General features: G+C 39.7%; 10 protein-coding genes across 12 annotated transcripts in view; 5 read left to right on the forward strand and 5 right to left on the reverse strand.

The window, feature by feature from the left end:
• Window positions 1-3051: 3051 nt before the first annotated feature.
• On the forward strand, window positions 3052-4284 carry LOC147331355 (mast cell protease 1A-like). The gene is made up of 5 exons (XM_086294324.1): window positions 3052-3155; window positions 3229-3376; window positions 3456-3591; window positions 3768-4034; window positions 4123-4284. Exons 1-5 carry the CDS (start codon window positions 3095-3097, stop codon window positions 4282-4284), a joined length of 774 nt encoding a protein of 257 aa, XP_086150450.1. The 5' UTR covers window positions 3052-3094.
• Window positions 4285-13353: 9069 nt separating this feature from the next.
• On the forward strand, window positions 13354-15177 carry LOC147331356 (granzyme B-like). The gene is made up of 5 exons (XM_086293641.1): window positions 13354-13450; window positions 13538-13685; window positions 14173-14302; window positions 14523-14777; window positions 14893-15177. The coding sequence occupies exons 1-5, from the start codon at window positions 13393-13395 to the stop codon at window positions 15094-15096; spliced, it is 795 nt and encodes a 264-aa protein (XP_086149767.1). The 5' UTR covers window positions 13354-13392; the 3' UTR covers window positions 15097-15177.
• Window positions 15178-15907: 730 nt separating this feature from the next.
• LOC147331357 (deoxyribonuclease-1-like) lies at window positions 15908-21165 on the reverse strand. Its single transcript, XM_086294097.1, has 8 exons — window positions 21028-21165; window positions 20844-20938; window positions 20658-20735; window positions 20429-20541; window positions 18214-18326; window positions 17052-17206; window positions 16155-16251; window positions 15908-16042 (listed from the first exon to the last, which is right to left on the reverse strand). The coding sequence occupies exons 1-8, from the start codon at window positions 21106-21108 to the stop codon at window positions 15908-15910; spliced, it is 867 nt and encodes a 288-aa protein (XP_086150223.1). The 5' UTR covers window positions 21109-21165.
• A 5000-nt stretch (window positions 21166-26165) lies between these two features.
• Window positions 26166-30553, reverse strand: LOC147331358 (deoxyribonuclease-1-like). Of its 3 annotated transcripts, none has more exons than XM_086294325.1 (9): window positions 30236-30553; window positions 29634-29719; window positions 29237-29332; window positions 28995-29080; window positions 27997-28115; window positions 27709-27821; window positions 27089-27243; window positions 26646-26742; window positions 26166-26547 (listed from the first exon to the last, which is right to left on the reverse strand). In XM_086294325.1, the coding sequence occupies exons 2-9, from the start codon at window positions 29712-29714 to the stop codon at window positions 26494-26496; spliced, it is 801 nt and encodes a 266-aa protein (XP_086150451.1). In that variant the 5' UTR covers window positions 29715-29719; window positions 30236-30553; the 3' UTR covers window positions 26166-26493. The 3 variants fall into 3 exon arrangements, with proteins under 3 accessions (XP_086150451.1, XP_086150452.1, XP_086150453.1); XM_086294326.1 differs by having other exon boundaries at window positions 29634-29732; XM_086294327.1 differs by having other exon boundaries at window positions 28009-28115; window positions 30236-30550.
• Window positions 30554-33364: 2811 nt separating this feature from the next.
• On the forward strand, window positions 33365-35030 carry LOC147331359 (granzyme B-like). The gene is made up of 5 exons (XM_086293640.1): window positions 33365-33456; window positions 33545-33692; window positions 34003-34135; window positions 34346-34600; window positions 34716-35030. The coding sequence occupies exons 1-5, from the start codon at window positions 33399-33401 to the stop codon at window positions 34917-34919; spliced, it is 798 nt and encodes a 265-aa protein (XP_086149766.1). The 5' UTR covers window positions 33365-33398; the 3' UTR covers window positions 34920-35030.
• A 693-nt stretch (window positions 35031-35723) lies between these two features.
• On the reverse strand, window positions 35724-38145 carry LOC147331360 (deoxyribonuclease-1-like). The gene is made up of 4 exons (XM_086294098.1): window positions 38024-38145; window positions 36862-37016; window positions 35971-36067; window positions 35724-35858 (listed from the first exon to the last, which is right to left on the reverse strand). Exons 2-4 carry the CDS (start codon window positions 37008-37010, stop codon window positions 35724-35726), a joined length of 381 nt encoding a protein of 126 aa, XP_086150224.1. The 5' UTR covers window positions 37011-37016; window positions 38024-38145.
• Window positions 38146-38395: 250 nt separating this feature from the next.
• On the forward strand, window positions 38396-39298 carry LOC147331361 (duodenase-1-like). Its single transcript, XM_086294099.1, has 4 exons — window positions 38396-38428; window positions 38474-38608; window positions 38785-39048; window positions 39137-39298. The coding sequence occupies exons 1-4, from the start codon at window positions 38396-38398 to the stop codon at window positions 39296-39298; spliced, it is 594 nt and encodes a 197-aa protein (XP_086150225.1).
• A 9272-nt stretch (window positions 39299-48570) lies between these two features.
• Window positions 48571-50378, forward strand: LOC147331362 (granzyme B-like). The gene is made up of 5 exons (XM_086293643.1): window positions 48571-48667; window positions 48755-48902; window positions 49374-49503; window positions 49724-49978; window positions 50094-50378. Exons 1-5 carry the CDS (start codon window positions 48610-48612, stop codon window positions 50295-50297), a joined length of 795 nt encoding a protein of 264 aa, XP_086149769.1. The 5' UTR covers window positions 48571-48609; the 3' UTR covers window positions 50298-50378.
• A 43-nt stretch (window positions 50379-50421) lies between these two features.
• LOC147331363 (deoxyribonuclease-1-like) lies at window positions 50422-56366 on the reverse strand. The gene is made up of 9 exons (XM_086293642.1): window positions 56229-56366; window positions 56045-56139; window positions 55859-55936; window positions 55630-55742; window positions 53415-53527; window positions 52253-52407; window positions 51356-51452; window positions 51117-51243; window positions 50422-50854 (listed from the first exon to the last, which is right to left on the reverse strand). The coding sequence occupies exons 1-9, from the start codon at window positions 56307-56309 to the stop codon at window positions 50673-50675; spliced, it is 1041 nt and encodes a 346-aa protein (XP_086149768.1). The 5' UTR covers window positions 56310-56366; the 3' UTR covers window positions 50422-50672.
• A 7045-nt stretch (window positions 56367-63411) lies between these two features.
• Window positions 63412-67764, reverse strand: part of LOC147331364 (deoxyribonuclease-1-like) — a 7958-nt gene continuing 3605 nt past the window's right edge. Inside the window, exons 6-9 of the mRNA XM_086294328.1 lie at window positions 67214-67326; window positions 65572-65723; window positions 64448-64544; window positions 63412-64340 (exon numbers count right to left, since the gene is read on the reverse strand). Of these exons, the coding sequence (XP_086150454.1) occupies window positions 64287-64340; window positions 64448-64544; window positions 65572-65723; window positions 67214-67326 (416 nt within the window). The 3' untranslated portion in view covers window positions 63412-64286. The remainder of the gene's footprint in view (window positions 64341-64447; window positions 64545-65571; window positions 65724-67213; window positions 67327-67764) is intronic.

Below are 67764 nucleotides of genomic sequence, written 5' to 3' on the forward strand. Positions count from 1 at the left end.
ATGAGCATCTTCACTTTGCTGCGATCCTTCCTGGCTGAGGACCTCTATAACATTATTACATCAGTACTTATCATCAAAGTATAAACTATTAGCAGACAGACAGGAGTGCTGGAGGGATATTTTTAGAACTGAACCTTTTGTGAAAGTAGAAATATCTCATGAAGAAAACACCAAGGTTTGTAGTCAATATCTGAAAGTGAAATTAAAATATCAATGGAAAAATTAATGTGGCGAGTTGGCAGAAAAACTGGGTAAAGTTTGTATGTTCGGTCAACCAAGTTTTCTCATAGATATTAACCTGAAAATAGTGGAGCCTGGAATTCATTTCCATTCACTTTTATGTAGTACCAAATCACAAAAACAGGATATTGGAATGTAAAAGCCCTGAACCTTTATAAGAAAAGACACCTAAACAATGAAACAATCTTCTGTCAGCACCTGGTGACAGTGGGAAGGAAAAACACTTTTAACAAGAAGAAACCTGCAGCAGATCCTGGATCAGGGAGGGCCAACCATTTGCTGTGAGCAGCTGAGAGATGAGAAGAAAGAGAAAAGGAAGCACAGGACGACCGGCTGACCTTTTCATATGCCACTCTAACTCCTCTGTGTCACACATTTTAGCCAAAGTGGTTGGTAAGAAAAACCTAATTTGTTAACATGATCACAGAAGTTACATAAGGTTACTTGGATACTTGCTTATGCTAGCTCTGTTTCCACAAATGCACAGATTTTAACTGATTTCAAAGCAGTGAGGCAGAACCAGCGGCATCTTGTTCAGCCCTCTGGCCTCACAGATAGAATAAATAAAACATTCTGTAAGCTAAACACAGGTTATTATGATCTAAGCAGCTTACAGGCTGGAAAAATAAAGTCCCATCGATTTTGCCGTTGCTGCTGACCTCCAGACGGTTGCCCCAACCCCCAACGATGCCGGCCTTCTGCCTGGCTAAAGGTAGGACTCCAGCTTTTGCTGGCCAACCCTGTCAGTTTGTGTGTCCAGAGTGACTCAGTCACTGTCACCACGGCTGGTGTCGCATCCTGCCACCTGTTTTGTTCACCTCCAGCCTTGCCTCCAGAAGGTCACCGTTACTGCTGATGCCAGCCCTCTGTCAAACCATTGTCTCCTCCCACTTCTTCGCCAGTCTCCAGAAAAGTCCTGTTTCTTCTCCCAACGCCAGCCTCCAGAGTTCCTCTATTTCAGTCACTGGCAAGCTGGTTGGCTTCCGGATTACTTGATCTCACTGTTGGCCTCTGCAGGTGAGCGTCTTGGATTGATTTTTGAGTTTCTAAGTAACAGCCATAAAGCTCAGTCCTTTAGTTAATGCCTTGGGTCCTCCTGTGCCTGCCACACAGATGTACCCGACACTTTCCTGTTTAGCTGATAGGCTCAGTCACTTCTTTGTGGTCACACTGAATAAAACATTAAGTTTATTTTCTAAATTTCATCATGCGATGTTTAAGAAAGGAGGATTGTCAGTGTTAAGCTCATTGGCTAATGACTTGTGACTGACAAGTTGAGCAGACCGAATTTTTTTTAATCTTGAAATGTCAAAACAAGATTTCAGAAAATTGTGGTGGTTACATCTGCTTTTAATGCTGTCTGTGTTTAGCACCATGGTTTCCTGACAGTTTTTCACGAGGCCAGAGGTGTATCCACAATGCACCTGTGCAAAAACCCTAAAAAACATGCTAGACTCTAAGTTTGACAAGCTCCAGGCTGTGTTGAGAGGATACAGGCATGCTCACGACAAAACCCTTAATGCTACTGCTGGAAACTGTGGTTTAGATTCGGTTTAAGTGTTGCATCATGGCGCTCTGCACCAAAGAACATTTCTTTGTTCTGTTTTTTTTAAACATCCTTCACAGTCACCTTAAATTCATTTGATGTGGCTACATATCTGGTGGTATGCATGAAGAGAGAACACAAGAGAGAACAGTCAATAGCAAAACCTCTACATGCCCATCCCCTTTGACAAAGTTCTTATTTCCACAACCTCACTTATCAGAAAACACCAATCAGATTGTGATCTGATTATGATCATGCTGAGTCATTCTGTGTGGTTGTGTTTGCTCAGAGTTTCATTTTAAATGCTGCTCTCACCTTTTGTAATGTTTACAGTTACACCCTTATTAATTTAGCTTTTGTTTCCCATGTTTTGTCCAAAAAGCATGCAAAAAGGACAATGCAGATTTTTTCTTTTTTACATTGCTTTAAAAGACAAATGAGCTTATTGAACATGTAGATAGTTACACTGATTTAAAAAAAATCCCTATAAACATAAAAAATGTCCAAATCAGCATCTACATTTTTCACATTGATACTAGTACATAATAATAACAGACTGGTTAAGAATGTTTGACTGCAATTCTTTTTGGTAAATGCTACTTTCATGCATCATATATTACTCTATTCCACAGTATTCCAACTTCCTTATGTGTTCTTATTATCTGAAAATTATTTACAAATACCCGACTTCATTTTCACATTTCATAAACAAGAAAGTCTTCGAACCAACAGCCAATAAGATCACTGCCTCATTGCCCTTTTCAACATGCAGATTACTTACTGAAATAAATAAGCATTGTTGTTTGTTTATATTGTTGACTGATTCAATGACTTTAAGCGTTTTATCAGAACAGAAGCTGTAAGAAACTGCAAGAGAGCAAAGAGTCAAACCTAAAGCTTGTGTGTGTGGCTTTTCTTACTCATCATCTACTCATCTAGCATTGGGTTTATCGTTGCCGTGATAGAAACCCACAAACAGGCTAAAGGTTTAAGTTTTTCAGTTTGAAAGCCTGGAGAGGCATTTAAACGAAAAACACTCAATAGATGCAGGAGGAAAAAAATGTCACAAGCGCCTCATAACATGCTCTTTCCAGGCAGCACAACCACAGGCGTTGTATTTACTGAAACATTAGTATGGTCTGTGATGCCTCACAGTTTGACTGACCGCACAGGCTCATCATAGCGATCCTTTTAAAGGTTGCACTCATGCAGAAACGACATAAGTAAGAAGTCAAGGGCAAGCAGATGAAAACCACAGTCTGAATATCAGGGTCTGACTCAACACCTCAAAGACGAAAGGCTGAAAAGATGATGCATGCTGTGCACGATCTTATGTTTCTCTATCTTCTAACATGTCTTGGACAAAATGGTAAGATTGCAAAATGTAATTACTTATCTATTGAAAAAATCCTACATTAACTTTTTTCCTCTCACTCTTGCAGGGCATGGAAGTGAAATCATAAATGGCAAAAATGTCCCACAGAACTCAATGCAGTATATGGCTTCTGTGCAGATCAATGGAAAACACGTATGTGGAGGATTTCTTGTCAGTGAAGACTTTGTGCTCACGGCTGCACATTGTTACAAAAAGTAAGTGAACAAGCTGTGAACTTTTATTTGTTTTTCTCAAAAAACCCAGCTAACACCTACTTAATATTCACTCGCTCAGTTCTCCTATGGAGGTTGTAATTGGAACCCACAACCTGAAGAAGGTTAATAACAACAAAATGAGATACAGTGTAAAGACATGCAAGCACCCACAATATGACAAAGTTGTATCTGGTAATGACATCATGCTCCTCAAAGTAAGTAAATATCTTTGAATGTGAATCATTACAGTCACAATCAAAAACAGGTCAAATGCATCACTGCTTTCAACAACTCCACTTGGTACTTCACCAAAGACTTGATATAAGATCAGAAATGTACCGAGTTGGTTTCTATCAGTCCTTTTATTCTTTTCCTTTGTTGCTTCTTCTAGCTCTCGAGGAAACTTCAACTGGACAAGAAAGTGAAACCGATACAACTGGCAAGGAAGGAGATTAAAGCAAAAGACAATGTAAAGTGTCAGGTGGCTGGATGGGGTTTCACAGAAACCAATGGCAAAGCTGTTGATGTGCTGAGATGGGTAGATGTGCCTCTTATTGACCTTAAGGTCTGTGAGAAACAATGGGCATTCGAGAAAGTTATTCTTCCAAAAGGTGTTATCTGTGCAGGAAGATCTGACACAAAGAGTGGATTCTGCCAGGTATGTCCTCTGTTCTTTTGGAGAAAGTATAATTTAACTTTTAGTCTTAAATAAAAGATAAATAAAACAAGTGTCTTCCTCCTTACAGGGTGATTCTGGTGGCCCTCTGGTGTGCAATGGAACAGCAGTCGGTGTTGCGTCTTTCAACCTGAAAAAAAACTGTAACTACCCAAACCGACCCAACGTCTATACAGATATATCAAAGCACCTTTCCTGGATCAAAAACATTCTGAAAAAAAAGCAATGCTAAGTATACACTGTAACAATGTGCAATCTGCAATATCTGGCATTATAATACTGTATGTGAACTGCAGGATAAATGTAAAATAGCTTCAGATATCTCTCCTGTATTGCAAAGATATTCCTGCTTGCTCTTAAATTAGAAATAAAAAATAATGACGCTACTTTCAAATCATGTGTCATTTTTTCAGTTAGTTTGGTTTCACTGATGTTTTTTAGCGATAAAAACAAACAAACTTGTTTTTGTAGCACATTCATATCTGATGTTTGGTTTGCACAGAAATTTCCTGTGAGCCGGTGCTGCAGTGGTTAACATAGTCATGTCACCGTGAGAATCTTTTGGGCCTTTTCTGTGCTCAGTTTTATTTCACCTACTTTTAATTTTAAGACATGCACGTCGAGTAATTTGTGACTGTAAACTGGCAACTCTCATGTGGCTTGTAGTCTCCCTGTTCTACCTCTGTGAGAGTCTTTTCTTTGGTTACCAGTGCATCATTCAGTTCAGTTCAATTAAATTTTATTCATACAGCACCAAATTACAACAACAGTTGCCTCAAGATCCTTTATATTGTAAGTTACAGACCCTACACCATGTTTTGATGCACTGGCAGCCTGTTGAGGGTGTACCCTGCCTCTCACACAATATTATGTGAGAAATGTTTCAGGCTGCTGAGACCCTGCTTGCATACACAGTAAAGAAAATGGATGGATGGACTCGTCCTGTTAGACCATAAGTCTCTTTTTCATATGTGGTGGACAGAAAATGACAAATGTCTGTTAAATCCTTGGCCATTTAATGTTTTAAATGAAGAAAAAAATTGTAAAGCATTCGTTTCAGTGTGACTGTGAGAACACTGGAAACTGTGGTTCCTGTGGTTTAACTATAGCCAGAGAGAGATCCAAAAAAGTTCAGAAAATAAACAGTTCCGGAAGTCTCTGTCTCTGCACCTGAGATCTGTGAAATTGGTGGTCTCTTTCAAAAAGCAGCTAAAAACGCCTCTTTTAAAACTTGCTTTTAGTAATTGTTTGTTTGAACGATTTTGATAAGGATTTTGGAAGGGACTCAGGCGCAGGCCAGGTTTTTCTGTTATGCGAAAGACAGTGCGTTTATTTACAGTGAACACAATCACCAAGTGGCTATATACAATGTGCAGGGGAAAGGGGTCCAGGTCGCCAGGGTCCGTGGGGAAACAGGGTTAGGGGAAAAGGTGCTCCACACTCTCTGTACAAAAGCTCCAAGTCCTCCTCCTCTGCCACTCCTCTCGTAATCAGGTTCCATAAACGATCTACACACAAAAGGTCAGGTTAGTGAGATCATCACAAAAGCTTTAAAGATTCAGGTTTACAGATGCACAAGTTGACTGATAGCTCAACGATCCAGCGAAGACTGGCGCAGATCCGCCATCTTAAGCAGTACTGATCGCACCGGGCGATCCGCAGTAACTCGCTAACGGAGATTTGCCGCGTTAATGTGGTTATGGCGTTAACGTAATTTAACGAGATTAACACTGCCAGCACTAGTTTGAATGTTTTAACATTTTGGTTGTGAAGCATTTGTGATATTTATCTTGATAGGTGCGACCTAAATAAAAATTTTACTTTGAATGTCTCACCCACCTAGTTTATCACCTACGTCTGTGCCACAGTGCATCCACAGTGGTTGTGGGGGTTAAAGCAAAAGTTTATTCACACCGACTTAAAAGAAACAGCTTACATTTAACAGTTCTACTAGACAGACAGCAATTAGCAGTGCAATAGATAACAGCAGTCAAGTCATCCATCCAGCTAGACCCGCCCCTGCACAGTTACCAGCTGTCAGCTACAAAGGATCCTGGTGTTATTTGTCTCTCAGAAATAGTTCATAACTTCCCTTCAACTTGACATTGTTTATCTTTTCTTGTCTTTTGGTTTCTGTGTTCCATGGTTGCTGTCTCCCCTAGTCAAGTCCACGTCTGTTATGTTTCCTGATTTACTTTGAAAGTCTGTGTCCTATGTCACTGTATTGAGTTTTGCTTCCTCTTGGTCTTGTCATGTCAAATTACTCCCAGCTGTGCTCTCCTCCTGTGTAGCATTCCCCTCGTTATCGCTCAATGTATTTAAGCCCTGTGTTTCTCTTTGTCAGTGTCACGTCTTCTGTGATCCATCCCTGAGGTCAGGTTAACTGTTTTTCAGGATTTCATGCAGGTCATGGTCAAGTTAGCGAATTCATGTATTTCATAGTTTTTTCCATCCACCTGCACAAGTCTTGTCATTTCTAGTGTTTTCCAGTTTAGGTTTTGGTGATGTGATTGTTAGGGACAGTAGAGAATGACAGGAAAGCGGGGAGAGAGAGGGGGGGGACATGCATCAAAAAGGCGCAGGCCGGCCTGCTCCTCCAACTGAGCTTAACCTGTGCTTAGAAATTATATTCTCTGTTAACTGTAGCTTGGATCAAAGGGGATCAAACGCTAGCTTATTTTGATAAACAACATTTTTATATGCAAAACTCGAGTGGCATTACGGGTGGCAAGAGATTATTTTAGGGTGGCACATGCCATAGCAATTTACATAGCATACTGCGTAAAATCAGTACATTTGAATGAGGTATCAGTGAGTTAACCCCTAAAGGGTGATAACTTAATATTGCGTTGCTTAATATAATTTCAAAGGCCATAATTTAATCTAAAAATTAGATTTGCTGAAGTAACTGTGATATCATTTGGGTTAAAAAAGTGTTTTTGTGCATTTTTATTCTGCACTTAAGTTCAGTAAATGTTCCATTCTTATGCTAAAAAGTTGTCTGGGTCGATTCTTTCGTTGTTGTCTAAACTGCAGGAAAGGCCAAGAAACATGCCCAACGGATTTAGTTTACCAAGTGCATCATTATGGCCTTACCGTATTGGTCCATTTGACTGACCTTTGTTATTATTATTTATTTATGTGACGTCATTTCCAGAGTAAAACTGCAAAGGATTGTAGGTACAAGTGGTGAGCTAGAATGGCAAGAAGCGGTTGTATTATTAACTGCCATAGCCGGTCGCATGATTTGAACCTAATTTGTTGCGCTATGCTGCTTTATTTACTGTGGCTTTGCGGGCTAATGTTGGTTGTGTTTTGTAGGTAAACTAGCCAACAAAATGCTGGAATGCGATCCAGACTGGGCACCCTCTATCAACCTGGGTCATACCGAGTTTAAAACTGCTACCACAGATTTGATCGGTTAAGAGGTAGACCGATATCAAACAGTCACGAAAAGTCCTGCATTCCTTTTCATTCCATTTCTCCCTATTTTAATATCCTATGATATGATGGATATATTTCATGATATTTTCACAGAACATCATTCCACGGTTTTCTAATGGGTATTTCTGAAGACAATTTTTGTGACTGGTAAACTTACCTTTGTACAGACGACGGTCTTATGTTCTACTCTGAAGATTTCAAGGTCCTGTACCCATCCTTCAGTAAACTGGACCTGGGCTTGTTGCAGGGATCTGAAGTTACCAAACACTTCATGAGTGTATGCACTCAAACTTAGGCCCATATAATTAATGAGCGTGATGAAAGCTGGGCAACACGCTAACGTCCTTGCGCCACTCTGTATGCTTGCATGGGTCTAACTCTTTCACTCCTTTGATATTTTCCTCACACTTTTTTTTTCCTTTTCATCAAGCCTGTCTTTGTACGGACCTGCCGTGTTCTCCTTCGTTTTGTACATAACTGTTTTTGGGACAAATAAAATGCAAGTAGGGATTAAAACCACAGAATTAATGGTTACCAGTGTTGGAAATGCTAGAACTTGATGCAGTGTTTTGATTTTGCTGCCACTCGTACCTACAATGCAATGCTCGAAAGTCACATGGTCTGTCGATTTCTATATGTCTCGGTTGGTGAGGCAAGCAGTGTGAGGTTATTAAGAAGGACCCAAGATGCAGGCACAGACTTTGATGCGATGAGTGACACGAGGTGAAAATACAGACTGACACTGACTCACAAGCTATAACCTAAACTGGGAAAATCTAACGAATGAAACTGAAACCGTGGGCAGCACGGTGGTTAGCGCTGTTGCCGCACAGCAAGAAGGTCCTGAGTTCAATTCCACCATCAGGCCGGGGTCTTTCTGTGTGGAGTTTGCATGTTCTCCCCGTGTTTGCGTGGGTTCCCTCTGGGTACTCCTCCCACTGTCCAAAGACATGCAGCTTGTGGGGATAGGTTAATTGGATAATCCAAATTGTCACTAGGTGTGAATGTGCAAGTGAATGTGAGTGTGAATGGTTGTCTGTCTCTATGTGTTGGCGCTGTGACAGACTGGCAACCTGTCCAGGGTGTACCCCGCCTCTCGCCCTATGGCAGCTGGGATAGGCTCCAGCGCCCCCCGCGCCCCTGAAAAGGATAAGCGGAAGCGAATGGATGGATGAAACTGAAAACTAAACTCATGGGAAGACATGCAGGGACAAAACAGAAAGAAGCGCAAAGGAAACAGACAGACCCGTGACGAGCACAAGAGGACACACACTATAAATACACACAGAGGGACACGCAGCTGAACTGAATTTACATGAGGAGACAGAACTTAGAGACACGACATTGACAGAACAGGGCGAACACACGGGCAGGGATGACTAAACACTACGCCGAGGAAGAACAGGACCCAAAACCATAGCCAGAATACATAGTAATAATAATAACAAACACAAAATGCTGGGTTAAATAACCCAGGACAATGAAACAATAAACACGACACCACAGCAATAACCTAGATAACATTTAATACTAAATATTCAATGTTATTTTGTAGCATGTAAGACCGACAGCGCACAATGGGCTTTGAGGGAGCAGCCAAGAAAGATATAGTTTGTGTCTGTGCGCACCCATGTGTGCACCTGTGTGCATACAAAAGGTTTCTCCATGTAACGATCTGCTAGAAGGCGTGGGGAGCCACAGCCCCGCCCCCCAAACATGCTCTATACCGCACCTCCAGAGAGGTGATGGTGCCTAGACCCAGGAGATGTTACCCTTTTTCCTTGGGTGGAGACAAGCAGACTACCCCAGGTCCGGCAGCAGCAGGGAGGCCCTGCATCCAGACCCCGATCCGGTGGAGATGAAGCCAGCTGCAGAGGTGTGCAGGTGGATAGCGAATGAGCAACAGCTTCTAACTTTTCACTAGTACTCATTTATTTAGAATATCAAAAATAAGAGTGCTACCTCTACCACACATTACTTGAGAGCCCACTAGTCCGCATACACACGGAAGAATCCATTACAGAGATGATACAAAGAAGAACAAAAACAGGGGTGACACACCAGTTATGAGACCGGAGGCGCCACCATGCGGCGCTACACTGCATTACAACAGCAACTGCTACATGATGCGTGCTGTTCTAAAGTGCATTTAAAACAACACTTATGTTGATATTACACTGTATGCAATTAAAAAAAAACAATTAAATAAACTTCATGTAATCAGCCCAACTTTTATTTTCAAATGCAAAAAAGTATATCAGCCAACATACTGGACACCGTTCTGCTGAACAACAAGCAATTATATTGCCATCATTGTTGTAATCTTACAGCAAAACAAAGTCTCCGATTTAAGATATAATTGCAAATGTAATTGCAGAAGAAAGTTTTTAACATTGTCCCAATTTCCCTTAAGTACAGTGGCAGTGGATGTGGGTTGGAGATGCAATGACCTTGAACATGCAGGTGACCATCTTCCCTGACCAACCATCTGTGACAGAGGACTCATCCTTCCTGGTGTCCTCTAAGCAAACCATCATATTTTAGAGCACTAACTTATTTGCTGTCTAAAACATTTTGTCTGCATTTGCTATAGAACAGAAAGACAATTCAGACAATCTCAGGCTCCCTCCCCATCCGAGAGCTGACATTCAATGTCCCGTTTGTCAGTCTGCATAGCCCTGACCACCAGTCAACACACAATAATGTCATGAAAGCATATTTTTAAAGAGGCTATGCAAACATGGGCAATAACTTTTCATTCTGATGATCTGCAGAATAATTTGGCTATAATCATTGGCTTCCTGTTAAATCCAGAATTGACTTCAAAATCCTGCTCCTCACATACAAGGTCTTAAATAATCAGGCCCCATCTTATCTTAATGACCTTGTAGTACCATATCACCCTATTAGAGCACTTCGCTCTCGCTCTGCAGGCCTACTTGTTGTTCCTAGAGTATTTAAAAGTAGAATGGGAGGCAGAGCCTTCAGTTTTCAGGCCCCTCTTCTGTGGAACCAGCTTCCAGTTTGGATTCGGGAGACAGACACTATCTCTACTTTCAAGATTAGGCTTCAAACTTTCCTTTTTGCTAAAGCATATAGTTAGGGCTGGACCAGGTGACCCTGAATCCTCCCTTAGTTATGCTGCAATAGACGTAGGCTGCCGGGGGATTCCCATGATGCATTGAGTTTTTCCTTTCCAGTCACCTTTCTCACTCACTATGTGTTAACAGACCTCTCTGCATTGAATCATATCTGTTATTAACCTCTGTCTCTCTTCCACAGCATGTCTTTATCCTGTCTTCCTTCTCTCAGCCCAACTGGTCGCAGCAGATGGCCCCGCCCCTCCCTGAGCCTGGTTCTGCTGGAGGTTTCTTCCTGTTAAAAGGGAGTTTTTCCTTCCCACTGTCGCCAAACTGCTTGCTCATAGGGGGTCATATGATTGGTGGGTTTTTCTCTGTATCTATAAAGCGCCTTGAGGCGACTTTTGTTGTGATTTGGTGCTATATCAATAGAATTGAATTGAATAATTTGGGCACAAATCAAAATTTAATGTTCAAAAACTTGTGGACTTCACTATATACAGTTTAGACAGTTTGGAAAACCAAAAATCCATACCACTCAGTTGATGTCTTTCTGTCTAACAGCTCATTTTCTAGACTTGTAAGAGTTTGATGTAATGTGGGGAGTGCTGGTCCTGAGCCTCAAAGACAGTAAGAAGCAAACAGAGGGAAAGAAAACCCTGAAAATTTTTTAGAACCTGTTTTGATCTTTAATGGCTGTGCAACTGTTATAACTAGGGTGGGTTTCAATTATCCATTTTCTGATTAAAATCTATTTCAGCTTGAATAACACAATATCGATTCATGAAATCCTGAATCAATTTTTAAATATAAATGTATTTCACCAGAAACGAAGGAATCTCAGGTTAAAGCTTTCATTTCGTCAACCACCAAAAAGCTAAAACAGTAAATGAGAGCAGGTAGACAAATTCCACACAAAGACGTAAACACAAAGCACAGACCCGATGCATCAGAATCTGTGAGGTGTCGGCTTTCTCACCCAACGGCACAAACATGGACACGCCGCTAGGGCTGAAAGCCGACAGCTCACAGATTCTGAAGCTGCAGATTTTGTCACTCTCCAACTGAAGTTTACTGAACCAGGAGCAAGAGAAGATCAAAAGTACGCTTCATATTTGTTAAACATCGTCATGAATTCTCCCTTACCGTTGCTGTTTTGCTTCCACCACAATAAAATCACTTCCTGCAAAGCTCTGTCTCTCTCAAGAACAGTTTCCCATCTCAAATTTCAGTTTTCTGCATTATTCGTGTCACGGGTTGCCGGGGCGAGCCGTATGAATTTAACAAAGGACCCAAGATGTGGATATGCAGTGAAGTGAGAGGGCTTTATTGACACAGAACCCGAGTGATAACAAACAAAAGGTGAGTGTGGCGAAAAACAGAACTTAGAAATAAACTACACTGGGAAAACTAAAACCTAAACAACAAATCTGAACACGAGAGAAAGCAATTTGCAGGGAGAGTTCACAGGATGACGGAGGGAGATTCACTGACAAGAAAACCCCAAATAACACAGACGAACCAGCAACTAACAGATGCAAACACGGGGTTTAAATACACAGAAGGATAACAAGGGAATGAGACACAAAAGGAGGGCACAGCTGGGAGTACTCAGGCATAACGAGACAGGGAAAAAGTAAACTGAACACACTGAGATCAGACACACACAGACTCAGAGACGCGAGCTAACACAGAGACCTTAATACACAAAAGGGGATACACAGGCAAAGATGACACCAAACAGAGGGAACACAAACTAAACCCAGGGAACCCAAAACACAACAGTCATAATACATAAAACTATCAAAAGTAAAAGTACAAAAACCAAAAACGCTGGGTCACCGACCCAGGACCATGACAATTCGCTTGCTTATTATGTGACAGTCTACCGTTGTGTACAGTGCTGTCAGATGATGGTTTTTTTTCAGTTCAACACTGAAGAAATGAAGAAGAAACTTTTGAAATTATGCCAAATTGCAATACGCAAATATTTGTGTCTCTAATAAAACCTCACTTCACTTCAGCAGCATCAGATTCATGATTCATGGTCTTCTTCCATTTTTGTTCTACTGCAGAATATTTTTAATGTTTATGGCCAGAAAAATCTCCTTCATGTTTTTCTGTGTTTTATCCTCAGTTACTTTGACTAAATGGCATCTGCTGTGATGCTCACACCGCTGACGAAGTATCACGAGTCTCAGTATTGATAACTGATCAGAATTATAATATTTCTGACTGTCTGAGGCAAAATTTCCCCAATTAAAATCTAATCTAATCACCGGTACCAGTCTGTGAGTCGTTTGGTACCGGGCCGCGAGAGTTGAGGCTCGGGTGTGAAATGTGTGGTTTTCAGGGTTTTTATTGGTTTTTAGCGTTATTTTGTTATTTTTATTGTTAACTCGGTTTTCCTGGGTCTTTTCACGTGTGTTATGAATAAATCTTTTTTTTTCGGTACCGGTACTAGTTTTATTTTGTTGTATTTATCCGCGACACCTTAAAGGCCGGTCCGTGAAAATATTGTTGGGCATAAACCGGTCTGTGGCGCAAAAAGGTTGGGGACCGCTGACTTAACAGGCCACTAATCTGGTTTATGCCTTTGGACTTTAGCTGTCTTTTGTTTGAAATTCATTACTGTTAGTGGGAAAGGGGTGCACATATAACAGACAGTAATAACGAAGTACTTACTGTAGAAAGTTTCAAAACCACACTTCCCTAGGAAGTGGTTAAAAGTCATGTGTTATAAATGTATAAACACATGACTCAAAAGGACTGACCCCTCGGTCTCAAGCTGACAGGTCAAGCCTTTCACCACCGAGATGTTTGCTCTGCAACAATTTGTGGTCGTTCATATGCTGACATTCCTCGGGCAAAATGGTAAGTTGCACCATGAATACTCTTCTCCAGCCTGCATGTGGAATATTAATATTTTTAATTAAATTCTTTTCCTCCTACTTCCATTAGTCCTTGGAAGTAAAATTATAGATGGGAAAATAGCCCCAGACAATGAAATGCTGTATATGGCATCAGTGCAGGATCACGGAGGAAACCATGTTTGTGGAGGATTTCTTGTTTCTGAGGACTTTGTAATGACTGCTGCACACTGTGACCTGTAAGTAATCACCTCTTTGAGGAAATTCCTGATTAGGAAAACAAATGATTGCCTTAAAATGTCCTATGCTTCTCTATCTATCTATCTATCTATCTATCTATCTATCTATCTATCTATCTATCTATCTATCTATCTATCTATCTATCTATCTATCTATCTATCTATCTATCTATCTATCTATCTATCTATCTATCTATCTATCTATCTGTCTGTCTGTCTGTCTGTCTGTATATATATATGTATATATATATACTGTATGTGTGTGTTTGTGAGTATATGTATCTAATGATCATAATAATATAATAATTCTGATACCATCTGAATTATTGCAACAATCGTGCTAAGAACCTTGAAGTAACTGTTGTAGTGAATAAATAAAATTGAATTTAATAAAAAAGAAATTTATCATTTAGTTTTTGTTCATCTTGTTGTGCATGCAACTGCAGAAAATCTAATTCTGATGATCTCAGAATTATATCTTATTCAGGGATCTTAAACATGTAGTTCTCGGTAACCACAACCTCAAGAAGGCTGATAAGAAAATGAAGATTGCCAAGAAATGCAAACACCCAGATTATAAGAATGTTGGCCATGGATATGACATCATGCTCCTAGAAGTAAGGCTTTTTGTCTTTTTTTGTCTTTTTTATTTTCTTAAATCACATAAGAATTTTTAAATTTTTGAGTGTTCTATTTTGCAAGCTGCTCATTTAAAACAAGGCATTTCTAGTTAAAGTATGAAGTACTTAAAAAAAAGATAAAAGATAAATGTTCTCTATTGCTGTTACATGGTTTTCACTCATTTATAATCTTTACTCTTTAATTCTGTGCCTCTAGCTGTCTAGACCTGTCCGACCAAGCAAAAGAATTCAATTCATTCGACTTCCCTTACATGAAATGACATTAAAGGAAAATGAGAAGTGCCAAGTGGCTGGATGGGGTAAGATAAACACTTACGGTAGTGTTGTTGACGACCTGAGAGTGGTGAATGTGTCGGTCGTCAGCCCACAAGTCTGCAGGGAAAGATGGGGTGGTCTTCCTCCCAATATTATCTGTGCAGGTGGATACAACACAACAAAAGGATTCTGTCAGGTACCTTTTCTGTCCTTTCCTTGAAAAGTCATTGCTAACTGCTCTGTTGTTGAGAAATATATGAGCACTCTGCATTAAGTATCACATGAACAAAGTAAATACTTCCTCCTCACAGGGTGATTCTGGTGGCCCTCTGGTCTGCAAGGGAATGGCTGTCGGTATTGTTTCTTTCAACAAAAGCATTCCAAGAACCGAGCTGGGAAATTGTAACTATCCGGATGTCCCCAATGTCTATACGGACATCTCAAAATACCTTAACTGGATCACGAAGATTCTCAAGGGAAAAAATTACAAAAAGCTTTGTGTCAGCACACTGTAAGTGTTTACAGGAAGCTGTGCCTCTGTCAGCTTTTGCTCTCAATGCAGAATAAAGAAAATGTTTGAACAGTATTGTCTCTGTGCATGAAAAATATTTTATTATGACTTCAAAAACATGTCTATAAAACATTGATATCAGTTTGCCATGGAAAATGAATTCATGCAATACTAATATTTGTAAACAAATTTTTCATTGCTACAGTACATTCATCCTGATTTGTCGAGTACTATAAATACTAGAGACTAACAGAAGGTGTTTTGGTATCACAGAGAACCACCTGATGTGGTCTAATAAATCAAACAAACAGAAGCTTTGACATTTTAATACTATCTGCTCTAACTACAGTAACTCTACTTTTTAAAATTAATAGTAAGATCATGAACATTGAACATCCTGACGTCTTCTCTTGGTTGGCGTGTTGGATGCCCGCCCTCGCTTCCTTTTTGTTCTCACATTCTTCTTCTTCTGTTGTCTGTCTGGTTCATCTTTTTTCTTCTTCGGTGCTCCCGCTCGCTTGGGCGCCATCTTTGGTGACCCTGCTGGTTTGGTCTGTTTCACTGTTGTTTAATATTAGAAGAAGGAAATGTAAAATCTGCTCTCAGAAGCATCCAGGATACAACACTGCAGAACATGTTTGCTATAAATTTGTTACTATTAGTGTATTTCAGTTAAAATGAGATATGTCACATCACTTTGATTCCGAAACAAGCAGCAACTCTGCATAATTAATTAGAATGTAACTGAACTGAGATCAGCCCTGAGATTCATGAGGTATTTGCTCCTTTATAAAATTCATTTTTATTAAACCATCTCAGACACCTTTCTTCTGAGACTGTACTTCTCCAGATGTCATCTCTGTCCCGTCAGGCACAGCCATCCTTTTCTGTCTTCCTGCTCTGGTCTTCAGCTCCACCTCCACGGGGTAATGGTCACTGATGCTGAGTGCCTTAGAGAGTAGATATAGTTAAACAACAACACTGATGCTGTCCTTTAAAATGATGTCAACTGTCAAATCATTTCTATCTTTCGGTTTAGACAAACACATAAGTGAGTCTCACCTCCTCATCAGTCAGCTTAAACTCTTGCTGTAAGTTGAAAGACTTGGCCGAGTTGGGGACGATGGCGTTCGACATGGTCTCTCCATACACAACAATTCTGTTTGAGGAAGAGGAGACACATAAAAAAATTAAGAACTTCTTTCTGTACACTTTTCAGTGTGAAGTTCCAATAATTATCCCTTTATTTTTCTCTCAGTTTGAAATTCCCTAATGTCCCTAACATTAGACGTTAGCTGTGAGAGGCACTCTGTTTAATAATAAAAAAAGGCCTGTCGGCCATGTTGCAGAGGCTTTGTTGTCGCTCAGCTCACAAAAATACACAAATAGTGCTTCCCCACAAAGTAAACTGTACAGACATCAATCAGTGATTCATGAATATTTTCCTATGTGAATTAGTTCGTCTGTTTCTTTCTCCTGGTTTTTGCTTCAGTGGTGCAGATTTCTGTCTTGAAAGAAAGTCGTCACTCCGTCCACTTTACCTCGACTTGTGTCCTTATATGGAGAAATGTGGAGTGATAGTGCAGATAGTATGAAGAGTAATATACTCACTAATTTTCATTAATATTATTTCTTGTAGAAGTATCTTCCTCTTTTTGAGCTCTCACATGTTCAAACTGCTGCTTTCAGGCAGATGTTACAGACGCTGTTTACTAAACATGCTGCCACCACAGAGACAGTTTCTTCCCCCCACGCTGTCACTCTGATGAACGCTGAAATAACCCACTGCTTTTTATGTATGTGTGTGTTTGTGTGTGTACATATATAAACACACACATTTCTTTCACAGCATGAAGAGAGAAAAGTGAACCGGAGTCAAATTCCTTGTTTGTTTGCACAAACTTGGCCAAATAAAAATGAGTCTTTAGTTTCCTCCTATGTCATTATCATGTGTGTCACCTGTCGTAGGTGTTATCATTGTTGTTGCTAGCTGTGGTGTCGACATCGTCATCAATGAGCCAATCGTAGGACGGAGAGCAGATGCGGATCTTTTCCTTCTTCTTCTTGGAGAGATATCGTCCGTCTGCATTAAAGTCCCCCAAAATCATAATGTTCTACAAAAGAAATGAAAATGTCGACAGAGAGCAGAACTCACTTAATACAATGACAGATTCATTAAATAACAGCACCAAGGTTTATGTGGTGTCATATATTTATTATTATTGCATAATTCTGTGAGGAGCTGGCAGAACAATAACTGAATACCACTCTCTGTGGTTTACTGCAAATTACTTCACTGTAAGAGGCCAATTGAAAGGCACAGAAACAGGATACGATGAATCAGGAACTTTATGCATTTGTGTATTTAAAGCTGTTATTTTTTTCAACTCCGCTGTTATCAGTTTGTTTACATGAAAGACAAAATCAAATAGTTAAAATATAATCTGATTCTGATTCACTATGTGATTAAAAAAAAGATAATATTAACATATAATATAATAATAAAAAGATATATTTTAAAAATTTGTCTTGCTCACTTTCAAACTCCAATGTTTCCTGCATAGCTTATCTTCAAGATGGTTTTTGGTCTGTGATGCTTTATCAAACCCAGACAGAATTTACATGTAATTAACATGCAAAACATCTATAAAGTGTAATACAGTAAATGCATGCATGAAGTTTAAGTTTTTATATATATATATGTAACCAAGCTAAGATCCTGTGGGACTTCCAGATACAGACGGACAAAATGGTGGTGGCTAACCAACCGGACATAGTGGTGGTAGACAAACAGAAGAAGACGGCCGTAGTGATCGATGTAGCGGTTCCCAATGACAGCAACATCAGAAAGAAGGAACACGAGAAGCTGGAGAAATACCAAGGGCTCAGAGAGGAGCTCGAGAAGATGTGGAGTGTGTGTGTTCACACAATTTTTATAATAAAATAATTTATTAATGTATGCATTTCAATATTTTGCTACCGCTGAAGGAAAAAATAATCTCATCTACAACTCAACAAATTACTATGATCAAACCACGAAGCAACCAAAATCTAAAGAAGGTGTCTCAGAGAGGAGAGAAACACAGGAACTAAACTCTTAGTGCTCTTGTCTCAAACTTACATCATTTTTCCATTTCTTCCTGATGTCTTCAACCACATCGTGCAGCTCGTCCAGCTCCTTCAGAGTGTCTTCTGGCTTTGTGTGCACAGGGATCAGGACCAGATCTTGTACAACTGAAAGAGTTCACAAGCAAAGAGGCCTCAATACAAAGTACACCTGAATAGAGTAAATATTACAAATTCACAGTGTCAGTTTAGTCTTTCCATAAACACGGTTCAGGGGTCTTGTTCAGTGGCTCAACTTAGCCCAGGTGAGGACAAGTGGCAGCAAGCCCTCGAACATCCTTCAGCAATTCAGGGCCAACCTCATCTACCCCAGGGGCCCTGCCACCAAGGAGTTGTTTAACTGCCACAGTCACCTCACCCCCCAGTGATGGACAAGTCGTCCCCCTCATCCCCACACTCTGCTTGGTTACAGAAGACGTGTCAGTGGGAATATGGATATCCTCAGAGTGTTTCTGCCACAACCCGACAGTATCCTCAGTTGACGTTAGAAGCACTTCCCCACCAGAGAGGCGACATTCTATGTCCCAGTCGTTAGTCTCGGTGTCACGATCCTGGGTCTTATGACCCAGTGTTTTGAGCTTTAGTTCATTTTGATGTTGATAGTATGTTTAAGCTCTTTAGGTCTCCTATGTTCATTTGCTTATTAGTTCCCCCTTGTGTTTCCAACCCATGTTAAGTCTCCCCTGCTCTTCATGTGTTTCATGTCTGTGTCTTACGTTGTCAAGTTCTGGTTATCATGTCTGCGTCTCATTATGTTTCCTATTTTGTTTTGAAGAGATCTTGTGTTTTTATATTATGGTTTATGTTTTGAGTCCTTTGTTGTACTGTTTCTTGTTTCCCTAGGTCTCAGTTATGGTTATCATAGGTTTAGTTCTTTGGCTTTGTAATATGGCTTCCCTGTGTTCCATGTTGTGTCTACTGTGACGTTTTTGTACCATGTTTCAGGTCCCTATGTTCTGTCTCCCCAGTTGCTGTTAAGTTTACATGTCTAGAGTTCAGTCAGTGTGTTTCCTGTTTTACTTTGAAGGTCCATGTCTCATGTCAGTGTTTCTAGTTTTGCTTCCCTTGTCTCGTCCAGCCTGATTACTCCCAGCTGTGCTCTCCTTCTGTGTCTTGTTCCCTCGTGTATTTGAGCCCTGTGTTTCTCCTTGTCAGTGTCGTAGTCTCCCTCATGGCTGTGTTTCCCTGTGTGTTAGTTATCCATGTCCCAGTTTAGTTTTCCATGCCATTCTTCAATAAAGCAGCTTTTTGAGTTTAATTTCGTTGTCGTGAGTTTTGCGTTTGGGTCCTTCTCCTGCCTGTACACAGCCGAAACATGACACTCGGTAGCTGGGGATTGATCTGCCAGGGTGCTTGTGCTCCTGGACTCAACACAGCACACACTGCATCCAACCCCTACAACTGCTGGTGGTGGACCAACAGGAGGGTGGGCTCATGTCCCCTGTTCGGGCTGTCCCCGGCTGTGCCCCATGAACTAAGGCCCAGCAGCCAGGCGCTCACCCTTAGGCCTGGTTCCAGGGAGGGACCCAGTAACTCTATCCTGGGCAAAATGAACTGTTTCCTATATTTTATACTCATAGGGGCTTTTAAATCACCCAAGACGAATTTGCCATCATAGAAAACCCACAACAACAGAGTCCTCAGGATCCCTGGGATACACAAACCCTCCACAGCGATTTGTTTTGCATTTCATTTTTCTGACATTATTTCCATGTAAGCTAGTTATTGAGAGATTTTCTGTAATTCCTAAAACTATAATTTCAATACTGTGAGAAGTCAGCTAAAGTGTCAGCTCAAATCAAAAAGATGCATATGTTCCAGCTTACAGTTCATGTTATGCACTACCTAAAATATGATTTCTGTAGAAATGTATGTGAAATATGTGTTAGTGTGCTACTGACTATATTCATGCAAAGAAAATGTGGATGAGGTGGTACTGTTTGTAACTGAAACTCAGTACAGATGACTGAAGACAAGAGCAGCATGCTGCTTCTTCATCTTGCCTCACAAACTCTCTATTTAAAGGCTCAACACTGATTAGTATGAATTATGAAACTGATAAAATAAAAGGATTTGTCATCAAAACTGGAGTACAAATAAGCAGTAGGGTTAAACAAAAGTTTTAAAATGTAGAACTGCAGTGTTTGGCACTTCCACTTGTTTTGTTTTGTAACCTAAAGCGTTACTCAAACACAGTAAAAAGCACAAACCTGTAGTTGGACAATCAAACCGCAGGATGAAGGGCTCTCTGGCAAAGGCATCTTCATCTCCAGCCTGATTATCTTCATACTGGTGTGAGTCCTTCAGCGTCACTTCATCTGGTCTGAGAGATAAACACAAATAGTCAGACATCAGTGTGTCTGGCCATGAATCTCACAAATTAAAGTCTGATTAATAACCACTGAGATGTTGTATTCGAGTGAACTTAGACTCACACACCTGTAGAAACAGACATACTGCTCCTTGTAGGTGTCTCGTCCCAGTTGTTTGCTGGCAGTTTTTTTGTAGGGGCGTTTTCTGTTAGTGCCGAGGAAAACAGAAGCAACTTAAACATGCAGTTTTCTATATAAAAATGTTGTAAATAAAAATAATTAAATACACACACTATCACTGCAGGGAACTCACTCAGTTTTGTTGAGTTCTTGAAGTAACGTTTCCATGGCTTTGCCGCTCTTATCCACCACCTCCAGCAGGACAATCACACTGTACCGAGATATGATCTGGAGGAAACACATCATTTAAGTGTTACACATTTCGTCATTGATGTTGTATTTAAAGCTTTCTGTTGTAAAGGTAAAATTATTATCACCTTGGTGAGGTGTTTGACGACAGACTTGTCATGGACTTTCTTATGTCCCAGGTTCTTGCCATTAAAGGCTGCTATCTTCATTCTGACTTGATTCTGCAAGAGATCAACTCTGTTTTAGACGACCAACACACAGTGTGTGACGTATTGTTCAAACGTCTGCTGAATCAAAACAGAGGAAGAAAATGGAGAAGCGTGGCAGAAAAAAGAAGAAACCAAAGCAAAGGGAAGAAAGAGAAACTAAAACTTAAACACTGAAAAAACTGTGGTTGGTTGTATTGCGACATGTATATTCTAAAACATGTCTCTGATCACTTTAAAGCTACAATTTCCCAGGTGAAGGCCTGAGAAATTGCAGCTTTTATTGAAAATGGAGAAGTTCCAGGGAGTCCAGTTCCTCTAATGCGGTTTATCATTGCAGTAACATTTGGCACATGAAAGGTTTTTTTGACCTTGGGTAAGAATTCCCAATAATAAGTTTATATTAAATGTATGTTTAATCCTAAATAAAGGTTTCAGAGAGCAGGGATAATTTATGTTTTAAATGTTACACTTGTCCTTTACCAGAGATGTGGAAGTGTGCCTTTGTACTCCCACCACTGAAAGGTGGTGATTCTTCAATGGTTAATAATAATTACAGTCCAATTTCCAAACTCTGTCTTAGCTAAGGTTGGTTAATAATCAACCTTTGTTATCGGGAGTAAAATAGTATTTTATCTCCTTTCCAATCTAGAGTTAGGAAACTGCACAGTTCTGTCACAGCTTCCCTAAAATTTCTCAATGACCCCCATGAAGCCTTGGACGCAAATAAGTACTGTGCAGCTCTTTTTATTGATCTATTCAAAGCTTTTAAACAGTTGACTATAGAATTTTACGTCAGAGATAACTGGAAATTGGACTTTCAAACAAAGCAGTTGCAGCTCAGTGGTCTCTCTTCCAGTTTTTTTTTTAAAATGTCACTAATGGAGTCCCGTAGGGTTCTGTCCTGGGGCCTACATTATTTACATAGGAAATACTACTATTTACTATGTAAACAGTGTGAGACAAAATCTAGATGCCTGTTCATTTTTATGCACATGATACAATTACTTATTGTTGTGCTCTTTTAAATAAAGGGGGAAAAAAGTCAAGCTGTTCTCAAACAGAAAGAGGGTGCCGGCAGTACAGTGGGGCAAAAAAGTATTTAGTCAGCCACCGATTGTGCAAGTTCCCCCACTTAAAATGATGACAGAGGTCAGTAATTTGCACCAGAGGTACACTTCAACTGTGAGAGACAGAATGTGAAAAAAAATCCATGAATTCACATGGTAGGATTTCTAAAGAATTTATTTGTAAATTAGGGTGGAAAATAAGTATTTGGTCACCTCAAACATGGAAAATCTCTGGCTCTCACAGACCTGTAACGTCTTCTGTAAGAAGCTTCTCTGTCCCCCACTCGTTACCTGTATGAATGGCACCTGTTTGAACTCATCATCTGTATAAAAGACACCTGTCCACAGCCTCAAACAGTCAGACTCCAAACTCCGCCATGGCCAAGACCAAAGAGCTTTCGAAGGACACCAGGAAAAGTATTGTAGACCTGCACCAGACTGGGAAGAGTGAATCTACAATAGGCAAGCAGCTTGGTGTGAAAAAATCAACTGTGGGAGCAATCATCAGAAAATGGAAGACATACAAGACCACTGATAATCTCCCACGATCTGGGGCTCCACGCAAGATCTCATCCCGTGGGGTCAAAATGATCATGAGAACGGTGAGCAAAGATCCCAGAACCACACGGGGGGACCTGGTGAATGACCTGCAGAGAGCTGGGACCAAAGTAACAAAGGTCACCATCAGTAACACACTACAACGGCAGGGAATCAAATCCCGCAGTGCCAGACGTGTTCCGCTGCTGAAGCCAGTGCATGTCCAGGCCCGTCTGAAGTTTGCCAGAGAGCACATGGATGATACAGCAGAGGATTGGGAGAATGTCATGTGGTCAGATGAAACCAAAGTAGAACTTTTTGGTATAAACTCAACTCGTCGTGTTTGGAGGACGAAGAATACTGAGTTGCATCCCAAGAACACCATACCTACTGTGAAGCATGGGGGTGGAAACATCATGCTATGGGGCTGTTTTTCTGCCAAGGGGACAGGACGACTGATCCGTGTTAAGGACAGAATGAATGGGGCCATGTATCGTGAGATTTTGAGCCAAAACCTCCTTCCATCAGTGAGAACTTTGAAGATGAAACGAGGCTGGGTCTTCCAACATGACAATGATCCAAAACACACCGCCCGGGCAACAAAGGAGTGGCTCCGTAAGAAGCATTTGAAAGTCCTGGAGTGGCCTAGCCAGTCTCCAGACCTCAACCCCATAGAAAATCTGTGGCGGGAGTTGAAAGTCCGTGTTGCTCGGCGACAGCCCCAAAACATCACTGCTCTCGAGAAGATCTGCATGGAGGAATGGGCCAAAATACCAGCTACTGTGTGTGCAAACCTGGTAAAGACCTATAGTAAACGTTTGACCTCTGTTATTGCCAACAAAGGTTATGTTACAAAGTATTGAGTTGTATTTTTGTTATTGACCAAATACTTATTTTCCACCCTGATTTACGAATAAATTCTTTACAAATCCTACCATGTGGATTCATGGATTGTTTTTTCACATTCTGTCTCTCACAGTTGAAGTGTACCTCTGGTGCAAATTACTGACCTCTGTCATCATTTTAGGTGGGGGAACTTGCACAATCGGTGGCTGACTAAATACTTTTTTGCCCCACTGTACTTCCTTCTCTTGTATCTGCTCAAGGCATTTCTACTGAAACTGTGGCCTCATACAAATACCTAGGTATTGTGATTGATTGATTGATTGATTGATTGATTGATTGATTGATTGATTGATTGATTGAATTGTGCCTGAGTCTCTCCTTTAAGCCACACATTGACGATCTTTTAAAGAAACTGAGGCTGCAGTTGGGGTTCTTTTTCAAAAACAGATCATGTTTCTTTTTCACAGCCACAAAAAGGCTTGCTGCCACTTTTTTACCCATCCTGGATTACAGTGATATAATTTATATGACTGTCTCTGCTCACTCTCTTCATCTGTTGGATTCTGTCTATCATGGGTCACTAACATTATCACTCAGCTTAACTCAAATACCTCAAAACATTGAGACTGGACTGACTAACCAACACAAGCGCAAACACACTGACCTACACCACCAAACCATCGCACACACCAACCTGTAAATGCTCTTTTGCACAATATTATTACTAGATATATTATATATTATTATTTTTTTTGCACTAACTTGTCTTGTAGCACCTTGGTTCCTGGAGGAACGTTGTTTCGCCTCACTGTGTATTTTTAAACTGTATATGGTTGAAGTGACAATAAAGTTGAACTTGAACTTGAACTGTGTGACATGTTTTTATCCATGGCTGTGTTCATGACAATCCATTCATATACCAAATAGATAATATAGTTTCCTCTATCCTCAGAGATATATAAAGCTTCACTTGGTAATAAAAAAATCTTCTTTCCTCCACTGTGACTCAAGCTGTGCCTTTCATCTCTTCCTACACACAAATATTCCCGCTTCTTTCTTGCTTCCCGGTCATTTTAAAATACAGGATGCTTCCTGTTGATGTGCAAAAAAACAAAAAATGTCCTTCCACACCCACACCACTGAGACATCTTGTCTGGATGGTGCGGCTGTTTCACAAACGCTGTGGTAGCAGCTGTTTCCTTCCTGTTATGTTGCCTGTCTGAAACTGCATAATAACAATGGCAACAAAGTATTAACAGAACAAATGAGTCATGCTAGTTGGGTTCTTAATTCTTTGTTGGACAAAATACTAAATATAACCCAACAAAAGGTATAATGCTCACAGCTCCTTTGCGTCAATATCATTAATAAAATGAAAAGATTAAAAAGTGATGTTAAAATGTTCTACAGTAGAACAAAATGTTTACAGCTTTCTTCTAAAGACATTTCTGTACAAATTCATACAGAGAATTTAAAACTTTAGTATAAATATAAACAGACATTTGTTTTTTTCAACTCAGCAACTTGGACTGTTTTACCTCAGAAAGTCAGGATGACTGCTGTTCAACAAGTTTCTCTTCTAGTTTTGGTAAAATTAGAATACTTTATTAGTTTGTTACTTACAGAGTATGTAGAGCAGTTGTTATCTTAACACTACATGACATTGTCGCTTCTGTCTCAAATAAACAAAACAATACAGAAAGGCAGCAATTAAAACAGCCAATGTGTCCATGGGATACGTGAGAGGGGTGTACTTTTCTCACAGAAGAATATTACATCTATACAGTTAAGTTAAACTTGCGACCGGGGCGTTAAATTTCTGTCTGGTGTCACTTTTGTCTGCAAGGACTGCTTCAAAGATAACATTTATAGTTGCATTTGTAGCCCTGCCACTGTCTGGCACCCTGTCGAGACCTGTCCAGGGTGTAACCTGCTTCTTGCCCTGTGGCAGCTGGGCCAGGCTCCCTCCCCGGGTGGAAACATTAATGAGGTAACTGGATACATTTGCAAAATTCAATCCAAATCAAAAATACAATAAATAAACAAAATGATTATTTAAAATGTAAAACTATATTATTAAATAAAACCTGTAAAATCACTTAGATAACCATATTTCATCTCATTCATGTCAGGGCTTCGTGTGTGGAGGAGAGGAAGAGATGACTCAAAACAGGCACGACTTGTGGTGAAAGCTGGTGTTTAGTGCAGATGGAGTGAATGAACAGAACAGGAGCAGGAAATGGCTGACGGACGGACAGACGGACGGACGGACTGAATGACTGAATGAGCAAAGCATACAGTGACAACCTAACATCAACAACAATGACACGACAATGAACCGATGAATCTGAGAGACTTCAATACACAGACTGAATGATTAGTGATTAGAGACCGGTGAGTGAATGGTTGAACATAATCTAACTAATGACACATAGAAGTAACAGGAACAGAACAACAGAAAATGAGAACGAGTGACAAAATAAACTGAACCTGAACAAGCTGAAAACACTGGGTTACTGACCCAGGAACCCTGACAATTCATGCTCCACTTGTCCAGTCATTGCATAAAATTGAACAAGAAAGAAAAACAAAGCAAGTTGTGCGTGGATGTAAAGGTTTATTTGCCATTGTGTTGGTTGATTGAAACCCAGGGGATCAATTCAATCCTGCTTTTTTCTTTGAAGTTCCTCCAAAAACACAGTTGTTAATTTTACTAAAAGGCAGAGTGCCTCATTTACTCTTCTTTGACATAAAATTGCACATAATATGAAAAAAAGACAGCAAAAACTATTTTAACATGAACCGTTATATAACTACACATATAAGACACATACATGGTTCCTGATTAAAACTGGGGGTGAAATTTGTTTGCTATCTCACTTCAAGGCAGGTTCTCAATGTAAAAATAAAGCTTTTTTCTATAATTCTTCATACGTTAATTGTCCCGAAGCTCCACCTCCACGGGGTAGTGGTCACTGACGGATCGAGTCTACAAGTAGAAAAACATGGCAAACAGCGGTGAAGTGAGATGTTTGCACGTAAACATTGCCATGTTGAATTAAATGTTTTTAATATTAAATGTCTTACTGTGTCATAATTTAGGCGGTACGCTCTTTTGAAGTCGAAAGGCTTTGCAGAGCCAGGAACAACTGCGTCATTCATCCTCTTTCCAAACACAACAATCCTGTTGGCAGGAAATAGAGTCACAATCATGCATTCATTTGACTTTGCCTGTTGTTTAACATGCAGATGACAATTTGCCATCAAGAAGCATTTCACTTTCTTTGTTTTAAGACTGTAATGAAACAGAACTAGGGAGGTGTAGGCAGTGAAACCATTGTGAGGCAGGAGGGGCGGTGATTGTTTTTTCAGCATAGAAACAGATCTTGCCCACCCGGATTTCCTAATCTTAAAATAGGAAAGTATTTATATTTATAAATAATAACTATTTAGATATTCAAATATTTTCTAAGCTAAAAATAAAATCGTGTGACTCTGAGCAAGACAACAACAACATAAAGAAAAGATACCTGTCATATGTATGGTCATTAAGGTCACTAGTAGTGGTGTCAGCGTCTTCATCTATCAACCAAAAGTAGGGACGAGAGCTCATTCTGATGTTTGTCCTTTTAGTACTTGACAGGTAACGTCCATCCGCATTGAAGTCCCCCAAAATCATGATGCTCTGAAAGACAATATATATGAAAATACAAAGGTAAATATTTTATAACAATATCATTTAATATAATTTTGTTCTCCAGTCTTTAGGTTTGAGCACATTTCAGATTTTTCATTTTAGTTACGCTCATATGTCAAACATAATAACGGCACAGGTTTGGTTTTCAAAGAACAAATTAATTTAAATAACTTGAGAAGCAAATTATTTTGACTTCTTGTCAACAATAACTTTATCTTAACAAATAAAAATAGTTTACTGTTATAAAATTGTGCTTTTATAAAACTAATTTGTCCACAGCCTGCTGTTGTGAAGTGCTTGAAGAGTCTAGAATGACAATCAGACCAATGATTGTAACTATCAATCATTTCATGACCTTTTCTGCTCTAATCAACATATTATTGTTATTATTGTTATTTAGCATCGTAAACAAATCCATTCTGTAAATTCGTCACTCTTTCATTTCCAGCCTACATTAGTGCCCCATCTCCTTCTTGCATCTTGGACCACATTATGAAGAGCACGCAGCTCATGTTCAGCATCCTTTGGTTTGGTGTGGACGGGAATCAGAACAAGCTTCTTCACAACTGGAAGCACAAACATAACCAGTTAGTTACAGGTGAACATGCACAGTAGTACTTGCTTATTTGTATACTTGTATGGACATTCATGGACAATTTATCCTGTATCCTGGAAGAAGGAGCAGCGTCACCAGTTTCAAACTGGTCCCTGTGAATGTAGAAGTAGAGGACAAAAGCTCACACTCATACATACGTCTGGCTGAACGGCGGCGAAACTGCACAATAAAGGGCTCTCTGGCAAGCACATCTTTGTTTTCTTCTTCATATTGGTAACGGTCAATCACACTCATTTCATCCTGTCTGAGACAGAAAATACACACACATCTGTTTCCCTCATGCTAACATATAGCTAAGGTCTCAGCCCAAACTGAGATGACTTATATCGTTAGAAGTTGCTTATTGTTGTGAATCTTGTGCTGTCTGAGGAAGTCTGAGGCCAGGAATAGGGTGGAGTCCCGACTCCAGGTTTTTGACTCTTAGTGTGTCGGGGTGTTGGGGACAGACAGGCTGGTGTAGGGTTGGTGTATCTGCTGGCTGGGGAACGCCTCCGTGTCCTCCCAGAACAGCTGGAGTAGGTGAAGAAGAGGAGGTGATTTTTCTAAAAGCCATGTTCACCTATTCTCTTAAACATTCATAGAGTGCTTTTATTTCTTTTAAAGGAAAAAATATCTAATGCAATAAATGTTGAAGAGTCTCCCCTTAGACCAGAGGTGGGCAATTCCAGGCCGCGAGGGCCGGTGTCCTGCAGGTTTTAGATCTCACGCTGGGTCAACACACCTAAATCACACGATTAGTTCGTTACCAGGCCTCTGGAGAACTTCAGGACACGTTGAGGAGCTAATTTAGCCATTTAAATCAGCTGTGTTGGTTCAAGGACACATCTAAAACCTGCAGGGACACCGGCCCTCGAGACCTGCAGTTGCCCACCTCTGCCTTAGACTGTTGCTCCTGCATTCTGGACCCGGATAAGTGGCATAAAATGGACGGTGAATAAAAGTTAATATTTTGGTTTGAAGAATATCTGAAATCATTTCTGTAGATTATCTTAAACTTTTTAAAAAATGTTTTATTTTCCTTAAAATCTTCTCCTAAATGCAATGATCTGTCTTGACAGATTTGAGCTTTTAATTCCGGACATGTGAGACATCTATGAAACATATGAATGTCAGATGATTGTACCTGTAGAAGAAGACAAACTGCTCCCTGTAGGAATGTCGTCCTACTGGGGCACCGATCTCCATCCTGTATGGACGAGATCTGTTCCCCCTGTTCAAAAACAGACATAACTGTAGTTCAGTTTTATTTTTGGGAGGTTTTGTACATATTGTGTGTTTGGCATTACAGCAGGAATACTGTTGTTGTCAGTTAGTTCCAGTGGTCAGCAGGTGTAAATGCCTGTTAATGTGGTTTGTGATGACTTTCCTGTGTCTGTTGAGCTCTGTGAGAAATTTGCTCATTGCCCTGTCATTGGGATCCCGGACCTCCAGTAACACCACCACACTGTACCGAGACACAATCTAAGAGAAACACACAACCCACTTAGTAAAAATACATTTAAGAAATAAAGGTCTGGTGCAACAGTTCAGCAACCACTGGGAATCCAACACATCAACTTTTACAAGCCAGTGTGAACAAACTTAAATAACTCTGTATACTGCAAAAATGGCCTGACGTCACACACTTAAAAGTCAGCAACTCTTATTGTGGCAATACGTTCTATAATTAAGTGTTTGAATATGTTGATGACACAAACACACCTCAACAATAAAACAGCATCATAATTTAATCAAATTAAGTTGTAAATGTCTCATGACTTACCTTGATTAGATTATTTCGTACAATATCTTTGTTGAGTTTTCTCACTCCAAGATTCTTGACATTGAAGGCTGCGATCTTCATTCTGACTGTAAAACCAAACTTTTGAGAATATCACAGCATTTACATAATTTCAGAGGCTTTAACATCAATGAGAATGCTAACCATACTTAGACACAGTGCTTTGTGTCTAAGCTCACACTTGCCCAGAGCGACCTGTGAAAGGCTTCAGCCCTGACTTTAACCCTTACTCGGGTAAGCTACTAAGAAGGTGATGGTGGTGGATGTATTAGACCTGTCCTTTCACTTTTTAGTTTGGTTTGGGCACCTGGCTGCCAAATTGATAATTGTTTAACTTAAAATAAACCATTTTACAATGTTAACTAGAAGTCAAACTTCAAAAGTAAAATTCTAATTCACAGAAAGAAAAATGAAAAGAACTGAATATAAGAGGCTGAGCGAAAATGTCTGGCTGGTTTCCCGCCAATTCTGACCTGGCATCACACAATCAAAAGTCCAGTAAAATGAAAAGAAGCTCAATCACCACTTTGAATACTGAAGCAATTTTTTAAAGAAAGAAACAGAAAATAAAGAAAAGAACTCACCAATTAGGTTAAGATCAATAACCACAAATGTCTGAAGACAGAGAGAGCTGAAAGAGGTCCTTCACTGTCAGTGGAAAAAGGACGACTGACTGAGAGTCTAAGCAGGAAAGGAAACGGCCGTGCTAAACCACACAGCCAATAAAACTGGCTCACAGACACAGTGAGAGAAAAGCTGGCACGGATCATTTAGCATTTGAAAAACTGGATATTTCCCTTTGGAGCGGTGGAGTCCAAAACTGAGCTAAAAGAGAAGTAAAAATCTTTAAATGGAAACAAAGAAATACACATTTCTTTGACTGGATGTGTAATTTTATGTGATAGAATAATACACATAGGCAAAGTGCACACATAACCCTGGGAGCCCTTTATGTATGTAATATACATGTATGCTTTATGTACATTACATAATTGTATACATGTACTTATGTGAACAATTATAACATAAAGTGTAAAGGTATCTTTAAAAAGTCTGTAAATGATTGAATCATGTTAAAATAATGAGAACTATTAATCAGATGTTAAATGTGTTCTGTGAATGTTTATGACACACCAGAGATAAATCTCATGTCAACAGTCGACATTTTCCTAAGAATATTTGATGCTTTCAACATCTGCCAAAGAGAATATACTCTTTGTGTAAAAGTTCAGGATGTTTGAAATGAACTGAGGATTTCACTGAGACACCTGAAGGGCCTTTGATGGTCAGTGAAATGGAAGCGTCTGATAGTTTGAGGTAGTTAAGCTGAGTGATAATGTTGTGTGTGTGTATTTGTGTATGAGTGTGTGTGTGTGTGTGTGTGTGTGTGTGTGTGTTGTAGTACAAGACATGCACAACATCTTGCTGTTGTTCTTCCATCCCAGCTGCTGCTCATAGAGGATCTCTAACATTTCAGGGTTTTTATTTTACAGTACAGGTAAGTAATTGCCTTGAAATGGCCGGTTCCTCATTAGTTGTTAGAAACAGCTTCTTTCTGTCACCTCAAAATATCCACAATATTTACATAAACTTTCTGTTTGAAAGTATGAAGAATTTTAGAGTTGTTCTCTGAAACAATTGGTGCTGTTTTCAGTGGACTGTTTTTTATGGTTGTTTTTTTTTATATACTTTTGTTTTCTTTATTTTTCTTCAAACAGTAAAGTGGCCGTTGGTACTCCTCAAGCTGGCTCATTGATAATATCTGGAGAAACATTGTATATGAATCAGGGCAGATTTTTGTCAACTGCATAAATCTTTGGAAACTTAAAGCATCCCACCAGTGATGCGACTCGATCAGAGTGGTTGGCTGAACGTATCGACATCATTAACGTCATTAACCTTGGAACAGAACCTTTTGTATTTGTTCTAACGATGTAAACTTTAAATGTGTGTTTGCAGTTTCAGTTATAGATAAAAATGACAAATATATGGCCAGTTATCAAGATGGGGTACCGTTAGTTGGGCAAGACCTTTTTTTAGCAAACGCTGTAGCAAACGGATGTTTCCGTCTTGTCATATTTTCAAGGGGAAACTGTTTAGTAACAATGGTAACAAAGTGTTTACAACAAAGTCAGTCATGTCACTTGATTTCTTCCATGTTTCTGGGAAAAGCAAAATATAGAGCACTCATACAAAATGTTATATTGTGGTCTTTTAGTTCTCCCTGCTGACATCTTCAGGTTTTGTCTCGTCTCTTTCTCTCTGCTTCAGTTTCTGTCTCTCCTCTCTTCTATCTGTGATTTTTGTTGTTGTTCGTGCTCCCTGTTGGGCCTTATTTCAGGGTCTTGGCCTTTGCTCTACACACCTGAGGAAATCACCCACCTGTCTCACATGATCTTATCAGCTTAAGGTAGTGGCTGGCACCTGAAGTCATTTGCTGGCCTTTATGCTTTGAGGAAACTTACTGTGTGTTTTTCCCTGTGTACAGACTCCCTGTAGTGCGGCGAGCCTGCATGAGTTAAGAGTGTACTGACCCGAAGAGAGGTGGATGTTATGGATGCCTGTTCCCTTTAAGAACCCTAGATCCCCATTCCCCATTAGTTTTGGATTATATCTTAAAATCCTTTCCAAGGACTACTTTGAACCTTTTATAAAATGAGTCAGAGCTCAAATGAAGCTGTTTGGTATGACACACAAACCTGCAGAACTGTAATGGGTTTCCACCTTTAGGTGGTGCTGTAGAAACACCATACTTTTTTAAATCCTACAACATGTCATGCTCTACTGCTGTCCTCCGTGTATATTTCCCCAGTCACGTTTGTGTTTGATCCCCCACCCCCTCACAAGGACAGAGGAAGACCTTTGAAACCCCCTCCCCCTCCCCAGTGTCTACCTCAATCTATAGGTGCTGTTTTGTCTCCCTTTTCTGTTCCCATGTTCCTCTCCTTGTGTTTCATTCCATGTCTCCCCTTTCCTCTTATGAAAAGCCTTGCTCTAAATGAGCTTCTTTTTCATATGCCACTCTAACTCCCGTATGTCACACATGTTAGCCAAAGTGGTTAGTAAGAAAAAGCTACACTACAGAGGTTCCTTAAGGTTACTTGGTTACTTGCTAATGCGAGCTCTGTTTTAGCAAATGCACAGACTGTAACTGTTATAGACAGTGTTGTTGTTAATGTATGTTTGGGGGCGTTGCACCCCGGAACCTTCAGTGGTTCCAGGGTTAAATGCAGAGGAACTATTTCCCTATGGGGACTAACACATTACATTATTACATTACATTACAAGAAATGGTGGTACATTTCAGCCAGTGGAGTTTTTATTCATCTTGCACTACCATCTGGAAAGCATCTAATTTACTCTTTCTCCAAGATTGCAGCATGACAACATGACTCTTGTTAAAACAAAAAACAAATGTGAAAATCTTCAAGTATCTATTTGAGCCCTTCAGTTTGATTTTGGTTTTTCTAGTTCCAAGCTAAAGCATCTTGTCCACCCATAGAAAAAGAAAGAGAGTAAGCAGAACATTTAGCAGTACTTTGTTTGAAATTCAATACTGTTAATGAGAAATGGGTGCGCATATAACAGATGGTGATAGATAGGAGTAGTGAAGTATTTGCTGTGAAAATTTTCAAAACCACATTACTCACAGGAAGTCGTTAAAAGTCAGATATTAGTCAGTACAAACTGCTTAAAAGGACTGACCCGTCGGTCTCAAGTTAACAGATCGAGCATTTTACCAGCGAGATGTTTGCTCTGCAACAATTTGCGGTGATTCATGCGCTGACATTCCTCGGGCAAAATGGTAAGTTGCACCATGAATACTCTTCTCCAGCCTGCATGTGGAATATTTATGTTTTTATTTTCATTTTCTTTTCTCCTAATGCTATTAGCCCTGGGAAGTGAAATTATAAATGGGAAAATAGCCCCAGACAACAAAATGCTGTATATGGCATCAGTGCAGGATTACAGAGGCTACCATATTTGTGGAGGATTTCTCGTGTCTGAGAACTTTGTAATGACTGCTGCACACTGTGACCTGTAAGTAATCTTTGCTCGAGGGAAATTTCTAATTAGACCATTTTTTTTCCCAAAATGTCCCAATGTCCTATATAAATATATATATAAATACATGTATATATATTTACTACTGTATAATGCAATGGTCATAATTTAAGTTACAGTTCTTCCTTTACAAACTGAAACCATGAGAATTTTTGTAAAACTTATGCTAAGATCTTGAAGTAAAACTGAATTTAACTATAAAGAAATGTATCCATATTTTATTCATCATGTTGTTTATGTAACTTCAGAAAATCTGCTGATGATCTCAGAATTATATTTTATTCAGGTATCCTACATACGTAGTCCTTGGTAACCACCATCTGAGGAGTGCTGATAAGCTCGTGATACGGATTGCAGAGAAATACAAACACCCATGTTATCGGAATGTTGGCCGTGGATACGACATCATGCTTTTAAAAGTAAGGTTTATTATTTTTGTTTTCTCACACCACACTGGAAGTTTTATATCTTTGAGTGTTTGCATTTACAATATGCTGATTGAAAAACACATTTCTAGTTGAGGTAAAAAGTGCTTACTTAAAAAAAAAGATAAATGATAGATGTTCTGTATTGCAGTTACATGGTTTTCACGTATTCTTAATCTTTACTCTTTAATTCTGTGCCTCTAGCTGTCTACACCTGTCCGACCAAGCAAAACAATTAAATTCATTCGACTTCCCTTCCGTGAAATGACATTAAATGAAATTGAGAAGTGTCGAGTGGCTGGATGGGGTAAGATAAACACTTACGGTAGAAGTGTTGATGACCTGAGAGTGGTGCGTGTGTCGGTCATCAGCCCACAAGTCTGCAGGGAAAGATGGGGTGGTCTTCCTCCCAATATTATCTGTGCAGGTGGATACAACACAACAAAAGGATTCTGTCAGGTACCTTTTCTGTCCTTTCCTTGAAAAGTCATTGCTAACTGCTCTGTTGTTGAGAAATATATGAGCTCTCTGCATTAAGTATCACATGAACAAAGTAAATACTTCCTCCTCACAGGGTGATTCTGGTGGCCCTCTGGTCTGCAAGGGAATGGCTGTCGGTATTGTTTCTTTCAACAAAAGCATTCCAAGAACCGAGCTGGGAAATTGTAACTATCCGGATGTCCCCAATGTCTATACGGACATCTCAAAATACCTTAACTGGATCACGAAGATTCTCAAGGGAAAAAATTACAAAAAGCTTTGTGTCAGCACACTGTAAGTGTTTACAGGAAGCTGTGCCTCTGTCAGCTTTTGCTCTCAATGCAGAATAAAGAAAATGTTTGAACAGTATTGTCTCTGTGCATGAAAAATATTTTATTATGACTTCAAAAACATGTCTATAAAACATTGATATCAGTTTGCCATGGAAAATGAATTCATGCAATACTAATATTTGTAAACAAATTTTTCATTGCTACAGTACATTCATCCTGATTTGTCGAGTACTATAAATACTAGAGACTAACAGAAGGTGTTTTGGTATCACAGAGAACCACCTGATGTGGTCTAATAAATCAAACAAACAGAAGCTTTGACATTTTAATACTATCTGCTCTAACTACAGTAACTCTACTTTTTAAAATTAATAGTAAGATCATGAACATTGAACATCCTGACGTCTTCTCTTGGTTGGCGTGTTGGATGCCCGCCCTCGCTTCCTTTTTGTTCTCACATTCTTCTTCTTCTGTTGTCTGTCTGGTTCATCTTTTTTCTTCTTCGGTGCTCCCGCTCGCTTGGGCGCCATCTTTGGTGACCCTGCCGGTTTGGTCTGTTTCACTGTTGTTTAATATTAGAAGAAGGAAATGTAAAATCTGCTCTCAGAAGCATCCAGGATACAACACTGCAGAACATGTTTGCTATAAATTTGTTACTATTAGTGTATTTCAGTTAAAATGAGATATGTCACATCACTTTGATTCCGAAACAAGCAGCAACTCTGCATAATTAATTAGAATGTAACTGATCAGCCCTGAGATTCATCAGGTATTTGCTCCTTTATAAAATTCATTTTTATTAAACCATCTCAGACACCTTTCTTCTGAGACTGTACTTCTCCAGATGTCATCTCTGTCCCGTCAGGCACAGCCATCCTTTTCTGTCTTCCTGCTCTGGTCTTCAGCTCCACCTCCACGGGGTAATGGTCACTGATGCTGAGTGCCTTAGAGAGTAGATATAGTTAAACAACAACACTGATGCTGTCCTTTAAAATGATGTCAACTGTCAAATCATTTCTATCTTTCGGTTTAGACAAACACATAAGTGAGTCTCACCTCCTCATCAGTCAGCTTAAACTCTTGCTGGAAGTTGAAAGACTTGGCCGAGTTGGGGACGATGGCGTTCGACATGGTCTCTCCATACACAACAATTCTGTTTGAGGAAGAGGAGACACATAAAAAAATTAAGAACTTCTTTCTGTACACTTTTCAGTGTGAAGTTCCAATAATTATCCCTTTATTTTTCTCTCAGTTTGAAATTCCCTAATGTCCCTAACATTAGACGTTAGCTGTGAGAGGCACTCTGTTTAATAATAAAAAAAGGCCTGTCGGCCATGTTGCAGAGGCTTTGTTGTCGCTCAGCTCACAAAAATACACAAATAGTGCTTCCCCACAAAGTAAACTGTACAGACATCAATCAGTGATTCATGAATATTTTCCTATGTGAATTAGTTCGTCTGTTTCTTTCTCCTGGTTTTTGCTTCAGTGGTGCAGATTTCTCTCTTGAAAGAAAGTCGTCACTCCGTCCACTTTACCTCGACTTGTGTCCTTATATGGAGAAATGTGGAGTGATAGTGCAGATAATATGAAGAGTAATATACTCACTAATTTTCATTAATATTATTTCTTGTAGAAGTATCTTCCTCTTTTTGAGCTCTCACATGTTCAAACTGCTGCTTTCAGGCAGATGTTACAGACGCTGTTTACTAAACATGCTGCCACCACAGAGACAGTTTCTTCCCCCCACGCTGTCACTCTGATGAACGCTGAAATAACCCGCTGCTTTTTATGTATGTGTGTGTTTGTGTGTGTACATATATAAACACACACATTTCTTTCACAGCATGAAGAGAGAAAAGTGAGTCAAATTCCTTGTTTGTTTGCACAAACTTGGCCAAATAAAAATGAGTCTTTAGTTTCCTCCTATGTCATTATCATGTGTGTCACCTGTCGTAGGTGTTATCATTGTTGTTGCTAGCTGTGGTGTCGACATCGTCATCAATGAGCCAATCGTAGGACGGAGAGCAGATGCGGATCTTTTCCTTCTTCTTCTTGGAGAGATATCGTCCGTCTGCATTAAAGTCCCCCAAAATCATAATGTTCTACAAAAGAAATGAAAATGTCGACAGAGAGCAGAACTCACTTAATACAATGACAGATTCATTAAATAACAGCACCAAGGTTTATGTGGTGTCATATATTTATTATTATTGCATAATTCTGTGAGGAGCTGGCAGAACAATAACTGAATACCACTCTCTGTGGTTTACTGCAAATTACTTCACTGTAAGAGGCCAATTGAAAGGCACAGAAACAGGATACGATGAATCAGGAACTTTATGCATTTGTGTATTTAAAGCTGTTATTTTTTTCAACTCCGCTGTTATCAGTTTGTTTACATGAAAGACAAAATCAAATAGTTAAAATATAATCTGATTCTGATTCACTATGTGATTAAAAAAAAGATAATATTAACATATAATATAATAATAAAAAGATATATTTTAAAAATTTGTCTTGCTCACTTTCAAACTCCAATGTTTCCTGCATAGCTTATCTTCAAGATGGTTTTTGGTCTGTGATGCTTTATCAAACCCAGACAGAATTTACATGTAATTAACATGCAAAACATCTATAAAGTGTAATACAGTAAATGCATGCATGAAGTTTAAGTTTTTATATATATATATGTAACCAAGCTAAGATCCTGTGGGACTTCCAGATACAGACGGACAAAATGGTGGTGGCTAACCAACCGGACATAGTGGTGGTAGACAAACAGAAGAAGACGGCCGTAGTGATCGATGTAGAGGTTCCCAATGACAGCAACATCAGAAAGAAGGAACACGAGAAGCTGGAGAAATACCAAGGGCTCAGAGAGGAGCTCGAGAAGATGTGGAGTGTGTGTGTTCACACACAAATTTTTATAATAAAATAATTTATTAATGTATGCATTTCAATATTTTGCTACCGCTGAAGGAAAAAATAATCTCATCTACAACTCAACAAATTACTATGATCAAACCACGAAGCAACCAAAATCTAAAGGTGTCTCAGAGAGGAGAGAAACACAGGAACTAAACTCTTAGTGCTCTTGTCTCAAACTTACATCATTTTTCCATTTCTTCCTGATGTCTTCAACCACATCGTGCAGCTCGTCCAGCTCCTTCAGAGTGTCTTCTGGCTTTGTGTGCACAGGGATCAGGACCAGATCTTGTACAACTGAAAGAGTTCACAAGCAAAGAGGCCTCAATACAAAGTACACCTGAATAGAGTAAATATTACAAATTCACAGTGTCAGTTTAGTCTTTACATAAACACGGTTCAGGGGTCTTGTTCAGTGGCTCAACTTAGCCCAGGTGAGGACAAGTGGCAGCAAGCCCTCGAACATCCTTCAGCAATTCAGGGCCAACCTCATCTACCCCAGGGGCCCTGTCACCAAGGAGTTGTTTAACTGCCACAGTCACCTCACCCCCCAGTGATGGACAAGTCGTCCCCCTCATCCCCACACTCTGCTTGGTGACAGAAGACGTGTCAGTGGGAATATGGAGATCCTCAGAGTGTTTCAGAGGTTGTAATTGGAACCCACAACCTGAAGAAGGTTAATAACAACAAAATGAGATACAGTGTAAAGACATGCAAGCACCCACAATATGACAAAGCTGAGTCTGGTAATGACATCATGCTCCTCAAAGTAAGTAAATATCTTTGAATGTGAATCATTACAGTCACAATCAAAAACAGGTCAACTGCATCACTGCTTTCAACAACTCCACTTGGTACTTCACCAAAGACTTGATATAAGATCAGAAATGTACCGAGTTGGTTTCTATCAGTCCTTTTATTCTTTTCCTTTTTTGCTTCTTCTAGCTCTCGAGGAAACTTCAACTGGACAAGAAAGTGAAACCGATACAACTGGCAAGGAAGGAGATTAAAGCAAAAGACAATGTAAAGTGTCAGGTGGCTGGATGGGGTTTCACAGAAACCAATGGCAAAGCTGTTGATGTGCTGAGATGGGTAGATGTGCCTCTTATTGACCTTAATGTCTGTAAGAGAAAATTGAAAGCCAAAGTTACTCTTCCAAAAGGTGTTATCTGTGCAGGAGGATCTGACACAAAGAATGGATTCTGCCAGGTATGTCCTCTGTTCTTTTAAAGAAAGTATCACTTCACTTGTAGCGTTAAATAGAAGATAAATAAAACAAGTGTCTTCCTCCTTACAGGGTGATTCTGGTGGCCCTCTGGTGTGCAATGGAACAGCGGTCGGTGTTGTGTCTTTCAACATATACAGAAATTGTGAATACCCAAATTGGCCCAACGTCTATACAGATATATCAAAGCACCTTTCCTGGATCAAAAACATTCTGAAAAAAAAGCAATGCTAAGTATACACTGTAACAATGTGCAATCTGCAATATCTGGCATTATAATACTGTATGTGAACTGCAGGATAAATGTAAAATAGCTTCAGATATCTCTCCTGTATTGCAAAGATATTCCTGCTTGCTCTTAAATTAGAAATAAAAAATAATGAAGCTACTTTCAAATCATGTGTCATTTTTTCAGTTAGTTTGGTTTCACTGATGTTTTTTAGCGATAAAAACAAACAAACTTGTTTTTGTAGCACATTCATATCTGATGTTTGGTTTGCACAGAAATTTCCTGTGAGCCGGTGCTGCAGTGGTTAACATAGTCATGTCACCGTGAGAATCTTCTGGGGCTTTTCTGTGCTCAGTTTTATTTCACCTACTTTTAATTTTAAGACATGCACGTTGAGTAATTTGTGACTGTAAACTGGCAACTCTCACGTGGCTTGTAGTCTCCCTGTTCTACCTCTGTGAGAGTCTTTTCTTTGGTTACCAGTGCATCATTCAGTTCAGTTCAATTAAATTTTATTCATACAGCACCAAATTACAACAACAGTTGCCTCAAGATCCTTTATATTGTAAGTTACAGACCCTACACCATGTTTTGATGCACTGGCAGCCTGTTGAGGGTGTACCCTGCCTCTCACACAATATTATGTGAGAAATGTTTCAGGCTGCTGAGACCCTGCTTGCATACACAGTAAAGAAAATGGATGGATGGACTCGTCCTGTTAGACCATAAGTCTCTTTTTCATATGTGGTGGACAGAAAATGACAAATGTCTGTTAAATCCTTGGCCATTTAATGTTTTAAATGAAAAAAAAAATTGTAAAGCATTCGTTTCAGTGTGACTGTGAGAACACTGGAAACTGTGGTTCCTGTGGTTTAACTATAGCCAGAGAGAGAGATCCAAAAAAGTTCAGAAAATAAACAGTTCTGGAAGTCTCTGTCTCTGCACCTGAGATCTGTGAAATTGGTGGTCTCTTTCAAAAAGCAGCTAAAAACGCCTCTTTTAAAACTTGCTTTTAGTAATTGTTTGTTTGAACGATTTTGATAAGGATTTTGGAAGGGACTCAGGCGCAGGCCAGGTTTTTCTGTTATGCGAAAGACAGTGCGTTTATTTACAGTGAACACAATCACCAAGTGGCTATATACAATGTGCAGGGGAAAGGGGTCCAGGTCGCCAGGGTCCGTGGGGAAACAGGGTTAGGGGAAAAGGTGCTCCACACTCTCTGTACAAAAGCTCCAAGTCCTCCTCCTCTGCCACTCCTCTCGTAATCAGGTTCCATAAACGATCTACACACAAAAGGTCAGGTTAGTGAGATCATCACAAAAGCTTTAAAGATTCAGGTTTACAGATGCACAAGTTGACTGATAGCTCAACGATCCAGCGAAGACTGGCGCAGATCCGCCATCTTAAGCAGTACTGATCGCACCGGGCGATCCGCAGTAACTCGCTAACGGAGATTTGCCGCGTTAATGTGGTTATGGCGTTAACGTAATTTAACGAGATTAACACTGCCAGCACTAGTTTGAATGTTTTAACATTTTGGTTGTGAAGCATTTGTGATATTTATCTTGATAGGTGCGACCTAAATAAAAATTTTACTTTGAATGTCTCACCCACCTAGTTTATCACCTACGTCTGTGCCACAGTGCATCCACAGTGGTTGTGGGGGTTAAAGCAAAAGTTTATTCACACCGACTTAAAAGAAACAGCTTACATTTAACAGTTCTACTAGACAGACAGCAATTAGCAGTGCAATAGATAACAGCAGTCAAGTCATCCATCCAGCTAGACCCGCCCCTGCACAGTTACCAGCTGTCAGCTACAAAGGATCCTGGTGTTATTTGTCTCTCAGAAATAGTTCATAACTTCCCTTCAACTTGACATTGTTTATCTTTTCTTGTCTTTTGGTTTCTGTTTCTGTGTTCCATAGTTGCTGTCTCCCCTAGTCAAGTCCACGTCTGTTATGTTTCCTGATTTACTTTGAAAGTCTGTGTCCTATGTCACTGTATTGAGTTTTGCTTCCTCTTGGTCTTGTCATGTCAAATTACTCCCAGCTGTGCTCTCCTCCTGTGTAGCATTCCCCTTGTTATCGCTCAATGTATTTAAGCCCTGTGTTTCTCTTTGTCAGTGTCACGTCTTCTGTGATCCATCCCTGAGGTCAGGTTAACTGTTTTTCAGGATTTCATGCAGGTCATGGTCAAGTTAGCGAATTCATGTATTTCATAGTTTTTTCCATCCACCTGCACAAGTCTTGTCATTTCTAGTGTTTTCCAGTTTAGGTTTTGGTGATGTGATTGTTAGGGACAGTACAGAATGACAGGAAAGCGGGGAGAGAGAGAGAGAGAGAGGGGGGGACATGCATCAAAAGGGCGCAGGCCGGCCTGCTCCTCCAACTGAGCTTAACCTGTGCTTAGAAATTATATTCTCTGTTAACTGTAGCTTGGATCAAAGGGGATCAAATGCTAGCTTATTTTGATAAACAACATTTTTATATGCAAAACTCGAGTGGCATTACGGGTGGCAAGAGATTATTTTAGGGTGGCACATGCCATAGCAATTTACATAGCATACTGCGTAAAATCAGTACATTTGAATGAGGTATCAGTGAGTTAACCCCTAAAGGGTGATAACTTAATATTGCGTTGCTTAATATAATTTCAAAGGCCATAATTTAATCTAAAAATTAGATTTGCTGAAGTAACTGTGATATCATTTGGGTTAAAAAAGTGTTTTTGTGCATTTTTATTCTGCACTTAAGTTCAGTAAATGTTCCATTCTTATGCTAAAAAGTTGTCTGGGTCGATTCTTTCGTTGGTGTCTAAACTGCAGACAAGGGGTTTACTGTTAGTTTCTCTGATTCCTGTCTATATAAGAACTATTGTGGTATCTGTTCTACACTGTAAAATCTAATGAGTTCCCAGAACTAAAAAAAACTATACAAACTCGTTGCCTCAAAAAAATTGAGTAAAGCTTACTTACTGTCCCGTTTAGTTCTTTAGCCATCAGAATTATTGTGTGAAGGCCAAGAAACATGCCCAACGGATTTAGTTTACCAAGTGCATCATTATGGCCTTACCGTATTGGTCCATTTGACTGACCTTTGTTATTATTATTTATTTATGTGACGTCATTTCCAGAGTAAAACTGCAAAGGATTGTAGGTACAAGTGGTGAGCTAGAATGGCAAGAAGCGGTTGAATTATTAACTGCCATAGCCGGTCGCATGATTTGAACCTAATTTGTTGCGCTATGCTGCTTTATTTACTGTGGCTTTGCGGGCTAATGTTGGTTGTGTTTTGTAGGTAAACTAGCCAACAAAATGCTGGAATGCGATCCAGACTGGGCACCCTCTATCAACCTGGGTCATACCGAGTTTAAAACTGCTACCACAGATTTGATCGGTTAAGAGGTAGACCGATATCAAACAGTCACGAAAAGTCCTGCATTCCTTTTCATTCCATTTCTCCCTATTTTAATATCCTATAATATGATGGATATATTTCATGCTATTTTCACAGAACATCATTCCACGGTTTTCTAATGGGTATTTCTGAAGACAATTTTTGTGACTGGTAAACTTACCTTTGTACAGACGACGGTCTTATGTTCTACTCTGAAGATTTCAAGGTCCTGTACCCATCCTTCAGTAAACTGGACCTGGGCTTGTTGCAGGGATCTGAAGTTACCAAACACTTCATGAGTGTATGCACTCAAACTTAGGCCCATATAATTAATGAGCGTGATGAAAGCTGGGCAACACGCTAACGTCCTTGCGCCACTCTGTATGCTTGCATGGGTCTAACTCTTTCACTCCTTTGATATTTTCCTCACACTTTTTTTTTTCCTTTTCATCAAGCCTGTCTTTGTACGGACCTGCCGTGTTCTCCTTCGTTTTGTACATAACTGTTTTTGGGACAAATAAAATGCAAGTAGGGATTAAAACCACAGAATTAATGGTTACCAGTGTTGGAAATGCTAGAACTTGATGCAGTGTTTTGATTTTGCTGCCACTCGTACCTACAATGCAATGCTCGAAAGTCACATGGTCTGTCGATTTCTATGTCTCGGTTGGTGAGGCAAGCAGTGTGAGGTTATTAAGAAGGACCCAAGATGCAGGCACAGACTTTGATGCGATGAGTGACACGAGGTGAAAATACAGACTGACACTGACTCACAAGCTATAACCTAAACTGGGAAAATCTAACGAATGAAACTGAAACCGTGGGCAGCACGGTGGTTAGCGCTGTTGCCGCACAGCAAGAAGGTCCTGAGTTCAATTCCACCATCAGGCCGGGGTCTTTCTGTGTGGAGTTTGCATGTTCTCCCCGTGTTTGCGTGGGTTCCCTCTGGGTACTCCTCCCACTGTCCAAAGACATGCAGCTTGTGGGGATAGGTTAATTGGATAATCCAAATTGTCACTAGGTGTGAATGTGCAAGTGAATGTGAGTGCGAATGGTTGTCTGTCTCTATGTGTTGGCGCTGTGACAGACTGGCAACCTGTCCAGGGTGTACCCCGCCTCTCGCCCTATGGCAGCTGGGATAGGCTCCAGCGCCCCCCGCGACCCTGAAAAGGATAAGCGGAAGCGAATGGATGGATGAAACTGAAAACTAAACTCATGGGAAGACATGCAGGGACAAAACAGAAAGAAGCGCAAAGGAAACAGACAGACCCGTGACGAGCACAAGAGGACACACACTATAAATACACACAGAGGGACACGCAGCTGAACTGAATTTACATGAGGAGACAGAACTTAGAGACACGACATTGACAGAACAGGGCGAACACACGGGCAGGGATGACTAAACACTACGCCGAGGAAGAACAGGACCCAAAACCATAGCCAGAATACATAGTAATAATAATAACAAACACAAAATGCTGGGTTAAATAACCCAGGACAATGAAACAATAAACACGACACCACAGCAATAACCTAGATAACTAACTAACATTTAATACTAAATATTCAATGTTATTTTGTAGCATGTAAGACCGACAGCGCACAATGGGCTTTGAGGGAGCAGCCAAGAAAGATATAGTTTGTGTCTGTGCGCACCCATGTGTGCACCTGTGTGCATACAAAAGGTTTCTCCATGTAACGATCTGCTAGAAGGCGTGGGGAGCCACAGCCCCGCCCCCCAAACATGCTCTATACCGCACCTCCAGAGAGGTGATGGTGCCTAGACCCAGGAGATGTTACCCTTTTTCCTTGGGTGGAGACAAGCAGACTACCCCAGGTCCGGCAGCAGCAGGGAGGCCCTGCATCCAGACCGGTGGAGATGAAGCCAGCTGCAGAGGTGTGCAGGTGGATAGCGAATGAGCAACAGCTTCTAACTTTTCACTAGTACTCATTTATTTAGAATATCAAAAATAAGAGTGCTACCTCTACCACACATTACTTGAGAGCCCACTAGTCCGCATACACACGGAAGAATCCATTACAGAGATGATACAAAGAAGAACAAAAACAGGGGTGACACACCAGTTATGAGACCGGAGGCCCCACCATGCGGCGCTACACTGCATTACAACAGCAACTGCTACATGATGCGTGCTGTTCTAAAGTGCATTTAAAACAACACTTATGTTGATATTACACTGTATGCAATTAAAAAAAACAATTAAATAAACTTCATGTAATCAGCCCAACTTTTATTTTCAAATGCAAAAAAGTATATCAGCCAACATACTGGACACTGTTCTGCTGAACAACAAGCAGTTATATTGCCATCATTGTTGTAATCTTACAGCAAAACAAAGTCTCCGATTTAAGATATAATTGCAAATGTAATTACAGAAGAAAGTTTTTAACATTGTCCCAATTTCCCTTAAGTACAGTGGCAGTGGATGTGGGTTGGAGATGCAATGACCTTGAACATGCAGGTGACCATCTTCCCTGACCAACCATCTGTGACAGAGGACTCATCCTTCCTGGTGTCCTCTAAGCAAACCATCATATTTTAGAGCACTAACTTATTTGCTGTCTAAAACATTTTGTCTGCATTTGCTATAGAACAGAAAGACAATTCAGACAATCTCAGGCTCCCTCCCCATCCGAGAGCTGACATTCAATGTCCCGTTTGTCAGTCTGCATAGCCCTGACCACCAGTCAACACACAATAATGTCATGAAAGCATATTTTTAAAGAGGCTATGCAAACATGGGCAATAACTTTTCATTCTGATGATCTGCAGAATAATTTGGCTATAATCATTGGCTTCCTGTTAAATCCAGAATTGACTTCAAAATCCTGCTCCTCACATACAAGGTCTTAAATAATCAGGCCCCATCTTATCTTAATGACCTTGTAGTACCATATCACCCTATTAGAGCACTTCGCTCTCGCTCTGCAGGCCTACTTGTTATTCCTAGAGTATTTAAAAGTAGAATGGGAGGCAGAGCCTTCAGTTTTCAGGCCCCTCTTCTGTGGAACCAGCTTCCAGTTTGGATTCGGGAGACAGACACTATCTCTACTTTCAAGATTAGGCTTCAAACTTTCCTTTTTGCTAAAGCATATAGTTAGGGCTGGACCAGGTGACCCTGAATCCTCCCTTAGTTATGCTGCAATAGACGTAGGCTGCCGGGGGATTCCCATGATGCATTGAGTTTTTCCTTTCCAGTCACCTTTCTCACTCACTATGTGTTAACAGACCTCTCTGCATTGAATCATATCTGTTGTTAATCTCTGTCTCTCTTCCACAGCATGTCTTTATCCTGTCTTCCTTCTCTCAGCCTAACTGGTCGCAGCAGATGGCCCCGCCCCTCCCTGAGCCTGGTTCTGCTGGAGGTTTCTTCCTGTTAAAAGGGAGTTTTTCCTTCCCACTGTCGCCAAACTGCTTGCTCATAGGGGGTCATATGATTGGTGGGTTTTTCTCTGTATCTATAAAGTGCCTTGAGGCGACTTTTGTTGTGATTTGGTGCTATATAAATAAAATTGAATTGAATAATTTGGGCACAAATCAAAATTTAATGTTCAAAAACTTGCGGACGTCACTATATACAGTTTAGACAGTTTGGAAAACCAAAAATACATACCACTCAGTTGATGTCTTTCTGTCTAACAGCTCATTTTCTAGACTTGTAAGAGTTTGATGTAATGTGGGGAGTGCTGGTCCTGAGCCTCAAAGACAGTAAGAAGCAAACAGAGGGAAAGAAAACCCTGAAAATCTTTTAGAACCTGTTTTGATCTTTAATGGCTGTGCAACTGTTATAACTAGGGTGGGTTTCAATTATCCATTTTCTGATTAAAATCTATTTCAGCTTGAATAACACAATATCGATTCATGAAATCCTGAATCAATTTTTAAATATAAATGTATTTCACCAGAAACGAAGGAATCTCAGGTTAAAGCTTTCATTTCGTCAACCACCAAAAAGCTAAAACAGTAAATGAGAGCAGGTAGACAAATTCCACACAAAGACGTAAACACAAAGCACAGACCCGATGCATCAGAATCTGTGAGGTGTCGGCTTTCTCACCCAACGGCACAAACATGGACACGCCGCTAGGGCTGAAAGCCGACAGCTCACAGATTCTGAAGCTGCAGATTTTGTCACTCTCCAACTGAAGTTTACTGAACCAGGAGCAAGAGAAGATCAAAAGTACGCTTCATATTTGTTAAACATCGTCATGAATTCTCCCTTACCGTTGCTGTTTTGCTTCCACCACAATAAAATCACTTCCTGCAAAGCTCTGTCTCTCTCAAGAACAGTTTCCCATCTCAAATTTCAGTTTTCTGCATTATTCGTGTCACGGGTTGCCGGGGCGAGCCGTATGAATTTAACAAAGGACCCAAGATGTGGATATGCAGTGAAGTGAGAGGGCTTTATTGACACAGAACCCGAGTGATAACAAACAAAAGGTGAGTGTGGCGAAAAACAGAACTTAGAAATAAACTACACTGGGAAAACTAAAACCTAAACAACAAATCTGAACACGAGAGAAAGCAATTTGCAGGGAGAGTTCACAGGATGACGGAGGGAGATTCACTGACAAGAAAACCCCAAATAACACAGACGAACCAGCAACTAACAGATGCAAACACGGGGTTTAAATACACAGAAGGATAACAAGGGAATGAGACACAAAAGGAGGGCACAGCTGGGAGTACTCAGGCATAACGAGACAGGGAAAAAGTAAACTGAACACACTGAGATCAGACACACACAGACTCAGAGACGCGAGCTAACACAGAGACCTTAATACACAAAAGGGGATACACAGGCAAAGATGACACCAAACAGAGGGAACACAAACTAAACCCAGGGAACCCAAAACACAACAGTCATAATACATAAAACTATCAAAAGTAAAAGTACAAAAACCAAAAACGCTGGGTCACCGACCCAGGACCATGACAATTCGCTTGCTTATTATGTGACAGTCTACCGTTGTGTACAGTGCTGTCAGATGATGGTTTTTTTTCAGTTCAACACTGAAGAAATGAAGAAGAAACTTTTGAAATTATGCCAAATTGCAATACGCAAATATTTGTGTCTCTAATAAAACCTCACTTCACTTCAGCAGCATCAGATTCATGATTCATGGTCTTCTTCCATTTTTGTTCTACTGCAGAATATTTTTAATGTTTATGGCCAGAAAAATCTCCTTCATGTTTTTCTGTGTTTTATCCTCAGTTACTTTGACTAAATGGCATCTGCTGTGATGCTCACACCGCTGACGAAGTATCACGAGTCTCAGTATTGATAACTGATCAGAATTATAATATTTCTGACTGTCTGAGGCAAAATTTCCCCAATTAAAATCTAATCTAATCACCGGTACCAGTCTGTGAGTCGTTTGGTACCGGGCCGCGAGAGTTGAGGCTCGGGTGTGAAATGTGTGGTTTTCAGGGTTTTTATTGGTTTTTAGCGTTATTTTGTTATTTTTATTGTTAACTCGGTTTTCCTGGGTCTTTTCACGTGTGTTATGAATAAATCTTTTTTTTTCGGTACCGGTACTAGTTTTATTTTGTTGTATTTATCCGCGACACCTTAAAGGCCGGTCCGTGAAAATATTGTTGGGCATAAACCGGTCTGTGGCGCAAAAAGGTTGGGGACCGCTGACTTAACAGGCCACTAATCTGGTTTATGCCTTTGGACTTTAGCTGTCTTTTGTTTGAAATTCATTACTGTTAGTGGGAAAGGGGTGCACATATAACAGACAGTAATAACGAAGTACTTACTGTAGAAAGTTTCAAAACCACACTTCCCTAGGAAGTGGTTAAAAGTCATGTGTTATAAATGTATAAACACATGACTCAAAAGGACTGACCCCTCGGTCTCAAGCTGACAGGTCAAGCCTTTCACCACCGAGATGTTTGCTCTGCAACAATTTGTGGTCGTTCATATGCTGACATTCCTCGGGCAAAATGGTAAGTTGCACCATGAATACTCTTCTCCAGCCTGCATGTGGAATATTAATATTTTTAATTAAATTCTTTTCCTCCTACTTCCATTAGTCCTTGGAAGTAAAATTATAGATGGGAAAATAGCCCCAGACAATGAAATGCTGTATATGGCATCAGTGCAGGATCACGGAGGAAACCATGTTTGTGGAGGATTTCTTGTTTCTGAGGACTTTGTAATGACTGCTGCACACTGTGACCTGTAAGTAATCACCTCTTTGAGGAAATTCCTGATTAGGAAAACAAATGATTGCCTTAAAATGTCCTATGCTTCTCTATCTATCTATCTATCTATCTATCTATCTATCTATCTATCTATCTATCTATCTATCTATCTATCTATCTATCTATCTATCTATCTATCTATCTATCTATCTATCTATCTATCTATCTGTCTGTCTGTCTGTCTGTCTGTATATATATATGTATATATATATACTGTATGTGTGTGTTTGTGAGTATATGTATCTAATGATCATAATAATATAATAATTCTGATACCATCTGAATTATTGCAACAATCGTGCTAAGAACCTTGAAGTAACTGTTGTAGTGAATAAATAAAATTGAATTTAATAAAAAAGAAATTTATCATTTAGTTTTTGTTCATCTTGTTGTGCATGCAACTGCAGAAAATCTAATTCTGATGATCTCAGAATTATATCTTATTCAGGGATCTTAAACATGTAGTTCTCGGTAACCACAACCTCAAGAAGGCTGATAAGAAAATGAAGATTGCCAAGAAATGCAAACACCCAGATTATAAGAATGTTGGCCATGGATATGACATCATGCTCCTAGAAGTAAGGCTTTTTGTCTTTTTTTGTCTTTTTTATTTTCTTAAATCACATAAGAATTTTTAAATTTTTGAGTGTTCTATTTTGCAAGCTGCTCATTTAAAACAAGGCATTTCTAGTTAAAGTATGAAGTACTTAAAAAAAAGATAAAAGATAAATGTTCTCTATTGCAGTTACATGGTTTTCACTCATTTATAATCTTTACTCTTTAATTCTGTGCCTCTAGCTGTCTAGACCTGTCCGACCAAGCAAAAGAATTCAATTCATTCGACTTCCCTTACATGAAATGACATTAAAGGAAAATGAGAAGTGCCAAGTGGCTGGATGGGGTAAGATAAACACTTACGGTAGTGTTGTTGACGACCTGAGAGTGGTGAATGTGTCGGTCGTCAGCCCACAAGTCTGCAGGGAAAGATGGGGTGGTCTTCCTCCCAATATTATCTGTGCAGGTGGATACAACACAACAAAAGGATTCTGTCAGGTACCTTTTCTGTCCTTTCCTTGAAAAGTCATTGCTAACTGCTCTGTTGTTGAGAAATATATGAGCACTCTGCATTAAGTATCACATGAACAAAGTAAATACTTCCTCCTCACAGGGTGATTCTGGTGGCCCTCTGGTCTGCAAGGGAATGGCTGTCGGTATTGTTTCTTTCAACAAAAGCATTCCAAGAACCGAGCTGGGAAATTGTAACTATCCGGATGTCCCCAATGTCTATACGGACATCTCAAAATACCTTAACTGGATCACGAAGATTCTCAAGGGAAAAAATTACAAAAAGCTTTGTGTCAGCACACTGTAAGTGTTTACAGGAAGCTGTGCCTCTGTCAGCTTTTGCTCTCAATGCAGAATAAAGAAAATGTTTGAACAGTATTGTCTCTGTGCATGAAAAATATTTTATTATGACTTCAAAAACATGTCTATAAAACATTGATATCAGTTTGCCATGGAAAATGAATTCATGCAATACTAATATTTGTAAACAAATTTTTCATTGCTACAGTACATTCATCCTGATTTGTCGAGTACTATAAATACTAGAGACTAACAGAAGGTGTTTTGGTATCACAGAGAACCACCTGATGTGGTCTAATAAATCAAACAAACAGAAGCTTTGACATTTTAATACTATCTGCTCTAACTACAGTAACTCTACTTTTTAAAATTAATAGTAAGATCATGAACATTGAACATCCTGACGTCTTCTCTTGGTTGGCGTGTTGGATGCCCGCCCTCGCTTCCTTTTTGTTCTCACATTCTTCTTCTTCTGTTGTCTGTCTGGTTCATCTTTTTTCTTCTTCGGTGCTCCCGCTCGCTTGGGCGCCATCTTTGGTGACCCTGCTGGTTTGGTCTGTTTCACTGTTGTTTAATATTAGAAGAAGGAAATGTAAAATCTGCTCTCAGAAGCATCCAGGATACAACACTGCAGAACATGTTTGCTATAAATTTGTTACTATTAGTGTATTTCAGTTAAAATGAGATATGTCACATCACTTTGATTCCGAAACAAGCAGCAACTCTGCATAATTAATTAGAATGTAACTGAACTGAGATCAGCCCTGAGATTCATGAGGTATTTGCTCCTTTATAAAATTCATTTTTATTAAACCATCTCAGACACCTTTCTTCTGAGACTGTTCTTCCCCAGATGTCATCTCTGTCCCGTCAGGCACAGCCATCCTTTTCTGTCTTCCTGCTCTGGTCTTCAGCTCCACCTCCACGGGGTAATGGTCACTGATGCTGAGTGCCTTAGAGAGTAGATATAGTTAAACAACAACACTGATGCTGTCCTTTAAAATGATGTCAACTGTCAAATCATTTCTATCTTTCGGTTTAGACAAACACATAAGTGAGTCTCACCTCCTCATCAGTCAGCTTAAACTCTTGCTGGAAGTTGAAAGACTTGGCCGAGTTGGGGACGATGGCGTTCGACATGGTCTCTCCATACACAACAATTCTGTTTGAGGAAGAGGAGACACATAAAAAAATTAAGAACTTCTTTCTGTACACTTTTCAGTGTGAAGTTCCAATAATTATCCCTTTATTTTTCTCTCAGTTTGAAATTCCCTAATGTCCCTAACATTAGACGTTAGCTGTGAGAGGCACTCTGTTTAATAATAAAAAAAGGCCTGTCGGCCATGTTGCAGAGGCTTTGTTGTCGCTCAGCTCACAAAAATACACAAATAGTGCTTCCCCACAAAGTAAACTGTACAGACATCAATCAGTGATTCATGAATATTTTCCTATGTGAATTAGTTCGTCTGTTTCTTTCTCCTGGTTTTTGCTTCAGTGGTGCAGATTTCTGTCTTGAAAGAAAGTCGTCACTCCGTCCACTTTACCTCGACTTGTGTCCTTATATGGAGAAATGTGGAGTGATAGTGCAGATAGTATGAAGAGTAATATACTCACTAATTTTCATTAATATTATTTCTTGTAGAAGTATCTTCCTCTTTTTGAGCTCTCACATGTTCAAACTGCTGCTTTCAGGCAGATGTTACAGACGCTGTTTACTAAACATGCTGCCACCACAGAGACAGTTTCTTCCCCCCACGCTGTCACTCTGATGAACGCTGAAATAACCCACTGCTTTTTATGTATGTGTGTGTTTGTGTGTGTACATATATAAACACACACATTTCTTTCACAGCATGAAGAGAGAAAAGTGAACCGGAGTCAAATTCCTTGTTTGTTTGCACAAACTTGGCCAAATAAAAATGAGTCTTTAGTTTCCTCCTATGTCATTATCATGTGTGTCACCTGTCGTAGGTGTTATCATTGTTGTTGCTAGCTGTGGTGTCGACATCGTCATCAATGAGCCAATCGTAGGACGGAGAGCAGATGCGGATCTTTTCCTTCTTCTTCTTGGAGAGATATCGTCCGTCTGCATTAAAGTCCCCCAAAATCATAATGTTCTACAAAAGAAATGAAAATGTCGACAGAGAGCAGAACTCACTTAATACAATGACAGATTCATTAAATAACAGCACCAAGGTTTATGTGGTGTCATATATTTATTATTATTGCATAATTCTGTGAGGAGCTGGCAGAACAATAACTGAATACCACTCTCTGTGGTTTACTGCAAATTACTTCACTGTAAGAGGCCAATTGAAAGGCACAGAAACAGGATACGATGAATCAGGAACTTTATGCATTTGTGTATTTAAAGCTGTTATTTTTTTCAACTCCGCTGTTATCAGTTTGTTTACATGAAAGACAAAATCAAATAGTTAAAATATAATCTGATTCTGATTCACTATGTGATTAAAAAAAAGATAATATTAACATATAATATAATAATAAAAAGATATATTTTAAAAATTTGTCTTGCTCACTTTCAAACTCCAATGTTTCCTGCATAGCTTATCTTCAAGATGGTTTTTGGTCTGTGATGCTTTATCAAACCCAGACAGAATTTACATGTAATTAACATGCAAAACATCTATAAAGTGTAATACAGTAAATGCATGCATGAAGTTTAAGTTTTTATATATATATATGTAACCAAGCTAAGATCCTGTGGGACTTCCAGATACAGACGGACAAAATGGTGGTGGCTAACCAACCGGACATAGTGGTGGTAGACAAACAGAAGAAGACGGCCGTAGTGATCGATGTAGCGGTTCCCAATGACAGCAACATCAGAAAGAAGGAACACGAGAAGCTGGAGAAATACCAAGGGCTCAGAGAGGAGCTCGAGAAGATGTGGAGTGTGTGTGTTCACACAATTTTTATAATAAAATAATTTATTAATGTATGCATTTCAATATTTTGCTACCGCTGAAGGAAAAAATAATCTCATCTACAACTCAACAAATTACTATGATCAAACCACGAAGCAACCAAAATCTAAAGAAGGTGTCTCAGAGAGGAGAGAAACACAGGAACTAAACTCTTAGTGCTCTTGTCTCAAACTTACATCATTTTTCCATTTCTTCCTGATGTCTTCAACCACATCGTGCAGCTCGTCCAGCTCCTTCAGAGTGTCTTCTGGCTTTGTGTGCACAGGGATCAGGACCAGATCTTGTACAACTGAAAGAGTTCACAAGCAAAGAGGCCTCAATACAAAGTACACCTGAATAGAGTAAATATTACAAATTCACAGTGTCAGTTTAGTCTTTCCATAAACACGGTTCAGGGGTCTTGTTCAGTGGCTCAACTTAGCCCAGGTGAGGACAAGTGGCAGCAAGCCCTCGAACATCCTTCAGCAATTCAGGGCCAACCTCATCTACCCCAGGGGCCCTGCCACCAAGGAGTTGTTTAACTGCCACAGTCACCTCACCCCCCAGTGATGGACAAGTCGTCCCCCTCATCCCCACACTCTGCTTGGTTACAGAAGACGTGTCAGTGGGAATATGGATATCCTCAGAGTGTTTCTGCCACAACCCGACAGTATCCTCAGTTGACGTTAGAAGCACTTCCCCACCAGAGAGGCGACATTCTATGTCCCAGTCGTTAGTCTCGGTGTCACGATCCTGGGTCTTATGACCCAGTGTTTTGAGCTTTAGTTCATTTTGATGTTGATAGTATGTTTAAGCTCTTTAGGTCTCCTATGTTCATTTGCTTATTAGTTCCCCCTTGTGTTTCCAACCCATGTTAAGTCTCCCCTGCTCTTCATGTGTTTCATGTCTGTGTCTTACGTTGTCAAGTTCTGGTTATCATGTCTGCGTCTCATTATGTTTCCTATTTTGTTTTGAAGAGATCTTGTGTTTTTATATTATGGTTTATGTTTTGAGTCCTTTGTTGTACTGTTTCTTGTTTCCCTAGGTCTCAGTTATGGTTATCATAGGTTTAGTTCTTTGGCTTTGTAATATGGCTTCCCTGTGTTCCATGTTGTGTCTACTGTGACGTTTTTGTACCATGTTTCAGGTCCCTATGTTCTGTCTCCCCAGTTGCTGTTAAGTTTACATGTCTAGAGTTCAGTCAGTGTGTTTCCTGTTTTACTTTGAAGGTCCATGTCTCATGTCAGTGTTTCTAGTTTTGCTTCCCTTGTCTCGTCCAGCCTGATTACTCCCAGCTGTGCTCTCCTTCTGTGTCTTGTTCCCTCGTGTATTTGAGCCCTGTGTTTCTCCTTGTCAGTGTCGTAGTCTCCCTCATGGCTGTGTTTCCCTGTGTGTTAGTTATCCATGTCCCAGTTTAGTTTTCCATGCCATTCTTCAATAAAGCAGCTTTTTGAGTTTAATTTCGTTGTCGTGAGTTTTGCGTTTGGGTCCTTCTCCTGCCTGTACACAGCCGAAACATGACACTCGGTAGCTGGGGATTGATCTGCCAGGGTGCTTGTGCTCCTGGACTCAACACAGCACACACTGCATCCAACCCCTACAACTGCTGGTGGTGGACCAACAGGAGGGTGGGCTCATGTCCCCTGTTCGGGCTGTCCCCGGCTGTGCCCCATGAACTAAGGCCCAGCAGCCAGGCGCTCACCCTTAGGCCTGGTTCCAGGGAGGGACCCAGTAACTCTATCCTGGGCAAAATGAACTGTTTCCTATATTTTATACTCATAGGGGCTTTTAAATCACCCAAGACGAATTTGCCATCATAGAAAACCCACAACAACAGAGTCCTCAGGATCCCTGGGATACACAAACCCTCCACAGCGATTTGTTTTGCATTTCATTTTTCTGACATTATTTCCATGTAAGCTAGTTATTGAGAGATTTTCTGTAATTCCTAAAACTATAATTTCAATACTGTGAGAAGTCAGCTAAAGTGTCAGCTCAAATCAAAAAGATGCATATGTTCCAGCTTACAGTTCATGTTATGCACTACCTAAAATATGATTTCTGTAGAAATGTATGTGAAATATGTGTTAGTGTGCTACTGACTATATTCATGCAAAGAAAATGTGGATGAGGTGGTACTGTTTGTAACTGAAACTCAGTACAGATGACTGAAGACAAGAGCAGCATGCTGCTTCTTCATCTTGCCTCACAAACTCTCTATTTAAAGGCTCAACACTGATTAGTATGAATTATGAAACTGATAAAATAAAAGGATTTGTCATCAAAACTGGAGTACAAATAAGCAGTAGGGTTAAACAAAAGTTTTAAAATGTAGAACTGCAGTGTTTGGCACTTCCACTTGTTTTGTTTTGTAACCTAAAGCGTTACTCAAACACAGTAAAAAGCACAAACCTGTAGTTGGACAATCAAACCGCAGGATGAAGGGCTCTCTGGCAAAGGCATCTTCATCTCCAGCCTGATTATCTTCATACTGGTGTGAGTCCTTCAGCGTCACTTCATCTGGTCTGAGAGATAAACACAAATAGTCAGACATCAGTGTGTCTGGCCATGAATCTCACAAATTAAAGTCTGATTAATAACCACTGAGATGTTGTATTCGAGTGAACTTAGACTCACACACCTGTAGAAACAGACATACTGCTCCTTGTAGGTGTCTCGTCCCAGTTGTTTGCTGGCAGTTTTTTTGTAGGGGCGTTTTCTGTTAGTGCCGAGGAAAACAGAAGCAACTTAAACATGCAGTTTTCTATATAAAAATGTTGTAAATAAAAATAATTAAATACACACACTATCACTGCAGGGAACTCACTCAGTTTTGTTGAGTTCTTGAAGTAACGTTTCCATGGCTTTGCCGCTCTTATCCACCACCTCCAGCAGGACAATCACACTGTACCGAGATATGATCTGGAGGAAACACATCATTTAAGTGTTACACATTTCGTCATTGATGTTGTATTTAAAGCTTTCTGTTGTAAAGGTAAAATTATTATCACCTTGGTGAGGTGTTTGACGACAGACTTGTCATGGACTTTCTTATGTCCCAGGTTCTTGCCATTAAAGGCTGCTATCTTCATTCTGACTTGATTCTGCAAGAGATCAACTCTGTTTTAGACGACCAACACACAGTGTGTGACGTATTGTTCAAACGTCTGCTGAATCAAAACAGAGGAAGAAAATGGAGAAGCGTGGCAGAAAAAAGAAGAAACCAAAGCAAAGGGAAGAAAGAGAAACTAAAACTTAAACACTGAAAAAACTGTGGTTGGTTGTATTGCGACATGTATATTCTAAAACATGTCTCTGATCACTTTAAAGCTACAATTTCCCAGGTGAAGGCCTGAGAAATTGCAGCTTTTATTGAAAATGGAGAAGTTCCAGGGAGTCCAGTTCCTCTAATGCGGTTTATCATTGCAGTAACATTTGGCACATGAAAGGTTTTTTTGACCTTGGGTAAGAATTCCCAATAATAAGTTTATATTAAATGTATGTTTAATCCTAAATAAAGGTTTCAGAGAGCAGGGATAATTTATGTTTTAAATGTTACACTTGTCCTTTACCAGAGATGTGGAAGTGTGCCTTTGTACTCCCACCACTGAAAGGTGGTGATTCTTCAATGGTTAATAATAATTACAGTCCAATTTCCAAACTCTGTCTTAGCTAAGGTTGGTTAATAATCAACCTTTGTTATCGGGAGTAAAATAGTATTTTATCTCCTTTCCAATCTAGAGTTAGGAAACTGCACAGTTCTGTCACAGCTTCCCTAAAATTTCTCAATGACCCCCATGAAGCCTTGGACGCAAATAAGTACTGTGCAGCTCTTTTTATTGATCTATTCAAAGCTTTTAAACAGTTGACTATAGAATTTTACGTCAGAGATAACTGGAAATTGGACTTTCAAACAAAGCAGTTGCAGCTCAGTGGTCTCTCTTCCAGTTTTTTTTTTAAAATGTCACTAATGGAGTCCCGTAGGGTTCTGTCCTGGGGCCTACATTATTTACATAGGAAATACTACTATTTACTATGTAAACAGTGTGAGACAAAATCTAGATGCCTGTTCATTTTTATGCACATGATACAATTACTTATTGTTGTGCTCTTTTAAATAAAGGGGGAAAAAAGTCAAGCTGTTCTCAAACAGAAAGAGGGTGCCGGCAGTACAGTGGGGCAAAAAAGTATTTAGTCAGCCACCGATTGTGCAAGTTCCCCCACTTAAAATGATGACAGAGGTCAGTAATTTGCACCAGAGGTACACTTCAACTGTGAGAGACAGAATGTGAAAAAAAATCCATGAATTCACATGGTAGGATTTCTAAAGAATTTATTTGTAAATCAGGGTGGAAAATAAGTATTTGGTCACCTCAAACATGGAAAATCTCTGGCTCTCACAGACCTGTAACGTCTTCTGTAAGAAGCTTTTCTGTCCCCCACTCGTTACCTGTATGAATGGCACCTGTTTGAACTCATCATCTGTATAAAAGACACCTGTCCACAGCCTCAAACAGTCAGACTCCAAACTCCGCCATGGCCAAGACCAAAGAGCTTTCGAAGGACACCAGGAAAAGTATTGTAGACCTGCACCAGACTGGGAAGAGTGAATCTACAATAGGCAAGCAGCTTGGTGTGAAAAAAATCAACTGTGGGAGCAATCATCAGAAAATGGAAGACATACAAGACCACTGATAATCTCCCTCCATCTGGGGCTCCACGCAAGATCTCATCCCGTGGGGTCAAAATGATCATGAGAACGGTGAGCAAAGATCCCAGAACCACACGGGGGGACCTGGTGAATGACCTGCAGAGAGCTGGGACCAAAGTAACAAAGGTCACCATCAGTAACACACTACAACGGCAGGGAATCAAATCCCGCAGTGCCAGACGTGTTCCGCTGCTGAAGCCAGTGCATGTCCAGGCCCGTCTGAAGTTTGCCAGAGAGCACATGGATGATACAGCAGAGGATTGGGAGAATGTCATGTGGTCAGATGAAACCAAAGTAGAACTTTTTGGTATAAACTCAACTCGTCGTGTTTGGAGGAAGAAGAATACTGAGTTGCATCCCAAGAACACCATACCTACTGTGAAGCATGGGGGTGGAAACATCATGCTATGGGGCTGTTTTTCTGCCAAGGGGACAGGACGACTGATCCGTGTTAAGGACAGAATGAATGGGGCCATGTATCGTGAGATTTTGAGCCAAAACCTCCTTCCATCAGTGAGAACTTTGAAGATGAAACGAGGCTGGGTCTTCCAACATGACAATGATCCAAAACACACCGCCCGGGCAACAAAGGAGTGGCTCCGTAAGAAGCATTTGAAAGTCCTGGAGTGGCCTAGCCAGTCTCCAGACCTCAACCCCATAGAAAATCTGTGGCGGGAGTTGAAAGTCCGTGTTGCTCGGCGACAGCCCCAAAACATCACTGCTCTCGAGAAGATCTGCATGGAGGAATGGGCCAAAATACCAGCTACTGTGTGTGCAAACCTGGTAAAGACCTATAGTAAACGTTTGACCTCTGTTATTGCCAACAAAGGTTATGTTACAAAGTATTGAGTTGTATTTTTGTTATTGACCAAATACTTATTTTCCACCCTGATTTACGAATAAATTCTTTACAAATCCTACCATGTGGATTCATGGATTGTTTTTTCACATTCTGTCTCTCACAGTTGAAGTGTACCTCTGGTGCAAGTTACTGACCTCTGTCATCATTTTAGGTGGGGGAACTTGCACAATCGGTAGCTGACTAAATACTTTTTTGCCCCACTGTACTTCCTTCTCTTGTATCTGCTCAAGGCATTTCTACTGAAACTGTGGCCTCATACAAATACCTAGGTATTGTGATTGATTGATTGATTGATTGATTGATTGAATTGTGCCTGAGTCTCTCCTTTAAGCCACACATTGACGATCTTTTAAAGAAACTGAGGCTGCAGTTGGGGTTCTTTTTCAAAAACAGATCATGTTTCTTTTTCACAGCCACAAAAAGGCTTGCTGCCACTTTTTTACCCATCCTGGATTACAGTGATATAATTTATATGACTGTCTCTGCTCACTCTCTTCATCTGTTGGATTCTGTCTATCATGGGTCACTATTTTTTATAACTGTCTGTAAACCTTTAACGCAACACTGTACTTTATTGTCTGGTAGACTGGTCCTCATTGGTCTTATGCAGGATGGTTCATCAGTATCATTTTATCATTTTATTGGTATCAGAGTACATGTTATGCAAAAGGTTTAGTCATAGACTGCGGTCTCAGGACATCATTACAGAAAGCATTCTCCTTTTCTGCCCCGACTTCTTGGAATTCATTGCAGAAGGATTTGAAGCTCTCTCAATTGATTTGACTTGCAAAAGACGTACAAATGTTTTGGTGATATCGTCTCTGGGGACTTGTTCTTGTTTTGTACTTTAGACATATTTAGCCATTTTATTGTTTGTTTTATTATTTACTTATGTCTTTTTTATTGTTGTAACTGTATCTGTATCTGTAACATGCAACTTCTTTCGGTGCTTTGCTACTGGAAACTGAATTTCCTGGAGGAACCCACCCGAGGGATTAATAAAGTTTCATCTAATCTAATCTAATTTTAATATGTTTGTCTGCAACAGGTCTCTCTTGTAAATGAGACATTGAGTCTCAATGGGACTACCTGTATGAATAAAGGTGAATAAAAAATAAAACTGATCAGTCAAAGTGCTTTTAACTACAAGTCACACACACACACAGGTGAATGGAGAACATTCAAACCTCACACAGAAAAGCCACAGCTTGAATTTGAATTGCCACGGTACTGGATCACGGACCAAGTGCTTTGTATTTATTGGTGAACTGATAATTCTAAATATAATTATTATGATTTATGGTTTTCTGTTACATCTTTAGTCCTTGGATTGCGGTTTCTGTTTTGTATCATCTTTGTGATTCAGGTTCCTATGTTCCCATGTCTTAGTGTCTAGTCTGTGTCTTGGTGCTTTGTCTTTGTTCCCTGTTTTACTTTGGTAGTCCTTGTCCCATGTTTATGGTTTCAGTTCTGCTCCCCTGTGTCTCGTCATGAGTGCATTTCCCTCCTGTCTCCCATTCCCTGATTACGCTAGTATGTGTTTAAGCCCTGTGTTTTTCCCTGTCGTTGTCGCGTCCTCTGCGTTAGTTGTGTTTTCCTCAGTCGTCATGTTTTGTCAGGTTATGTCATGCCAAATCATGAACTCCCAGTTTAGATCATACTTCCTAGTTTGAATTTTGTTTTAGTGCTCATGTAAAGTTTGTTTTCTGCCAGTGAATAAATATTACCGCCTTGAGTTAAATATTCCATCTCTGAGTCCTGCGCGTGGGTCCAACCAGCCACACAGCTCAGCGTGACATGAACCAGGAAACCTCTTGCTGTGTGGTGACAATCGTAACCACTCCACCATCCTGTTCTAGTGTCTGGGTCATGGCAGCTTCTCTCTAGGCACGCTCTGACCTCGGTATGACCTCTGTATGATGTGTGCCATATATGACCACTCCTATGCTACTTTACTATAAAAATCTTTTGAGATTCCCAAATAATCCTGTCTCCATGGGAACCTAGACAAATATGGCGAGAACAAAGACAGCTCAAGTGACAGTGTCAAGATGGCATTAAGATCCCCAAAAACCACCATTTTCCTTGATTTGACCAATACTAAACTCCACCTGTCTAATTCATCAGCAGGTTTTAGCAGCAAAATTAGCTCAATGTAGCAAAAGTAATAGATTGAAGCTCAGAAATAGTTTATTAGTAATGAGGCATATTATTATATGTAGTATTCCAAACTAAGATAATGGCATGTTTGCTGTTTAAAACATTTTTATCCGTGCAGAATAATTGATGTATATTTTTCTTAAAAATATAGAAATACAAGGAAGTTAAAAAAAACCTTATATTTAGTTCCTTGTTTTATTTCACTTGAATTAAAACTTTTTAAATAAGGGATTCTTTGAATGGCCACTAAGTAGAGATATAACTCTATAGATATAACAGCTCTTTGTTCATTCGCTGACATTGTAGGTTTTCAAACATTACAAATGAGCACAAACAGAAGTATTTGGGTTTCATTTTGACTCCCCTTATAATGAATGCAAAACATATTTTACTCATTTTTTTAAAGTGAGGAATTCTAACTAATGCAGATGACCATTTAGTTTTATAAAAGTAAGAAAACTAAAAATGTAAAAATAATACTCACGAGTGTGGGTAAAACAGCAGAATGAAAAATGAAAGAAGCGGCTAATCTGCCAGCAAACAGACTGAAGCTGACTTTTGCAGAAACAAACTGGACTAGGAAGTTCTTAACCACACACACACACACTACATATACAGCATATGCAAAACCACACCACGCCTATCTGTGTCTGTTATCAGCAGCGGTGTTTCCTGTGTTTGCATACAGCTGAGGGGTTTATCATCAACCCGCAGCACTCTGCTGCAGTCATGGGAAAACGTTTACCTTCAGTTAACCTAAAATACCCGTTTCATGTTCACTAGCTGGTAGACACCAATAGAGGGCGCCCTGTAGTCATCAGAGATACAGGCCTCCAGCCCAAGGAGGAAAAGGGGAATCTTGTATTGTGCAGTGCCAAGAACTGTAGTTCTTTTTGAAGTTGGATTCAAGAGGAGGTCAAACACCAGACTTGAGTGTTTAAAAGAAACAATTTTTTTTCCAGGCTGTAAGAAAAAAAAAAGCAAACATCCTGAATTAAACCAAAAAGGTTTAGTCTTTAAGGCTATTTAACCAAGTCATAACGTCATAACAGCTGTACAAGGGAAGAACCACAGTGGATTTTACTAAGGTTTAACTTTATGCACGTGGCTGCTTTGACTGACAGCTACCCTGACAGTAGCTCCTGCAGCCAGTCAATGTTTGTTGGCCTCACCTCCACTAATATGATTTACTGGATGTTACGCAGAGAGGTGTGGTGAGGAAAACATCAGACATCATTCGGCCTTAACTGAAGTATTTACTTTATTGTCTCTTGCCAATCTTTTGCACATACAGACAGCAACTTCTCAAAATGGCCCCCTATCCATTTCTTTCCAGCTTTGAATACTCTAGAGACCACGTCTTCTCAATCCAGACTGGCCTATAAAAGAGCTGCAACTGAGGCGGGCCTTCTCCTTACAAGGAAAACAAGATGGCCACCACAGAGGCAACCTGAGAACACCTTGCCACATTAGTGCTTCCCAACATTACCCACTACCCCTTATGGGTAATGTTTGTATTCATGCTTGTATTCAAAAGGTTCCTTCATGTAACGATCTGCTAGAGGGTGTGGGGAGTCATAGCCCCGTCCTCCAGGGTATGAAGCAGGTATGGAGGAGATCCAGGCTCCAGACATCCAGAGACCCTCAGAGCACAAAAGACCAAGGAAGACCAACAGAGGGGCAACCAGAGTGGACCGAGCCCCAGAGGCCAAGGGCACCCCAGCCCCGAAGGAGCCCGACCGAGCCACAGGTGCCAGGCCCTGACAAGCAGCCACCAGGAGTGAGCCGGTGCATACCTGAGTGTTGATGTCTTTTAGAGTTTTTTTATTGTGGAAAAACAAAATGCAAAAATTAATAATCTTTCAAACCAGATTTAATTCTTTCAGATTAGTTTATTGCAAATAAAACAATAAAAACTCTGTGCAGCCTTCTTCTCTGAACCTGTTTGATGTAGAATCACAAAAAGGTACAACGAAAACAACAGAAGCAGAAATAGAATTAATCTCATATAAGCATTCAAAGGTTTTATCAATGAAAGCTTATGTGTACAGCAACTTCCATGCAGGTTCAAAATACTTCAATTAAAAGCGAATAATACGATGTGACAAAATGTGATAAAACAGAAAAAATTTATATGAACTGATTAACCACAAAAAATGTATTAAAACACCCAAACGTCACACAAATAGAACACACGTTAAACTACACTAAAAGCAAAGTAAGAATATTTCAATAAAAAACAAGAGAAATTAAAAAAATATGAAATGATTTGTTTACATATGATGTTTTGAGCAAGAATAAAAATCCAGCTGTGATAGTGACTTGAAGTGCTCTCACCCTGATGACGTTAACATCTACACACGGGTCATGTTTACACAGACTGATACCCCCCCCCCCCCCCCCCCCCCCCCCCTTTGTGTATGAAAAATACTAATTTCAGATCTGAGTTCATTTGAGTCACTCCATCTTCTGCTTCAAAAGTCTGACATTTTGCCTGGGCAGGCATCAGATGGATCACCTCCCAGTTTGTCTGAATTCAGTGTACGCCTATTTGGGGATCACAGAAGTTTTCATTGAGTGCTTTGATAGCATCTCCTCCATAATGTCAAACTCTTTTGTTGTCCCACATAAACAGATGATTAACTGTGTCAGACATCAGAGCGCTCATCCAGAACCAAGGAGAAAAAGTCACATTTTTACATGAAGGAACATTTATTATTTATATAATTTTTTTAACTGAAGCTTCAGATTTCCTTCTGTCCCCGATCCATCTTGTTATAGTTTTCACATTCTCTCATTCTAGCAAAGCAGGATCTACCAAACACCTTTTTTTCAGAGAATGTCATGTTTTTCGATTTTGTGTGAAAGTTGGATCCATAAAAAAGTCATTGGTGCTTTTGCCGTTTTTGTTAACAAATTTCCTAATGTCCATTCTCGCTCTGCATCACTTGAGTTCTTGTTTTTATTTGCATCATTAGTCTCATAATCTGATTCAAATTGCATGAAAAAAAATGCATGATATGCACTTATTTTGTTTTGGATCCTAATTTCTCCTTGACCTCACACAGGAAGAGGATAATCGATTAGCCAGGTGTGATCCATGTGTGCTCGGGTCTGCGTTAGATATAAATGGAAGTGTATTTGTAGTTTTCTTTTCAGTGAGCAGAGTGGGCTTTTCTTATTTATTATGTTTTCTACAAAGGTCTCCTGAGTGGATTGCTATCGCTATTGTAAAGTTTAAATATTTCTGAGGTGACCCATTCACCTATATATTCCTCATAGGGTAAAAATTACCTTTCTTCTTTGCTGGAGGTTCAATGAGCTCATTTTCAAATGTTAATCCTCTTCAAGCTCCACCTCCACAGGGTAGTGATCACTGATGGATTGAGCCTGAATGTAAGCAAGTCAGAAATCCTTTTGAAGACAGCATGGTGGAGAATGAACAACATTATAATACGAGTGTTTGCATGTGAACACTTTCATGTGAAAAGTCTTACCATTTTCTTCCCTAATTTGTAGGCTTTCTGGAAGTTGAAAGGCTTCGCTGAGTTAGCAACAACAGCATCATACATCTCATCTCCATACACCACGATCCTGTTGGCAGAAAATACAGTCACCATTCTGTGCACTTTCATCGACACCATTGTGCGTTTATTTGAATTGAGAAAGATTTATATGTAATCAGATCATTCACACTTTTCTAGTGACAAGTAGCAATGCAGGGAATCCTGTTTATACAAATGTTTTCAGTGATACACCAAAGCTCAAGGCAACAGCTGTCCACTGTTCTTCAACAGCAGGCGGTTAAACAGATGTGTTTTACAAACCAGCAAGCTGGTCTGCAGGGCTGCTGAAATATTTTGTACTGTTCAACCAAAATTTTCTGTAATGTACTGGGTCAATAAATAGGTTATGATTGCACTTGTTCCTCGCTTCCAGTGGGTGCTTACTGCTCGTCTACATCTGGGGGCAGCAATGAGTCCGTTAACGCTCAGTGATTAAGAAAACTAGACTGAAATATTCAAGTTCATTTTTATTGTGCCAAATCACAACATGTTGGTTTATACTGCAGCATAAGGACCACACAGTATGTGGAAGACACATTAATTAGCGAGCAGTGATATATAAATACCTGAGAAGTAAAGAGAGACTTAGTAGAAAAGAAATGCTGTCCATCAGTGTGTCACAGGAAGTCACGCGGCGCTCTAAGACCATAGCAGCATAACCAAAGGAAGGTTCAGGGTCACCTGATACAACCCTAACTTTATTCTTCATCAGAAGGAAAGTTTTAGTCAACCTCCCAAATCAAACTGGGATCTGGTTCCACTGTAGAGAAGGCCCCGCCCCCCTGTCTACTTTTAACACTTGATAACTTGAATTATGACACAAAGATGAAATTTTGGATTAAATCTTATAAATGTAACTTGACCTTAAGTTTAATTCTTTATTGTCATACTATGTACAATCGTACAGCGTACTGTCCCATATTGCTGCTAAACGACCATAAATATATATACAAAATACAACACACACTATATCCAGAGATGAAGAATATGTGAAAAAAATACAGAGTCCCTGCAGACAGTGACAGTAGAATTAGAAATGGCAAATCTGAATAAACCTGTCGTAGGTATGGTCATTAGCCCCAGTAGTGGTGTCAGCATCTTCATCTATCAGCCAATAATAAGGAGCAGAACTGATGCTTAGAGCTTCCCTAGTTTCATCATTCAGGTAACGTCCATCTGCATTGAAGTCGCCCAAAATCATGATGTTCTGCAGAAAAAAGCAAAATTAAAATTAGCATTGTTAATTATAACACATGTTGATTACATCAGTGCTATTATCGATTTTCATTTTACGCTTTTTATTATTCTTTTTTCATTAAAAATGTCTTTTAAATTCACATCAGTATTTGGAAAGTGTCCGTTAACATTTTATAATAACTTTTGCAAGATCCACTAAAATTATGGCTGGAACAATATAAACAATGTAACACCAGCCGAAGCTTTTTGGAATCCTCTTATGAAGCCTGTAAATACCCACATTAATCCATTTTTTATGCCCAAACACAGTTTGAGCCGATGTAAGTAGTTAGTTAATGTGGCCCTTGGTGTTTTTAAACCAGATGCTATGAATGAGGAGAGGTTCAGACTTGAAGCTGCGCTCTCCCTGCCTAATGACTGAGATGTGATAAGATGTTAGCATGTGAGCATATCATGGATTATTGTTTTTTTCAGACACTTCAAATGACTACAAGGCACAAAATGAAATTATCGTTTTATTGAATATGACTTAAATGAGTGACTGAGATAAAAGTCATCAAGAAAGTGTTTACTGGGATTAGGGCAGAGGGCTTTTTTTTTTTTTACCTATTATAATGATCAATTATTATTTTTAGAAATAACGGTATCTTTTATGCTGTCAGTTCAAAATTATTAAAAAAACAAACATGGTCCATAATACATGTAATGTCAGACAGGCTGGCTTTGAGCCAACAGTAAATTAAGTAATGGCACGAAGCTGAGATGTCATCTGATCTGATATTTGCTGTTTTCACTATGTGCATTTATTTGAAATGGTGTTTTTGCTTTAACATGTTTCATAATATTGCATTTAAATTTATACAAGGAATTCGTTTTTACTTTAATAATGGATCTGTTTGGTTACATTGTAAGTCGAATGCTCTACATAGCATTCTTGTCTCATATTTCTTACCTCCTGCACAAAGGGAGCCTCCTATCTATGGTTGTGAACAGACCGCCACACAGAGCACATATATTGGCATTAAAAAACTGGGATTTAAAAAACATTATATAATGATATAATTATTAAATATCTAATTATATAAATTATATAATTAAGAACACATGTATTTCTTCTCTATCCTACCTTTTATCAGCTGTATAACCCTGTGTACAAACCAGGTCAGTTTATATCAGTAGGATAAGTAATGATATTCAGGACAATAGCTCGGGCGCTTGAGTTTGAACCTTCAGTGTGGGCATTTCAGGTTTTTCTTAAAGTTATTTTTATTAAGTTAGTTTTATTTTGATGTACCTTCATCCTGCTTACACCTTTTCAGCTCTGTGTCTTATTATCAGCTTGTCTAACATCAGCAGAGGTAATGAAGAATTTTAAACTGCACTAACTTGTATGAAATGTGCTATGAAATAAAATGTGATTGCGTGATAATCAAATACAATATTTATTATTTTTGTACCATATTTAACATATCGATTATATGTTATTGATTTAAAGCTTACATCAGTTTTCAGTGTTTCCCTTGCATCTTCAACCACATCATCCAGAGCTTCCAGCTCATTTTCAGCATCATCTGGATCAATGTGGACTGGGATCAGAACCAGATTCTTCACAACTAGAAGCACAAAGAGACGTTATAAACATACGATTTACTGATTTACTTTTGATGAGGTGGCACCAGTGACTTTAGTAAGTTGACTGTATTGGGTGGCACAGACTGAGCCTGAAATATGGTTTGCCCCGGTGCCCCTTGTCTATAATACTGTAAGTCTTACAGTGAAAAATCTGTTGCATTCAAGCATTTTCCTGAAGTACAGCTTTAATATTCTTGCACCTTATTTCTATGCTTTTTACTTTCTTCTTTATTTTGGATTCCAAAATACTGCACACCAAAACAATTGTTACTTTTAATATTTTGAAATATAAATCTACTAATAAAGGATATATTAAGATATGCCCAAAAAGATGATTCTGTTCACCTGGATGTAGCATTTTCCACTGAAAACGTTACAGAAACTTTTAGAGATTTTCTACCTGGATGATTGAGCATCAA

The sequence above is a fragment of the Aulonocara sp. 'chitande type north' Nkhata Bay genome, linkage group LG5 (assembly GCF_057382095.1).
Source record: "Aulonocara sp. 'chitande type north' Nkhata Bay isolate Kocher_YH1m ecotype deep benthic linkage group LG5, A_spYH_male_GT1.1, whole genome shotgun sequence".
Taxonomy (NCBI): Eukaryota; Metazoa; Chordata; class Actinopteri; order Cichliformes; family Cichlidae; genus Aulonocara; species Aulonocara sp. 'chitande type north' Nkhata Bay.

What these genes read in the sequence shown, in the direction of transcription:
- LOC147331355 (XM_086294324.1), top strand. Translation starts at nt 3,095, where the DNA reads ATGATGCATGCTGTGCACGATCTTATGTTTCTCTATCTTCTAACATGT. An exon ending in ATGACATCATGCTCCTCAAA is followed by an intron (nt 3,592 to 3,767) that starts GTAAGTAAATAT and finishes TGCTTCTTCTAG; the next exon opens with CTCTCGAGGAAACTTCAACT. An exon ending in CAAAGAGTGGATTCTGCCAG is followed by an intron (nt 4,035 to 4,122) that starts GTATGTCCTCTG and finishes TCCTCCTTACAG; the next exon opens with GGTGATTCTGGTGGCCCTCT.
- LOC147331356 (XM_086293641.1), top strand. Translation starts at nt 13,393, where the DNA reads ATGTTTGCTCTGCAACAATTTGTGGTCGTTCATATGCTGACATTCCTC. An exon ending in ATGACATCATGCTCCTAGAA is followed by an intron (nt 14,303 to 14,522) that starts GTAAGGCTTTTT and finishes CTGTGCCTCTAG; the next exon opens with CTGTCTAGACCTGTCCGACC. An exon ending in CAACAAAAGGATTCTGTCAG is followed by an intron (nt 14,778 to 14,892) that starts GTACCTTTTCTG and finishes TCCTCCTCACAG; the next exon opens with GGTGATTCTGGTGGCCCTCT.
- LOC147331357 (XM_086294097.1), bottom strand. Translation starts at nt 21,108, where the DNA reads ATGAAGATAGCAGCCTTTAATGGCAAGAACCTGGGACATAAGAAAGTC. An exon ending in TCGTCAAACACCTCACCAAG is followed by an intron (nt 20,939 to 21,027) that starts GTGATAATAATT and finishes TGTTTCCTCCAG; the next exon opens with ATCATATCTCGGTACAGTGT. An exon ending in GTTTGATTGTCCAACTACAG is followed by an intron (nt 18,327 to 20,428) that starts GTTTGTGCTTTT and finishes GAACTCTTTCAG; the next exon opens with TTGTACAAGATCTGGTCCTG.
- LOC147331358 (XM_086294325.1), bottom strand. Translation starts at nt 29,714, where the DNA reads ATGAAGATCGCAGCCTTCAATGTCAAGAATCTTGGAGTGAGAAAACTC. An exon ending in TACGAAATAATCTAATCAAG is followed by an intron (nt 29,333 to 29,633) that starts GTAAGTCATGAG and finishes TGTTTCTCTTAG; the next exon opens with ATTGTGTCTCGGTACAGTGT. An exon ending in CAGAGCTCAACAGACACAGG is followed by an intron (nt 29,081 to 29,236) that starts AAAGTCATCACA and finishes TTTTTGAACAGG; the next exon opens with GGGAACAGATCTCGTCCATA.
- LOC147331359 (XM_086293640.1), top strand. Translation starts at nt 33,399, where the DNA reads ATGTTTGCTCTGCAACAATTTGCGGTGATTCATGCGCTGACATTCCTC. An exon ending in ACTGCTGCACACTGTGACCT is followed by an intron (nt 33,693 to 34,002) that starts GTAAGTAATCTT and finishes TATTTTATTCAG; the next exon opens with GTATCCTACATACGTAGTCC. An exon ending in ACGACATCATGCTTTTAAAA is followed by an intron (nt 34,136 to 34,345) that starts GTAAGGTTTATT and finishes CTGTGCCTCTAG; the next exon opens with CTGTCTACACCTGTCCGACC.
- LOC147331360 (XM_086294098.1), bottom strand. Translation starts at nt 37,010, where the DNA reads ATGATTTTGGGGGACTTTAATGCAGACGGACGATATCTCTCCAAGAAG. An exon ending in AATGATAACACCTACGACAG is followed by an intron (nt 36,068 to 36,861) that starts GTGACACACATG and finishes TTCCTCAAACAG; the next exon opens with AATTGTTGTGTATGGAGAGA. An exon ending in TTAAGCTGACTGATGAGGAG is followed by an intron (nt 35,859 to 35,970) that starts GTGAGACTCACT and finishes CTACTCTCTAAG; the next exon opens with GCACTCAGCATCAGTGACCA.
- LOC147331361 (XM_086294099.1), top strand. Translation starts at nt 38,396, where the DNA reads ATGGACAAGTCGTCCCCCTCATCCCCACACTCT. An exon ending in CCCCCTCATCCCCACACTCT is followed by an intron (nt 38,429 to 38,473) that starts GCTTGGTGACAG and finishes GGAGATCCTCAG; the next exon opens with AGTGTTTCAGAGGTTGTAAT. An exon ending in ATGACATCATGCTCCTCAAA is followed by an intron (nt 38,609 to 38,784) that starts GTAAGTAAATAT and finishes TGCTTCTTCTAG; the next exon opens with CTCTCGAGGAAACTTCAACT.
- LOC147331362 (XM_086293643.1), top strand. Translation starts at nt 48,610, where the DNA reads ATGTTTGCTCTGCAACAATTTGTGGTCGTTCATATGCTGACATTCCTC. An exon ending in GACATTCCTCGGGCAAAATG is followed by an intron (nt 48,668 to 48,754) that starts GTAAGTTGCACC and finishes TACTTCCATTAG; the next exon opens with TCCTTGGAAGTAAAATTATA. An exon ending in ATGACATCATGCTCCTAGAA is followed by an intron (nt 49,504 to 49,723) that starts GTAAGGCTTTTT and finishes CTGTGCCTCTAG; the next exon opens with CTGTCTAGACCTGTCCGACC.
- LOC147331363 (XM_086293642.1), bottom strand. Translation starts at nt 56,309, where the DNA reads ATGAAGATAGCAGCCTTTAATGGCAAGAACCTGGGACATAAGAAAGTC. An exon ending in AATGATAACACCTACGACAG is followed by an intron (nt 51,453 to 52,252) that starts GTGACACACATG and finishes TTCCTCAAACAG; the next exon opens with AATTGTTGTGTATGGAGAGA. An exon ending in AGAACAGTCTCAGAAGAAAG is followed by an intron (nt 50,855 to 51,116) that starts GTGTCTGAGATG and finishes ATTAAACAACAG; the next exon opens with TGAAACAGACCAAACCAGCA.